Below are 56,898 nucleotides of genomic sequence, written 5' to 3'. Positions count from 1 at the left end.
TTCAGAAAGCCAAAGTCCCTCACAAAAGGCTCTTAAGCAAAGTAAACTACCATGGGATAAGAGGGAAGGTTCTCTCCTAGATCAGTAACTGATTAAAAGATAGGAAACAAAGGGAAGGAACAAATGGTCATTTTTCAGAATGGAGAGAGGTAAATAGTGGTGTCCCCCAGGGGTCTGTACTGGAACCAGTCCTATTAAACATAATCATAAATCATCTGGGGAAAGGGGTAAATAGTGAGGTGGCAACATTTGTAGATGATACAAAACTACTCAAGATAGTTAAATCCAGAGTAGACTGCAAAGAGTTGTGGAAGTGGAATTTGAACATACAGATCTTAATCTCTAGGAATAGAGCAAGAGTGAGGCTGACACTAACTCTAATAACACGAGACTTGAAGGCCTAGGCGAGTAGAAAGCAAATGGGAACGCACTGTAAGAGATACTGTTTTGACCTTGTGTTAGATAAGAATGGAATGTAGACTGTGGCAGAAATTAATGAGAAAAGTGAGATATCAGGAAGAAAAATGCATAACAAAATACAGCTGTTGCTCATTATTGTATGTAATGAAAGGTATAAAAGCTCGCCTAATTGTTTACCTAACGGAGACCTGCCCGTGGGTACTCTCCCGTACATATTGCAATTGCTTGAAATAAACCTGCCTCTGGCTTTTTGCTCCAAACTCAGAATAAGGACTCGTTTTTCTCCCACAATTTGGTGCCATGACTCGGAGGGCAAACGCCCAGCTGGGACAGCGACCAATTACTCAAACTGTTCCCCTGCGAACCCCATGGCACCATAATAGTGGTAAGAGACCTTTTGAAATCTCTATTGGGATGTCGCAGGAGACTGCTCGTGGGGCCGTCTGTCCCTTTGGGGCTCACGACATCCAAACTTATTGTTTTGCAACAAGACCAGATGCAGCGCGGTTCTGAGGAATTTGTTGCCGGCCTCAAGTAAGATTAGTCATTGTGGTTCTGAGGAATAATTTTTTGCCGCCCTCAAGTAGGTTAGTTATTGTAGTTCTGAGGTCCTCAATAAGGTTAATGCACCAGTGCTGAGGGGTTTTTACCACCTCAAAATAAGGGAAAGGTTGTATTGAGTCCGGACATAATGAAATAAGGTTATTGTTAAATGAGATGCATCAAGATATGGGGAATGAATGTGTGTGTGTGTGTGTGAATGAATGAAGGGGGGGTATGAGCCACTGACCAGGTCTAAGACTAAGCTGGGCTCCCACATACCGAATCCTGCCGGGTCTGTGGGGAGGATGCATGTGGGATTGGATAATTCCCTGTGCTATTTGGGAAATTAAACCACCTGGTATGCCTAACCGATTTATAGTCAGTGCTCCTGGAATAACACCCGACATTTGGATAGGGATAGGGAGTCAATGGACACTCTGGCCGTTAGAACCCCACAGCTTCAGTGCGTACATAAACTGAAGCCTGGGGAAGTTGTCACTGTTCATGACAATGTTTGTTGGAAGGGTATGGGACAAGGAACTACCCTGACAGGACACCTGCTTTTCCAAGCTAATGATAGCTGTGTGCATGTTAAGGCCACCACTTTGCAGGACATACATTTTAATCTTACCACTGCTGCAGGCAATTATATTATTTATTGGCCTATGGATAGAATTTTACAATCAGTTTAAGTTTCAGATACCCTTTAATTGGACTGTCTTAGCACCTGATCAGTTCCAAAATTTGCTTTCACTCCTACCAGAAGTCCAGAAAATTTCTGAATTACAAGGGAAAATTCATATGCTCCAAAACATATATCAAATTTAAAAGTATGCTTTCCGTACAGCCTATAGAGTGTCTATTTATGTACTAAGTATGATGTATTGTGTTTTGTGACTAAGGTTATATAACAACCCCATCATATTATTATAATAGGAATGTTAATGTTTTCAGTGTTGTTGTTTAGTTTAGGATTATGTTACTGTTGTTGTAAAGGACGTAATAATACTAGCACCTTCCATGTTCATACTAACCATGCATTGTCGTTGCATCCAACCAAAACTCATAAGACTGAACCATTTGATCTGGAATCAGAAATACAAGGTTTGATGAAAATGGAGGTTTAAGACTGATAGTTGTGCTGAAAGCACAAAAGGGTTGTGTAGAAGTGGAGAAAGGGATAAAGGGAATTTGAACATACAGATCTTAGTCTCTAGGAATAGAGCAAGAGTCAGGCTAACAAAGTCACGCTGACACTGACTCTAATAACGCGAGACTTGAAGGCCTAGGCGAGTAGAAAGCAAATGGGAACACACTGTAAGAGATACTGTTTTGACCTTGTGTTAGATAAGAATGGAATGTAGACTGTGGCAGAAATTAATGAGAAAAGTGAGATATCAGGAAGAAAAATGTATAACAAAATACAGCTGTTGCTCATTATTGTATGTAATGAAAGGTATAAAAGCTCGCCTAATTGTTTACCTAACGGAGACCTGCCCGTGGGTACTCTCCCGTACATATTGCAATTGCTTGAAATAAACCTGCCTCTGGCTTGTTGCTCCAAACTCAGAGTGAGGATTTGTTTTTCTCCCACAAAGTTAAAAAGGGACCTCAAACAACTGGGTGGCTGGGCAACAAAATGGCAGATGAAATTCAATGTTGATAAATGCAAAGTAATGCACATTAGAGAACATAATCTGAATTATACATATAAAATGATAGAGTCTAAAGAAAGGGATAGATAATATGAAAGAAAATATTATATTGCGTCTATATAAATCCATGGTACGCCCACATCTTAAACACTGAGTGTAGATGTGATCGTCCCATCTCAAAAAAGATATATTGGAATTGGAAAAGGTTCAGAAAAGGGCAACAAAAATGATTAGGAGTATGGAACAGTTTCTATATGCAGGGAGATTAATAAGACTGGTCCTTTTCAGCTTGGAAAAGAGACAATTGAGGGGGGATATGATAGAGGTCTATAAAATCATGATTGGTGTGGAGAAAGTAAATAAGGAAGTGTTATTTACTCCTTCTCATAACACAAGAACTAAGGGTCATTGAATGAAATTACTAGGCAGCAGGTTTAAAACAAACAAAAGGAAGTATTTCTTCACACAATGCAGAGTCAAACTATGGAACTCTTTGCCAGAGGATGTTGTGAAGACCAAAACTATAACAGGGTTCAAAAAAGAACTAGATAAATTCATGGAGGATAGGTCCATCAATGGCTATTAGCCAGGATGGACAGGGATGGTGTCCTTCTGGCCTCTGTTTGCCAGAAGCTGGGAATGGGTGACAGAGGATGGATCATTTGATGATTACCTGTTCTGTTCATTCCCTCTGAAGCACCTGGCATTGGCCAGTATTAGAAGACAGGATAGTGGGCTAGATGGACCTTTTGTTAGCTCCAGTATGGCTGTTCTTATGTACCAACTGGAAAAGTGTGAAAAATGTATTTTTTCCCAAACCTAATCATAAGTATTTTTAAAAGATGTTTTCACCATGTATCATTTGGAAAAAAGTAAAGACGTAATACAAAGAATAATTCTCTACCTACGTTCTTATCCTTTTTTCCTTTTCTCCTTTTGAAAGACTATAAAAGGGAGAAAGAGCAGGAAAATAAAATTTAAAAAAAACTGAAAAAGGAAAATGTTTTGTCTTGGTTTCCAAAATCCAAACGGAAATGATATTTTAATTCAAAATGTGGAAATGTGAGACATTATTTAAAATTAATCATTCATTGTTGAGCGCATATTATCTTTCAAGAATGATAAAGCTAAAAATAAAATATCAAATGTTTAGAAACCAAGAAAGATTTAAAGTTGTGCTTTTCAAACAAGGCACCCAAACTACTTGAGTTCTTTCCCAATAGAAATGGCAGCCCTACATCCTGGAACTGACATGGTTACAACAACATTGCCTACAGCCACACATCCTTCTTTGTAGCATGTAACACATGTGCATCACAGAAAATTGGCTTTGCTACTTGTTTCATATATTATTGTCTCTGATACTGAGCATACTGCTGTGACCGGGTGCCTGGATGGGCCACACTGAGAATGCTATATTCAGGGCAGACAATCCCCAAAATTGGTTCTGATGCTCATTAAAAAAATAATGTGTGAATTAAATTTGTGATTGAACTCCTTGCGGGAGAATTATATGTCTCCTGCTCTATGGTTTTACCTGCATTCTGCCATATATTTCGTGTTATGGCAGTCCTGGATGACGACACAGCACATATTGTTCGGTTTAAGAACACTTTCACTGCAGATCTGACAAAACGTAAAGAAGGTACCAATGTGAGATTTCTAAAAATAGCTATGGGACTCAACCCAAGGTTTAAGAATCTGAAGTGCCTTCCAAAATGACAGAGGGATGAGGTGTGGAATATGCTGTCAGACGTCTTAAAAGAGCAACACTCCAATGCAGAGACTACGGAACCCAAACCACCAAAAAAGAAAATCAGCCTTCTGCTGGTGGCATCTGACTCAAATGATGAAAATTAATGTGCATCAACCCACACTGCTTTGGCTCATTATCGAGCAGAACCCGTCATCAGCATGGAAGCGTGTCCTCTGGAATGGTGGTCGAAGTATGAAGGGGCATACAAATATTCAGCACATCTGGCACGTAAATACCTTGGAATGCCAGCTACAAAAGTGCCATGTGAATACCTGTTCTCACTTTCAGGTGATATTGTAAATAAGAAGCGGGCAAAACATTATCTCCCGTAAATGTAAACAAACTTGTTTGTCTTAGCAATCGGCTGAACAAGAAGTAGAACTGAGTGGACCTGTGGGCTTTAAAGTTTTACATTGTTTTATTCTTGAGTGTAGTTATGTAAAAATAATAATTCTACATTTGTAAGTTGCACTGTCACAATAGAGATTGCACTACAGTACTTGTATGAGGTGAATTGAAAAATACTATTTCTTTTGTTTACCTTTTTTACAGTGCAAATATTTATAATAGAAAATAATAAAGTGAGCACTGTAGACTTTGTGTTCTGTGTTATAATTGAAATCAATATATTAGAAAATATAGAAAACATCAAAAAATATTTAAATAAATAGTATTCTATTATGGTTTAACAGTGCGATTAAAACTGTGATTAATCACGATTATTTTTTTTAACTTTGTGATTAATTGCGAGTAATTTTTTTAATCAGTTGACAGCCCTAGTACGTACACACACACACACACACACACACACACACACACACACACTTCTTTTGAAAATTTTCGAGGACAATACCATTTTCTGACTAGCTTTCAGGGAAATTTTCTCTTTAAGTCTTCACCAGTGTCAGCAGAAAAATGCCACCACTCCACTGACTTCTTCTGTTACTCCTCCATCGTCCAGGATTCCTGACCTTAGTGATATGAAGTTTTCACTGCAGAACTGGAAAGATTCCATGTGGTTTCATTTCCATGAATCCGAATGCCAAGCAGAGATTAATTGGTAGAGTGAGACTCTACCTGTATGGATTTACTTGGAGGGGAGAACGAGACTCAGGTGGTGGGATTGTTAGGGCTTTCCCTCACCTCCTCACTTGGTTCTTGTCATGCAGACAGAAAGCAGAAGACCGGAATCTGAAGTGCAGGCAATGTGATGTTTATTTGGGTTAATCAAGTAAGCATATCCATAGCTCTGTATGCCACAGAGCTTTTTCCTGTCCCCCTCCACTTTCTTAGCAGGCATAATTATACCTTTAGTGCATGTCCCTGGTCCTATCCCTTACCATTTATGGTCATGTTCCATTTTGGAGGGTTGTGAGCCTTGAGGGTTTGATACCAAATCTTTTATACCCCATGGGAGGGGTAGGGAATAAGGTTATGTACCGGCCAGGGTCACCTTTTCTCTGGCTTCTTAGTGTTTCTTATGCCTCCCTTCCCCGCCAGCCCTCCTTGCCCCTCCTGATTGGTTGGTTGACCTTGCCTTGAGATAGGAGTCGAGGCAGTCTTCAAATGTACACTTATATATTAAACTCCCACCATACCCAGCAACACTTTAACTCTCTTCCTTATCTTTTCCCATTATACTGACAAATCCATCTGGTTGGGCAGAAGCAACACACAGCATCTTTGTTTTTTGTTCACACATGTTAGTAAGAATATAAGAATATCAAATGAGCCAACAAAATCCAAAATTCTATCTCAGACAAATATACAGGCCCGAATGTTATATTACCATCACTAACAGTGATTATGGAGGAGAGGGAGAACATAGTGAGAATGTAAGGGTTACAATGAATTCAGCATGCTGATGATAACTTGTTTTGTCACCCGCTCATGTGATCATTGACAGTTCAGTGGTGCTAATGGTCCAGTGCTTGCAGCAGGTCAGGATATACACAATAAAGGGGCGTTTGAGGTTCATTTCAGCAAATAGAGAAATTATTTTGGTAAATTGGTGGAAACAACCAGGGGAATTATTAAGCCTTATGTCAGGATCCAATCAGACTCATGCTCCTGTGTCGATAAGCACAGTCCCACTTGCCTGCAAATTAATTTCAGATCCATCAATAAAGCAAAAAGGAATATAAAGTGACCGTTTCCAACCCATGTGTCCTTATGTCCTTTTCATAAGGCATTCCCTATGGTGCAGCAGCATCCACACTATTCCCCAAATGAATGTGCCCTTGAGAAACAACTGAACCGCGAGCACGGCACTCACAATGTGGGAAGAACCTTCTTCTGCACCAGGATGAATTCTACTCTAAATTGTAGCCATGTTCCCAGCTGGGTTCTGAAAGTGGGTGCCCTTGAAACCCTGTTGCTGGACATAACCCCTGCAAATTAATCTCTGCTTCGCGTTCAGATCCAAGGAAATGATGTAACCAAGAATAAGAGATCAGGTATATTTAGAATACTTAGGTGACATATCAAGTATTAATTAATGTTGCAACACAGGGCCTATGGGCCTCAGACCTGTAAGATATTTAGCTTAGCCAAACAAAGCCTCTGGCCTAAAAATAGACTGAATAGTTAGTTGATGAATAAAAACTGTCACATGATAAAACAGTCAAAGGAATAGTTGTGTTATCTGCTGATATTTAAGAAATATATGTTGCAATGTACAAGTTAAAACTGGTTAGAGTATTTGCAGACACCAGGGTGTCAGCAGTGTGCTAATCACTAGTTGTTATGGTGGCTCAGTAACATAAATGCTAATCAGTATAAGGGGACCTAACAAGTTAGCCTATGAGAAATGGGGAACCCCAAAAGTAATAGGGTGTGGAAGTTCAAATAAGGAAAAAATTATCTGAACCCCAGTGGATATGAGCGGATCATCAGCATCATGTTCCTATTACGCCTCTGGCATTTAGGGCAGTGAGGAAACTCCTCCACTCCTATCTGTTTCTGGGAAGTTTTTCAATGGTTCCCCAGCTGTGCCCCAGGTTTTTCAGCTCAGCTTCCACAGCTCTTCACCATGTTGTTTTCAGGTGGCCTTGTTTTTGCTTGCTTCAGGCGTCCATCTTATTGCTACTCTGGTGATAGAATCAGTTTCCACCCAAAGCACATGACCAATCCATCTCCAACGCCTCCTGGCAATGTTGGTGCTCAGATCCTTTTGGCTGCACTGTGTCAATAGACCTTGGTTTGAGATTGTTCTGTGCCAAAAGATACGGAGGATTTTTCTGAGCCAGGTTGTATGGAATGAAGACAGTTTGACATGTCATACTTTCTCATTCCCCAGCATTATGCACTATAAAGTAGTGTTGAAAGTACGCAGCTCTGATAAATCTTGAGTTTCGTTTTGGTGTTGTTTTTTCTTGTATATGGTGTTGGGTATGTGATAGGAGAGTGACATCATCTGCGAAGTCCAGTCTTCAAAGGATGAGAAGAGTGTTCATTTAATGCCTCTTGCCATGTCTTCTGTTGTATGCCGCATTACCCAGTCGATCGCAATGTTGAAGAGGATTGCAGACATGACACACCCCTGACGTATTCCTGTTTTGACTTCAAACCTGAGCTCACTGTGATCAACACTTTGTGTAAAGTTGAAATAGAAGCTTCTGATGACATTGATTATATGGAAAGGAATTCCATATGCCCGCAGAATGCGCCATAGGCTGGTCCTGTGAATGCTATAAAAGCCTTCTCAAAGTCTATGAAATGTATGTAGAGTTGCCGTTGCCATTCTAAGCACTGTTCTTTTATGTTTTGTAGAGTGAAGATCTGGTCTGTGCATCCAGGCCCTTTCCAAAAACCAGCTTACTCTTTTCTGAGAATTCTATCAACCGCCTCTGATACATGCTGGACCATAATCTTACACAATAATTTGCTTGGCACAGATAAGCGTGTGATACCATGCCAGTTATTACAATCACTGAGAGTTCCTTTCTTTGGTATCTTCACTATAACCCCATCTGGAACTTTTTGCCTTTCCCAGACTGATGTAAATAGAGGGGCCAGGATAGATGCTGCTAATTTAGGATTTACCTTGAACAATTCAGCATTCAAGTTATCCTTGCCAGGAGCTTTCCCATTTTTTAAGGATTTGATAGCTTGAATGATCTCTTCCTTAGTTGGGGTGTCTGTGTTGATATCAAGATCTTCTTCTGCCTCCTGGATGTTTGCTTCCTCTTTAGGTGGCTCCTTGTTCAGCAATTCTTTGAAATGCTCTGTCCAGCGCATTTCTTGTTCTTCTTTGGTTGTTAGTAGGTGTCCTTGTTTGTTTCTGATGAGAGTGTTCGTTGGTGTTTACCGTTTACCACTGATAAGCCATGCCATTCTGTAGACAGTTCCTTGTTCAACACAAGCAGCTGCATCCTCTGCTTGCGTTACCAGATTACCAATATAATGCCGTTTGTCCGCTCTCACAAGGCGTTTGACCTCCCAGTGTGCCTTGCTATACTGCTCATAGTATTTGTCCTTTAGCTTCTGGGATTTTGTGTCTAAAACGTTTTTCTTCAGGGCTCGTCTGGTTTCTGTGGCGTTCCATGTGCTGGGTGTAATCCACTCCTTCCTTCTCTTTTGCCTGTAGCCTAGACAGGCTTTACTGCTCAGTTTATAAATTGATGTTACTTTGTCCCACTTCTTGTTGATCTCCTTATCTGCATTCCCCTCCTCTTCATCAAGGTCTGCAAGTGCTTGAAACCTGTTCTTTAACTGCAGAATGAAGGCTTTCTGTATTTCAATGGTCTTTAGCTTGTCAATATCATAACATCTATGTCCCTTGTTTGGTGGACCCACACTTCTCAGTTTTAGCTTGATGGAGGCTGTCACAAGGTGATGGTCCCTGCCAACATCTGCACCCTTTCACATCTGTCATTGAGCATCACCATTTGACATTGATCATGATATGGTCAATCTGGTTCTTATCTCTGCTATTTGGAGAACACTGTGTCAGCTTGTGAATTTCATGATGTTCAAATAGGGTTCCGCTGATGACTAGGTCATTCATATTACAGAAATCAACAAGCCTTTCTCTGTTTTCATTCATGGTGCCACACCCATGTCTTCCCATTGGTCTGTCATTATTTGTGTTATCCTTACCGACCTTGGCATTCAGGTATCCCATGACAATAGTTAGGTTGTGGCATGGTACTCTCTCTAACTCTGCCTGTAGTATAAGGTAGAATTTGTCCTTTACTTCTTCATCACTGTCATTTGTCGGAGCATAGCACTGAATCAGAGTGATATTATTATGTTTCCCTTTCAGTCTAGCTCTCATAAGTCTGTTGCTGATGGATTTCTATTCAAGCAGGGAATGCTCCACTCCCTTCTTCAAAAAGATGGCAACAGCCTCATGGTGTTGTCCATCATCCTGTCCAGAAAACAGCAAAGTTTCTCCTGAGGCTGTTGTTAATCTTCCTGATCCCGTCCATCTGCTCTCGCTGACACCCAGGATGTGTAAACTCTAGCATCTCATCTCTGCTGTGATCTGAGCTAGCTTCCCTGTTTCGTACATTGTCTGTACTTTCCAAAAACCAAGTTTGGTTTTTGGCTTGGTGTTGAGCACTTCAGTCTTCATGCCAGTAGCTTCCTTTCAGCTTTCACCACTGGCAGTCATATGGGTCATTGACTCCTGAAGGCCATCACACACAGTAATGGCCGATTTCTCCACCATTGTTTCTGTAACATAAGCATAACATAAAATCTGTATCCCAGCCTGCATGCCCTCAGTGGTACCAGGAGGACACCCACTGGCGAGGACGATGACAATGAAGATGATGATGATGATGATAAGGAAGATAAGGACTGAGACTCTGGGGTTCCACAGAATAAGATGTGAATGATGCCAATTGTGATGCTGTATGATTAGGGCCCTACCAAATTCAAGTTCCATTTTGGTAAATTTCACAGTCATAGCATTTAAAAAATCTTAAATTTCACAGTTTCAGATATTTAAATCTTAAATTTCACAGTGTTATAACCAAGGGGGTCCCAAACCAAAAGAGGGTAGTGTGGGGGGTCGCAAGGCTAATGTAAGGGGGTCACAGTATTTCCACCCTTACTTCTGCACCGACTTCAGAGCTGGATGGCTGGAGAATGACGGCTGGTGGCCAGATGCCCACCTCTGAAGGCAGCACCACCGCCAGCAGCAGAGGAGAAGGAAGGGTAGCAATACCATACCATGCCACCCTTACTTCTGTGCTGCTGCTGGTGGCAGCACTGCCTTCAGAGACGGGTGCCCGACCAGCGCCACCACTTTCCAGCCATCCAGCTGTGAAGGCAGAGTGGAGAGTGGCGGCTGCTGGCTGGGTGCCCAGCTCTGAGGGCTACGCTGCCACCAGCAGCAGCAGAGAAGGAAGAGTGGCATGGTATGGTATTGCTACCCTTCCTTCTCTGCTGTTGCTGGCAGCGGTGCTGCCTTAAGAAGTGGGCACCCAGCTAGCAGGTGCTGCTCTCTGGTTGCCCAGCTCTGAAGGCAATGCAGAAATAAAGGTAGCAGTACTGCAATCCCCTTACAATAGCCAGATTTCATGGGTGGAGGGTGCAGATTTCACGGTCTGACACAAGTTTTTCATAGCCATGAATTTGGTGGGGCCCTATGTATGATTGAAGATGACTATATAATTGTTGCAATTTTATAACAATGGTAGCAACAAATCATATACTAAACATATCATGTAAGTTGCCAATGGAAAAGTTACAATCTGTCAAGTATGATTATCCTGGTGAAATCCATGTATCATCACTATATCTGAAGTTATGAATATTGGCTATGTATCTGTATCTCAAACATGTGTTGTATGCCTGGGTGACACCCCCAGACAGACTTACTTCTAGGCTAGACAGTTATGTGTTGATGGCCCATTACAGACACTCCACTATCACAAAGCTCCATTGAAGAAACTCATCCTACCCAGTAAGCCTTTCCCGTGGATGCCTCAGAAGGAATATGGGCAATGGCTGCCCCTGTGAGTGAGCAAAGCATGTAAGGACATGTGGTAAGGACATGTGACCTTGGACTCTATCTTGAGTCAGTAACTTTGCATACACAGGGGCTACAGGCTTTGTTTGGAACAATAACTTTCCATGCACATGGCAGAGGATATAAAAGACACCAGAGACATCTCCACGTTACCTCGTTCCTGGTCCAATTCTCTGGACTGTGGATTTACAACAAAAAGGAGTATTTTGAACTGTGAACTGAGGACCTTCCAATCTTCTGTCACCAGAGAGACTTTTGTAAGCCAACAGTCTATTCCATCACTGCTATGATCCTGATCTATGAACACTGACAGTCACTTGAATGTTAATTATTCTTTAATCATTCAGTAACTCCCTTATTTTATTAAGAAATCTTTAGTTAGTTTACTAAGGATTGGCTGATAGTGACAGTGTGATTGATATATATATAGACCTGGAAGTAAGTCTCCGATCCTTTGGAATTGGTAGAACCTCAGATATGGTGAAATGGTTTTACAGGAACCTATGTCCATATTTGACCAATTTGTCTGTATGGGAACCAAGGACTGGAATGCTTAAAGGGGACTGTGTTTTGCTTCTGGTTAACCAGTGTGGTGTTACAGGAGCCCTTTTGGTTTGGTGAATCAAATTATAGCATAAAGCACCAGTTTTGGGGGGTTGTCTGCCCTGTTTCTTCCAGTCTGCCCTAAGTGTGGCATTTTCAGTGTGGTCCATCCCAGGCACCCGGTCACACCAGTCTTAGGGCTAAACATTTAGCCCTATCTCTCTATCTGCTGTTGTATTTCAGTATTTGTGGAATTATCTCTGTAGTGGTTTTGTTAACCACTTACCACAAGGGACTTGTGATAAATTGCAATTGTTTCTCATGTGCTTCTTGGGTGTCTCATTCTGATTATACTGGTAATAACCTTTATGATGCTGTAAATGCTCAGTAGACCTAACCCTTATTGACCACTGTGGTCCAAGAAATTAACTAATACAGCAATCCATTGAGATGATGAATCTACAGGGAATATTTTCAGTTCTGCAGTGAAACTGTAAAACTAGCAACCGACAACTCCTACCTCCAGCCCACCCATCCCTGTGCCAGTCTTCACATATAACATTCAAAAATATGTAAGCAAATATAGATAATTGCAGAGTATTAATAATGTATTAATTTGTCAGGAGAATCAATGTCTTTAAGGCCCCTTCCCTAACTATTGCACTCAGTGGGCGTGATTTTAACAAATACAATTTTTGAACAATCTCTAACTTTCATAGCCTTCCCCTGCTCAATTTGAGTTCTAAGCTAATATTTTGATCGTGAAGCAGATTCTTTCTGGCAGTCCAGCCGTGCAAAATGACTGTAAATTCAGAACATCAGGCCATAGGATCAACCCCTGAACAGGGAAACCCTATGATAGTTCAGAGCCACTCCAGCAGCCTCCATAGTACCTGTCTTCCTCATACCGGTATAGGCAGCATTGCTGGGCAAAAACAAGGTCACCTCTATATCCCAGTGATCTCTGATTTCAACTGTTGGCAGCCGGTATAAAGTAGAGCAGCTCTGAGCCATCTCTAATTTATACCTGTGACTGGCCTGGAAGACAGAGGTCTTCCAGTGATTTTCTAGGCCCCTGGAAGTTAGCCACTGTTACTCAGCATTGCAACACCTAAGTCCCTTTGTAGATCCCACCCTTGGTGTTAACCCCACTTATTCCATGAAAGGATTAATTGGGGCCTGAGAGGCCAATTAACCACCCTGCTGGAAGGTGGGCCAGGCCTAATTTGAAATAAAACACAGGTGGGGGAGAGCAGGGTTGTTGCCACAAAGAGCTGTGTGAGCTCAGTTGGAGGAACGAGACCCACAAGAGAGGAGGAGGGGAGCACCGTCTCTCCGCGGAGCAGCCTGAAAGTAGGGAGAGATGACCAGGCAGGATTGTCCCAGGGGACCAGGAAGCCTGACTGAGACAGGAACTCTGCCGAGCTACAGAGTGCTGCCTGAACCCCCGAGTGAGGGGAAGAGCATGCCAGCCCCTGGACAGTGGGGCTGTGGGAGTCAAAGGAGTCTGGGATGAGGTGTGGGGAAGGTTTGGGGTTTGAATGCGTTACTTTAGGACTTGGGGACAGGATGCTTGGCTCCAGAAGGGCAGGACTCTATAAAGCTGTCCAGCTTGAGGGCCAGGTCCCTTCTACAGCTGGCAAAGGCCAAAAGAAAGTGGAGGAAACTGAGGCAAAAGGTGCAGCCATGCTACAGCCAGCCAAGATGGGGTATGTTGGGGCAGCAACTTTGCCACAAGCGCATACAGCGAAAGGCTATGAAGAAGGCAGTAAAGCTCCAAAACCCTGGGCGGTGGGTATCAAAGGCTGGAGAAGGCTGAGGCTCCCCAAACAGCCAGGGGTGGCCCTGCTCCCACTTTGCCCCCATGCACCCTCCTGCTTCCTGCTCTGCGGCTCTTCCTCCCCCATGCCAGGGGCGTGGCCTGGGCTGGTGCTGGGGCCACGGCCCGTGCCACCCACCCGCCTGGCCTTCTGGGGCTGGGGGGCTGAAGGTGCTGGGGTCAGGCTGCCGCCCACCCCAAGCTCCAAGCCTGGGGCCATGCTGTCCACCCGTCTGGTGCTCCAGGACTGGGGCCACGCCGCCAGCCTGCCCGGTGCTCCACGTCTGGGGGCACTGGCTGGGGCCATGCCTGGGGTGAGGGACTAGTGGCCACAGTGGGGGGCTCTGGGCTCCAGCGGGGAGTGGAAGGGGAGGGGGATGAGCCTTGGGCAGATGGGGTGGGGCTGGGGGCTAGCCTCCCCAAACACACATTTCACATGCCACCCATGACCAAAATCATGACTTATTTAAGCAGATAGGGTTTGGAGGACAGAGAGATTACAGGGGGCAAGAGGAGTTGGATGGAAACATGGGTGCTTTCCAGGGAAAAATGGGGAGCTACTTAATTCAGAGGTGTCTGGCATAAGATTGAGCCTCCCATTACCCACCCCTCCTTTGTTTCTGAGTCCCACATGCCTGGAATCATAGAATCATAGAATCATAGAATATCAGAGTTGGAAGGGACCTCAAGAGGTCATCTAGTCCAACCCCCTGCTCAAAGCAGGACCAATTCCCAGCTAAATCATCCCAGCCAGGGCTTTGTCAAGCCGGGCCTTAAAAACCTCCAAGGAAGGAGACTCCACCACCTCCCTAGGTAACGCATTCCAGTGTTTCACCACCCTCCTAGTGAAATAGTTTTTCCTGATATCCAACCTGGACCTTCCCCACTGCAACTTGAGACCATTGCTCCTTGTTCTGTCATCTGCCACCACTGAGAACAGCCGAGCTCCATCCTCTTTGGAACCCCCCTTCAGGTAGTTGAAGGCTGCTATCAAATCCCCCCTCATTCTTCTCTTCTGGAGACTAAACAATCCCAGTTCCCTCAGCCTCTCCTCATAAGTCATGTGCTCCAAACCCCTAATCATTTTTGTTGCCCTCCGCTGGACTCTTTCCAATTTTTCCACATCCTTCTTGTAGTGTGGGGACCAAAACTGGACACAGTATTCCAGATGAGGCCTCACCAATGTCGAATAAAGGGGAACGAGCACGTTCCTCGATCTGAAAACACTGGCTTACCCAGAGTAAGCCAGAGGCAATGCTGATCAGCTCCTAGGATGTGGTCCTGTGATTCCTTGTGACAGTCAGTTCTCCCAGTTTCATTCGATACAGAACAAACAGGTTCCCCTAGGATATTTATCAGCCAGCCTAGTTCTGTGTTCAAAAGGACACAGCTCACTTGATGACTTGGGCTGCCAGTTTGAACATGGACAGGTTCTGTGAGTGAAATTTCTTCTTTTGAAACTTTTGTGGAAGAATGGGGTACTTTGCCTTTTTGGGCACATCTTACTTTGTCAATTGCTTAATATTTCACTAGTTTCTTGTTTCATAACTTTTTCCTCTCTCTCTTTTTCTCATTATTGTATTTCTGTTTTCTCTCTCTCTCTCTCTCTCTCTCTCTCTCTCTCTCTCAGTTGATTTTCTCCCAGAAACCATTACTCCTTGTTAAGTGTGGCAATGTGAATTTGGGGAAAACAGCACCAATGGTGTATTTTTGGTTGCACTGTGCCACAAAGTTACACAGAAAGACCAATTTTATCATGGGTATAATAATCCTGCTCTGACCAAAGCTTTAACATGGCTCTTGGACTCAGTTGAAATGTTAAGAGTGGACTGTATTTTCACCATATCAACAGACATCAATGTTCTAAATCAGTCCTATAATAAGGAATAGGGAAGCCCTGTAGGTTTTAAATACATTTACTCAAAACCAAGGTCCTGATCCTGCAAAACTCCTGCAAAGTGTTCTTAGAAAGAGCTCCTTTGAGTCACCATTGAGGGGTGCATTTCTGGCAAGCTAAGTTAATGTTAGAGCTGTTCAAAATGTATAGTTTGAAAAAAATGGGCACAAAATTGAATTGATTATTAACAAATATGTATGTTGAACAAATCATTTGTAATGAAAAATTCAATATTATCAGTTGGTTGGTTGGTTTGTTTTTCCTTCAAAAACGGAAACACTTTGGAAACAGCTTGGGAAAAAAAAATTGTCAAAAAAAAAAAAAATTCCATGAGACTTTAAAAGAAAATTGTACACTTCTTTTGAAATATTTTCAAGGAAAACATCACTTTCTTATTAGTTCTGGCTCATTTTACTTCTGGATTAGGGAAAAATATCGTAAAAAGATAAAGATAATGCTATCACACAACTGACTTCTTCCATAGTAGTACATTCCCTCTCTGTTAATATAGCTAAACTCCAGAATCTGAGGTTATTAACCTCTTCCTAGACCTCAGGAATATCGCATCCGTGATGTTACTGAGCTCCATGAAAGAATGAGTTTCTTTCTCCATTTGTGTCATCTGTTTTCTTTGTATATCTGTCTCTAGTACTTCTTCAGTGCTTACTCCTTGTGGTAGCACCAAGCTGGGAGAGTCTCTCTAGCAAACTGAAGGAGTGGGAAAAATGCTTTACTGACCCCAACTATGAAGAACTGGTGGCTATTGCCAAAAATGGGTTGGAAAAAGGGTGTCGTTCAAAGAAGGTGGTGATCGTAGGGGCAGGAATAAGTGGACTCACTGCTGCCAAACTGCTGCAAGATGCTGGCTGCCAGGTAATTATAATGATCGAGAGGAGCCAGAGACAGGCCAGGGAATCAGTGCTTCTCTGAAATGATCTGATTGTTTTTACAGAGAAAACAATGCTGAAGAAAAAAACAAGGTGAATTTCAGTGAGCTGGGTGCTCTATGCACGCAAGCAGTATATTACTCTCTTTTCCAGACACAAAGTTCATTGAGTTAAAGTTAAGGGGCTAGGTTCACAAAAGGACTTGGGAGCCTAACTGCAACTTTAGGTGCCTAACTCCCAGAATCAGGCCCCAGTGAGATTTGCAAAACCCCTGCTCAGTTGTCCCTGAACCTTCTAGATGCCTAAACTCACTTGATGCCTACATTTGAGGGCGCCTATATTTTTGTCTGTGAGCATGCGCACTGCAGCCTACCTCTAGGCCCCCGGCCCCCTTGTCCCAGTGGGACGGGGGAAGGTCATCATTCCTCCCCCTAAGGGATCCAATCTGTGCTCAGAGCTCGGGCCACACGGATGAGTTCACACAAAAGAGCCAGAGATGGGAGGAACGGGAGGACTTCCCTCATCACTTCCAGCCCAGTGATTAGGGTATTCATCTGGGAGGTGGGAAACTCTGATTCAATTCTCCCCTGTGCATGGGGGGGAGGAGGGAGAGAAGAGATTTGAACAGGGATCTACCACACAGGGCTGGTTTTAAGGGAAAGGGCACCCTGGGCTAACCTGTATTTTGGCACCCCTGGTTTCCACTGCCTCCCTGGGCACCCCATCCATTCCCCCATTGCCCCTGGCCCCTGCTGCCTCCCCATCCATCCCCCTCTATTGCCCCCAGGTCCTGCTGCCTCCTGCCCCCCCCCCATTGTTCCAAGCTCCTTTCTGTGGCTTCATAACCCAGGCCCACCCCGCTACTTGCCTCTTGACCACAGCGCCCCCATGACCACAGCACCCTGCGAAGTCACCTACATCACCCACCCATAACGCTGGCCCTGATGCCGCCTCTCAAAAGAGTGCCCTGACTACTGGGCAATGGGATAGTCTGATGTAGGTGTCCCTTTCTCTGAGCATGGCGACTGAGTTGGGCCCTGCTGATGAGCTGTGTAGAAGTACACCTATCTTCCCCCAGTTCATAGATGGCTCTGGGGCATAGGTGTTCAGATACCTAGAGGGAAGCAGCATTCCATCACATCTCTCCCTTTAAGTTTTGCATTCCTACTCATCCCCAGAGTAGAACCTTAGGTACTTAGGGAACTTTTACAGTGAAAATGTAGGCACTGAGTGACTTTAGATGCTTGAAAGATTCAGTGGCAGATGAGCGGGAGGTTTGTGAATGCCCCTACATTTGGGATTTAGGCATGTAAGTCCCTTTGTGAAACTCGCCATTACAAACTGGCAAGTGAAAGAAAACCATGGCCTATGTTTTGTTTTTAGGTTCTGATTCTGGAAGCCAGTGATCGCGTGGGAGGACGCATCATGACCTATCACAATAAGGACAAAAGCTAGTATGTGGACCTTGGACCCATGCGTTTGCCCAAACACCACAGGTAATACATTTACCCCATCTCAGCCACCAATACTGTTCATAAAAGGAGAAGCCTCAGTTTTAAGATTTTTATGATAATTCCTAGAAAAAAAATAATGAAGGGCTTGTATCTGATGAGCTTAAGGTGCCCCCTTCTTGCCTTGCGTGGACCACCTGCATTGTCTCACATTGTCAGTTTCTGTGCAGGGGAGAGAGATATCTTTGAGGGGCTGTTACTCTTCCAGAACAGGTGGGTTGCAAATGGGTGGGGAGAAGCAGGGAGTGGACTGGCGCTATGGCTCTCTACTCTGCCAGCGAGTGTAGCTAAACCAGCTTAGTGGGGCAGTGCCTAGGATTGGCCCAGATAAATTCCTTCTGAAGCAAAGGGTGAACCAAAGATTAATTCCCCCTTAGGCAAAGGGGTAACCAGAAATTAGAGGTACAGTTTGCTTCCTGGTATGCTCTTGGAGTACACAGCTGTCACATACCAGCTATGGACTGGTTACAGAGGTCCCACCCCAGAGAGATCCAAGAGATGTGGACCCTTTATGACAGTGATACTCAGATCTCAGTGGTTCAGAAGCCAAACTAGCGATCAACATTACCCAAAAGAGCCACAGTAGTGTGATTTCACTGTTTCATTTACTATAGTACTAGACACATTTAAACAATATGATGGGAAATATTTAGTATTTTTATATAAATTTGCTGTGAGAATTATATATATATAATCTTAATTCTCTCCGCAAATAAATTAATAATTTATTGCAAGTTGATAATTTAATTTGTTAATAGCATAAAAATTGGTTAATAACTTAGATTGGTTAATAATTAAATCACAGTGTTTTAATATCATGTGCTGCAAAAAGCTACAGGAGACACAGTAAAGAGCCACTTGCGAGCTGCAGTCTGACTATCATTGCTTTAAGCCATCTTTAATACACTGTCAGCTGTGGCTATTCTCAGCTCAGATAAGATGTGATACACACCACACCACATACTGGCTAAATATTTTAGTACAGTTTAGCATTCCAACACATCTCCCCTTTTAAGTCTTACATTCCTACCATTGCAAAATTTACACTATTGTGCTATCATTAAAGTTTGGTATGGATCAGTCTGTTACGTATCTCTGAATCATACTGGCTTTCTAATTACACAATCCAAAAGCATCACAATTTGACCATCTAGCTGTCCATAACTTGCAATGACTGGCTGTGGTTGGTTAGGTATCTTCGAGTCTTCTTCTTGTTCTGAATCTGATGAGTTTGCTTTGTTGTTTGTTCTTTCTATGGGATTAACTGTACATTTTGATGGTTTCTGTTGAACTCTCCACTGTCAGCCTCAATCAGATATGATCTGGGCAATTAATTCTTTTTTTCATTTTGATAGCTGGAATTCTTCATCCTTTTCCTCTATTAAGTTCAGCCAAAATACAGTCACCAGGTTCTAAACGGGCAGTTTTCTAACTAAGTGACATATATTGTAAAAGTGTTTGCCTTTTAATCTGATTTGGCTACGTTCTTTCTGGCCATTTTGAAGACAGGTACTTTTTCAAAGTCAAAACAGTAGTTCTGAGTTGTCTTCCCATCAGGAGTTGAGCTGGACTATATCCATTAGCTGTTGTTAGTGTTGATCTCTAGCTCAGAAGAGCACGGAATGGATCTTCCTGCTGTAGGATTTTCTTGGCTGTCCATACAGCTCTCTGTCTCTCTATTCACTTGTAGGCAATGTGGGCTGCTAGTAATATGATCAAAATCATATTTTGTTTTAAATTCTTTAAATTCCACTGCAGTGAATTGTAGCCCATTGTCCATCACTACTGGAATACCAAAACAAGTAAAAGTGCACTTCAGTTTTTCAATAACACTCTGACATATGTCATTCTTTAAGTACATTATTTGTATGTACCTGGAAAAAATAGTTCACTACAACCAGATAATGATGTCCTCTAAATTTGCATAAATCTACAGCTAGTCTATTCCAAGGTCTGTTTGGTAGAAGTGCTGTTATTCTATATGATTCAGTATTGTCTCTTAAGGTTATTTGTACTGGATTTCCTTTCAAAAGTCCAATATCATCAAATACTCCATTGAGTTCTTCCACCATTCCCACTAAGGGAGGGATAGCTCAGTGGTTTGAGCATTAGCCTGTTAAACCTAGAGTTGTGAGTTGTCCACTTAGGGATCTGGGGCAAAATCAGTACTTGGTCCTGCTAGTGAACACAGGGGGCTGGACTCCATGGCCTTTCAGGGTCCCTTCCAGTTCTATGAGGTAGGTATATCTCCATTTATTTTATTATTATTATTATTTTTTAATGGCTGCCACACTGTGGCTAAGAAGGTTGTTGGTCTTTGATCCTTTGATCACATGTAGTCTAGATGCATAGCTTTTGTCTTTGTAACTTAGTTCTGTGATGAACTGGTGCATGCAGTTCAGAATACCTCCAGGGCTAGTCAGACCTGTATCAGGTGATTTCAGCTCTGAGGGGTTGAAGGTGACTGTATGTCCCTTCTGATATGACTCTCATGTGTGCTTCAGAGTCAATTTTAATGTCAATAGTCTTGCCAGGAATATTCGGTTTCACTCTCAAGGCACACTCCGTGTCATTACTCATGGTAGATCCCCAGAAACACTGGTTCTTGATTGTCTGCAATACGAGTCAACTCTCTGACTGCTTTTGTGTGGCAAACAGCAGCAAAATGTCCATATTTTGTGCATTTATTATATCTTGCTGTTTTGTCTGGAAATTTTCCATGCACGTCTTGTGTATGCAGTCATGTCATTTAACTGGAATTTGTCCCTCATATCCTTAGGATAAAGACTTGTAGCACTTATGCTGTTTACCACTTCTAAGCTATTGTGACAGGTTTCAGAGTTGTAAACATGTTAGTTTCTATCAGCAAAAAGAACGAGGAGTACTTGTGGCACCTTAGAGACTAACAAATTTATTTGAGCATAAGGTTTTGTGGGCTAAAACCCACTTCATCGGATGTATGCAGTGGAAAATACAGTAGGAAGATATATATACACAGAGAACATGAAAAAATGGGTGTTGCCATACCCACTATAACAAGAGTGATCAGCTAAAGTGAGCTATTATCAGCAGGATGGCCCATTTCCAGCAGTTGACAAGAAGGTGTGAGTAACAGTAGGAGTTAAAAATAAGCATGGGAAAATAGTTTTACTTTGTGTAATGACCTATCCACTCCCAGTCTTTATTCAAGCCTAATTTAATGGTGTCAAGTTTGCAAATTAATTCCAATTCAGCAGTTACTTGTTGCAGTCTGTTTTGAAATTTTGTTGTTGTAATACTGCGACTTTTACGATTGTAATCTTACAACTACCCACCTGCTGAAGTGAAGAAACAGTTTGACAGAGCCAGAAGAGTACCCAGAAGTCACCTATTACAGGACAGGCCCAACAAAGACAGTAACAGGACACCACTAGCCGTCACCTTCAGCCCCCAACTAAAACCTCTCCAGCGCATCATCAAGGATCTACAACCTATCCTGAAGGATGATCCCTCCTTCTCACAGATCTTGGGAGACAGGCCATTCCTCACTTACAGACAGCCCCCAAACCTGAAGCAAATACTCACCAGCAACCACACATCACACAACAAAAACACTAACCCAGAAACCTATCCTTGCAACAAAGCCCACTGCCAATTCTGTTCACATATCTATTCAGGGGACACCATCATAGGACCTAATCACATCAGCCACACTATCAGAGGCTCGTTCACCTGCACATCTACCAATGTGATATATGCCATCATGTGCCAGCAATGCCCCTCTGCCATGTACATTGGCCAAACTGGACAGTCTTTACGTAAAAGAATAAATGGACACAAATCAGACGTCAAGAATTATAACATTCAAAAACCAGTCGGAGAACACTCCAATCTCCCTGGTCACTCGATTACAGACCTAAAAGTCACAATATTACAATAACAAAACTTCAAAAACAGACTGCAACAAGAAACTGCAGAACCGGAATTAATTTGCAAACTTGACAGCATTAAATTAGGCTTGAATAAAGACTGGGAGTGGATGGGTTACTACACAAAGTAAAACTATTTCCCCATGCTTATTTTTAACTCCTACTGTTACTCACACCTTCTTGTCAACTGCTGGAAATGGGCCATCCTGATTATCACTACAAAAGTTTTTTTTCTCCTGCTGATAATAGCCCACCTTAATCGATTAGTCTCATTAGAGTTGGTATGGCAACACCCATTCATGTTCTCTGTGTATATATCTCTTCCTATTGTATTTTCCACTGCATGCATCTGATGAAGTGGGTTTTAGCCCACAAAAGTTTATGCTCAAATAAATTTGCTAGTCTCTAAGGTGCCGCAAGTACTCCTCGTTCTTTTCACTTCTAAGCTAGTTTCTCATTTTTCCCATTTGGCATGTTTGTTTTGCGGTTTTGTAACGTCAGACTGCTTTGCTCTTTGAATAGCTATGTGTAGGGTTAAGTCTGTTTTTAATTGTAGCTGCTGTGAATGACTTCACCTGTAAGCCCTGTGGTCAATCTATCTCTGATATTTTCAGGTTTTATGGTCCCCAGATCAGTTTTCTGCCAATATATGGAAAACTCTGATAAAAGATTAATCATTTCCCCCTTGTTCTTGAATTCTCTGGTGAAAATATGATCTTTCATAAGTCTCATTTCTCTGAGGTATAAAGCATGCATCAATCATAGGCAGAACTATTTCATAGTCAACTTTGCATCTGTCTTCAGTAAAGAAAAAAGATTTTAAAGCTATGCTGTGCCAACTTCCTCAGAGCATAAATTAAATAGGAACCATGAATATTGTCAGTTTCCTTGTGTAGTTTGGTTGCAAAGCAAAATCTTGCATCCAGTCTATCCATTCTGAAGGTTTGTCAAAGCTGAAGTTCTCCAGGGCATTGAGGAGTGACATGTTAATGTTAGTGACCCTGCAACCTTTGTTGCTGTTTCTTTTTTTTTTCTTTTCTTTTCTTTTTTCCTGCTTACAACTTTTGTTGCTGCTTCTGTTTTCCTCTGGCACCAGTTAGACTGCCTTAACTTCTGACCCATGTCATCTACCCAGGGGCGAGCACAGGAATTTAAATTTGACCCCTTTGGGGAGGCACAGAAGCTCGCTGCCCCCCCCCTCCTCCTCCAGCACCGGGAGGAGCCCAATGCCCCCCTTCCCCACCCAGCCATGGGAGGAGCTCGATCTTCCCTCCCTCCACCCAGTCCTGGCAAGAGCTCGATCTTCCCTGCCTCCGTGGCCCTGGGGCTGGAGAAGTTCTGTGCCCCCAATGATTATTGGGGTGGGACCGTGCCCCTGCCGCCCCACCTCCTTGCGCACACCCCATGTCCCAGATACTGACTGGTTACAAAGCTTCCATCTCAGAGTTCCAAGAGATGTGGGCCTTTAAAGAGATCTTTAATATACTGCCAGCTATGGTTGTTCCCAGTTCTCATAAAGTATGGTACACACCTCACCACCTAGTGGTTAAACATTATAATACAATTTAACATTCCATTATAACAGTGGCTTTTAAACTGGGAAATGCATACCCCTAAGGCTACTCGAGCTCTTGTCTTTGGGTATGGGAGAAAAAAAATTAATGGCAGACAGACCCGGATTGGGAGGGGACTGGAGAGATGAACACCTGCAAACTCCCCTGTGCAGGCTATCAGGCAGGGCAAGTAGATGCAGAGCTGGCCTTATGGGTGGGTGACCACCCAGGGCGCCAGGGCCAGGGACATCAGGGTCAAGAGCAATGATCCCTCTTAATTTTTCCACCCGTATGCGGAATGAATTTTGTTATGTGCACCAAGGTAATGTACAGATGTGTGCCACCAGTAGAAACAAATAACCTAGATATAATATATACTTTTAAAAAGTTACCAATAGGAATAATTACACTAGCCAAGACAAGTTAGGCATTTTAGAAATCACTACTCAAATAATTAACTTTAAGTGTAAGAGCGAAATAAAATTTATGAAATACATAGACCAGTCAAAACACTAAAATAACACACTTTGAAAGAATAAAATTACAGAGAACATATGTGCATTGCAGGAAGTACCAAGAATTAACAACAAAACCAGCAGTGTTGGGAGGTGTGTGACACAGACAGTATGTGTGTGTGTGTGTGTGTGTGTGTGTGGTGACTCACAGACTGTGTGTGAGACACACAGAGACTGTGTGTGTGTGAGGCACAGTGTGTGACTCTGTGTGTGTGCGCGTGCGCATGCATGCTGGCTGCTGGGGAAGTTTCTGAGAGATGCCCATCCGCTGTCTCTTTAAGGCACTCACTGAAAGCTCGCCTCCTTCTGAACCATGTCCCCTCTCCCCTGCTCTGCAGAGATGGGGTACATAGGCAGGGGGGAGGGGGAGAGACTGTGTGAGTGAGTGTGAGAGAGCGAGACCGACAGAGACAGAGATTGTGTGTGCTGGCTGCTGGGAAAGTCTCTGAGAGACTGTACGCTGTCCCTTTAAGGCACTCCCTTTAAGACACCCGAAGGCTTGTTCAGACCTCAGAACTTCTGCAAGTCCTGAGCCCTGTCCCCTCTACCCTGCTCTGTGGAGATGGGGTACAGGGGCTGGGAGAGGGGGACACCCTGACATCAACACCCTCCTTTCCCCACCCCCCACTCTGAACAGCCTTTGGGAGGGTCCCGGGAGCAGCTGCAAGAGCAACATGGCTGCAAAGCAGGGGGCGGGGTGAGCACCTGAACACATGCTACCAGCTGGAGGTGCATGGCTCTGCTAATCAACTGCATGGCACTTGAATCTCTCTTGGGAGGCCACCCAACCATGCGGCTTACAGGGACCACAGGTCAAAAGGTGAGGAGTGGGGCAGGTCTGGGGTTCGAGGCTGTGGAAGGGAGTTTGCAGCAATGGGTGGGGGAATCATAGAATATCAGGGTTGGAAGGGACCTCAGGAGATCATCTAGATCAACTCCCTGCTCAAAGTAGGACCAATCCCCAACCAAATCATCCCAGCCAGGGCTTTGTCAAGCCTGACCTTAAAAACCTCTAAGGAAGGAGACTCCATCACCTCCCTAGGTAACCCATTCCAGTACTTTACCACCCTCCTAGTGAAAAAGTTTTTCCTAATATCCAACCTAAAACTCCCCCACTGCAACTTGAGACCATTACTCTTTGTTCTGTCATCTGGTACCACTGAGAACAGTCTAGATCCATCCTCTTTGGAACCCCCTTTCAGGTAGTTGAAAACAGCTATCAAATCCCCCCTCATTCTTCTCTTCTGCAGACTAAATAATCCCAGTTCCCTCAGCCTCTCCTCATAAGTCATGTGCTCCAACCCCCTAATCATTTTTGTTGCCCTCCTCTGGACCCTTTCCAATTTTTCCACATCCTTCTTGTAGTGTGGGGCCCAAAACTGGACACAGTACTCCAGCTGACGCCTCAGCAATGCCAAATAGAGGGGAATGATCACAACCCTCGATCTGCTGGCAATGCTCCTACGTATACAGCCCAAAATGCCATTAGCCAGGAGCCCAGAGGTGCCAGCAAAGATCCTTTTTATGTAATTATGCAAATTGACCTTTTAATAAAGACTAAGAAGTGAAAACCCCCAGGAAATGTAATATTTGGGATTCACCAAACATTAGTCAATTATTATTTTTTTACTGAAGCATCAAAAGCTCTAATATGCTAAACTCTGTTTCAGAAAATATAAGAAGTCAAATTTTAATTCAGGTCTCTGCAAGTGCATAGAAAAAAACCCACACATGCATCCACATTTAAAATATTTACCAACAAGTATTAGAGTTTTCCAACAAGGGTATATTATGAACTTATCTCAGATGGGGTAAGCAGTAGACTATAAGCGGTTCTCAAATGTCATTGCACCGTGACACCCTTCTGACAACAAAAATTACTGCATGACCTCAGGAGGGGGGAACTGAAGCCCGAGCCCATCCAAGCCATGCCAACCTGGGTGGGGTGGCCATAGCTGCCCAAGGGCTTCTGCCCTGGGGGGCGGGCATGTAACCTTAACCCTCCTGCCCAGGCCTGAAGCCCTCAGGCTTCAGCCTCAGCCCCAAGTGGTGGGGCTCAGGCTTTGGCTTTGGCCCTGAGCCCCAGCAAGTCTAACACCAGTCTTGGTGACCCCAGTTTGAGAATCCCTGGCCTGCATTATTTGGAAAGGGGTAGGCAGCCTAAAATGGTTGAAAAGCACTGCATTATAACAACCACACCACAATTGAGATGTAAAGTGAAATTGAAGGTAGGGTGCACATATCAACAAATGAAAGTTAAAATCCAGCTAGAACATTGCAGTCAGGGGGGGAAATAATTAATAACTCAGGAAATCAATAGTTAAGGTTGAACTTACAAGAAGTCAAAGTATTTGGGACCATATAAACCAGGGGTGGGCAAACTACGGCCCGCGGGCCGGATCCTGCCTGTCAGGGCTTTGGATCTGGCCCATGGATTGGCCACCCCCGTGGTGCTGCAGGCCCCGCACCACTCCCAGAAGTGGCCGGCAACACGTCCCTGCAACCCCGGGGAAGTAGGGGCAGAGAGCTCTGTGCACTTCTCTTGCCTGAAAGCACCGCCCCCCGCAACTCCCATTGGCTGGGAATGGGAAACTGCAGACAATGGGCGCTTCGAGGGAGGTACCCACAGGTGAGGGCAGTGCGCAAAGCCCTCTGCCCCTCATCCCCCAGGGGCTGCAGGGATGTGGTGCTGGCCACTTCTGGGAGTGGCACGACGTGGGGTCAGGGCAGGCAGGGAACTTGCCCTGGCCCAGGTGTGCGCTGCTGCCACCCCAGAGCCACTTCAGGTAAGCGGCGCCGGGCCAGAACCTGCACCCCAACTCCCTGCCCTGAGACCTTGCCACACCCCCCTGCACCCCAAACCCCTGCCCTGAGCCCCCTGCCACACCCCAAACCCCACGAAACCCCAAACCCCTGCCCTAAGCCCTCTCCCACACTCTGCACCCCCTCCTGCACTCCAACCCCCTGCTCTGAGCCCCTCGTACACCCTGCACCCCTCCTCTGCCCCAACCCCTTGCCCTGAGCCCCTTCCTGCACACCACACCCCATCCCACACCCCGCACTCCCTCCCACACCCCAAGGCCCTGCCCCAGCCCTACGTTCATGGCCCTGCATGCAATTTCCCCACCCAGATGTGGCCCTTGGGCCAAAAATTTTGCCCACCCCTGATTTAAACTCCCAAAGTAACCCTGCTCTGGCCGCATAGAGACCCCAGCCTGCCATCTTCCAGGCATGGTTCTTTTCATACCTTCTTTGTAAGCTGTTCTGTTTTTGGATCATGGATGTTCTTGAGTGATAACCATGGATGCATCATTAAAGAATTAGCTTGGACTTTTACTTGTTGGTCCTAAGCCCCCTTCATATCCACACACACAGCTTTCTCATTCAAGTTTAGTGGTCCTTTCAACCCAGGCTAGCTGGCATGATTGGTAGTATGAGTTATAGCCTGGGCTCTGCTTTCACTTGAGCTATTACCCTGCCCACTTGGCAGTGAAGATACAAGCTAAAAAAACACTCAAGTGATGATATTTCTCCAATGCTATCCCACAATCCCTCCCCCCGCCCCCATGTGCCAAAAAGGACAAACAAAGGAAAGTCTCATAAAGGAGCTCAGTTTACTGCCTCACACAGAACCATGGAACCCGGCCCCAGAAGTCCTAGAGACATCCATGGGAGAATGCAACATCATTAAGGACACAGTACTTCAGGTTTGGCTTTGCAGTGTGGCTGCTCACGCCCGTGGTAGGCTAACCTAGGAACCTGTCAACCAAGTTAGCTCTCCAGGGAGGACATGTCAGGGGAAGCTGATTCTGCAAGGTGCTGAGCACATCTGGGAGATGCGCGCGCACACACACACACACACACACACACACACACACACACACACACACACGTGCAGTGTTACATCTGAACTCATGAGATTTAGGCTCTTAAAGGACAGATTTTCAAAGGTGTTTAGGTGCTCACAGACATAGGTGCTGACTCAGGGGGTGATCCGGGGCTCAAGCATCCATAGAAAAAAATAGTGGGTGCTCAGCACCCATCAGCCACAGCTCTTTGTGGGTGCTGCCCATCAGCTGTTTGATGCTGGGGGGGGCACTTGGGGGAGGGCAGAGAGCAGCGAGCAGTGGGTGGCGGGAGTCTCTGGGTTGGAGTTAGAGTGGGGACAGGAAGAGGTGGAGCAAGGGCAGGACCTTGGGAGAGGGGTGGAGAGGGGAAGGGACCTCAGGACAGAGCCAGGTGGAGCATTCCCGGGAAGAAATAAAAGTCAGAACCTATGCTCATAGATGCAGAGGCACCTGGGGCTAGATTATAAAAGGAGACAAAGCAGGGAGCAAGTGAGCATGACTGTGTAATCCAATGGTTAAGGCACTCAGCTGGGACACTCTGGATCCAGTCCCTCTGCTCCAATGACTATCTATTCCTCCAAAATGGAACAGCTTCAGCAAGAGAGATTGGGACTATCCGCTAGCCCAGCAGTCAGGGCATTTATGTAAGAGGTGGGGAGACTCCTGTTCAAATCCCTCCACCTCAGCAGGTAGAGAGGGGACTTGAACCAGTGGTAAGAGCAACGAGGCCAGGCAGCTGTGGGGAGCCAAGGCACAGACCCTCCACCTGCCCTAGGCAGGAAGCCTGGGGAGTGGGATCATGGGCCGGGGGGTGCTATCACTCCCCCCCCCCTTGACTCACTCTAATTACTGGGGCAAAAAGCTACAAAGCGGCTGCTGGTGCGACTGCTTGCAACAAACACCTGAGGTGACTGATTCCAGGAGAGGGCTCGCAGCTGAGAATCCCAAGCAGACATAGGTGCTGAACTTCCTGAGAGGGGTGGGACTTCGGATACACCCCTCTCTGTGGCATCTCCCATTGACTAATTTAGTCTATGTGCTGGCTTTTGTGGATATCATTCTTAGAGGCCTGTCTACCTCCACTCATTGTGCAGGGAGCCTGAGGGTATGTCTGCACTGCAAAGAAAAACCCATGTTGCCAAGTGTCAAAGCCCAGGTCAGTTGGCATGGGAGCAGGAGGCTTGAGCTGTGGGCCTAAAAATATTGGTGTACACATTCCTACTTGGGCTGGAGCACACGCTCTGAGACTCTCTCCCCTCACTGGATTTCAGAGCCAGGACTCCAGAGGGAACATCTACATTGCTGTTTTTATCCCTGTGGCCCAAACCCTGCATTCCCAAGTCATGACCAGACTCTGAGACTTGGAGCTGTGAGTTTCGGGGCTGTTGGTTTTTTTCCAGTATAGACATAACCCTGAATGCCAAATTCAACCTTTGTGAATCCCACTGATTTTGTAGGCATCTAAAAGTTAGGCATTGCGGTGCTGAGTATAAGTTCTTTTGTGAATCTAGCGGTATTTTCAAAGACTTAGGTGCCATACTCCCATGGATTTCAATGGGAATTAAGCACTTAGGTGCTTTTGAAAATCCCAGAAGGTGCTATATGCATGTTTAGATGCCTAAATACCTTTGAAAATGCACCCCCTAAAGTACCTGTCGCTTCTGAAAGTGGGAGCTAGATCCCAGATTCACTTCGCCACATTTGAACATTTTACCTTTAGTCTATTTGTATTGTTTAGAAAGCCTGAGTGAAAGAAGTTCAGTCATTTGGAGAACTGCAGGAGTGGAAAACAAAAGCTGTCCCTCGTATCCCCATTTAAAAGAGATTCTTAACAGCTCTTTCACCTGAGCAGTCATTTCATGTCCTGCCTCCTTGGGCATATGTAATAGGATACCATCTCTAAGTACATGATCACAAACAGGGAAAATAACAAATCTTTAAAGGTAGAACTGTGATGATGAAACAAATGACTGTTTTCTTGGTTGCTATCCAGGTGCCCACAGACTGCAGTGCTCTGAAAGAGAAATATGACTCCTTTTCCACCAAGGTAATTGAAGTTAGCATTCCAGTATCTTTAAATCTAAAGATGCCTGATTTCCTAAGTCTTTCCTCACATTGGCCAATGGAAGTCTTTGTGGGATAGTACTTGCCATGTGCACATAGTCCATGGTAGGAGATAATGCATCCGAATCCTCCGAAAGCTACTGGTTGTGCGGAGGAAACACATTCGCCTCATGAGTCTTCATGGAGCACAGCCCTCTTCCCTCTGTGGTCCCCTGGATTCCCCTTAGTGACGGGGGAGGGCAGGGCCATGGATCTTCTCTGCCTCTCTCTATCCAAAACACCAGTCTGCAGAAAGTGAGCAGTCTCTGTGCTCCCATATGCCTAGTGTTTGTGTAGTGCCCTCCTCCACTTTGGTGTGACTGATTTGGCATCTCTTCTTCCCACCCCAGCGCTCTGTGTGACATCCACCTATGTATCCCCATCCACAATTATTTCAGTGAGAGAACCTGCCTCCGTATACCCATCCACAATTACTTTTTACCCTGCAGGAGGTGTGGACTAGATCATGGGTTTTTAATCAAAGACAATGAAATCTTGGTATGGACACTAGGAGTGAAATCCTGGCCCCATTGAAATCAATGGCAAAGATCCCATTGACTTTGGGGGGGGGGGTCAGGATTGCACCCAATGAATCAAAACTGGGTGAGGGATTGTGTCTTGAAAGTGAGCATCAGCCTTACTTCAGTGATTGTTTATGAGGAAGCAGACAAATTACCGAGTAGGATATTGGATGGGTTTGACTCCAGCTCATCCCTTATGGATATTGAATAATTCCTATGTTCAACTGAAATTAGATATCTCTTTGGCTGTCATTCTCTATGGGGATATAATATGCATGCACCTTCCACCCTCTCCGCTCTTCCCCACCCAGGAATATTTGATTAAAGAAGGAAATTTAAGCAGAGGAGCCATCGACATGATCGGTGACTTGCTGAATGAAGATGGTGAATTCCAGATGTCATTTCTTCACTCTGTCATGAACCATGTTACATTCTCTGAGAAGGGGTAAGGAAAAAGGAACCTTTATTCACTTGCTTTATATGTGGAAGGGACATGTACTTCTGGTAGGATCTGTCTGGCTATCCATCCATCTTTCAATACATTTAACTGTCTAGCAATCTCATCTTATCAATGCAGCCGGTTGCCTTCTTTGAAGTAGGCACTGATGGTCTGACTTGTCATACAGGGTAAGTGTTCGTTGCTATAGTTCTCTAGCCATTAAAAACCAGGTTCACTTTCACAGTGTTCATAGCTTCTAACTGGGTCAGATCCTATGAAATTCGGTAATTATCTCCAGAGTGTATGTGTTATGGGCATACTGGGGCATCACTCTGTTGTATCTCAGAACCACCTAGTTCAAATGATGCTAAAGTAGTATCATTAAGCTTCCCAACACCCCCATGAGGCAGAACTAATTCCAAGGGAATTTGAGTAATCATGCAGATTTTAGAACATTTAGCAGAGTCAAGCTTTAAACAGATAGCTGATCTTAATCTTAACAGCAGCAGACCTGGCACTCTACTATAATAAAAGAAGTTGGAGTTGGCACTCAGTAGGGGCTAGATTGTATCTTCAACTATGCAGCTCCTTACAGCTCTCTTTGTTGTTCTTGTGGCATTCTCTCAGATAACTGTTCTCCCCCTTTCCTTCAGTTATGATGAGATCACTGGGGGATTCAATCAGCTTCCTGATACTTTCTACCAGTATATTCATGGGGGCGTTCTATTTCACTCCTCAGTAGTGAAGATACTAAATGAGGATGAGCAAGTGAGAGTGTTTTACCAGAGGCCAGATGCATTGGTCCCCTTGGCTGTGATGTCTGACTACGTTCTTGTCACGGCCACGGCAAAAGCCACACGGCTTATTAAATTTTCAACACCTCTTTCAACTAACAAGGCCCATGGCCTGCGGTCCATTCACTACTCAGAAGCCACTAAGATTGTTTTGGTCTGTACTGAAAAGTTTTGGGAGAAAGAGGGAATACAGTGTGGGAGGTCAATCACTGATCGCCCATCCAGATTCACCTACTACCCCAGCCACAATTTCTCCAGTGGGGTGGGGGTGATCCTTGCTTCATACACCTGGGTCGATGATGCTGAATTCTTCATTCCCCTCAGTGATGAAAAGTGTGTTGACGTGGTGCTGGGGGACCTGGCAGAAATCCACCAGGTGCCCAAGAATTATATCTGCGATAAGCATGTGATCAAGAAATGGAGCCTGGACAGATATTCCATGGGAGCCTATGTTTCATTCACCCCGTACCAGTTTGTCAACTACTTCAAAGCTTTGTTTCAGAATGAAGGGAGGATCCATTTTGCAGGAGAACTCACAGCCCAGCCTCATGCCTGGATCGAAACTGCTATGAAATCCGCTGTGAGAGCGGCAAGGAACATCCATGGCATTATCAATGCATCACCCAGGCAGTAGCAGCAAGAGCTGAGGAAAAATAAAATATAATTGATGATAAAATAATAATAAGGGTGCTTGGGGGAGGCACAAATGCATCAGCTACTGACTGGGGAATTTAGAAGGTGCACCGCTAATCAGCGGGCATTACAAGATTGTTACTTTAGGTTTAGCCCTGGTGGGGGGAGGCATAAACTGTCTGCACTGGCATTAGACTGCTACCCTTACACTCAGAGAGAGAAGGGGTGAGGTAATTATCTTTTATTGGACCAACTTCTGCTGGTGAGAGAGACAAGTTTTCAAGTTTACACAGAGCTCTTCTCCAGCTCTCTCTCACCACAGAAGTTGGTCCAATCACAGGTGCTGGCTTCCTCTGGGCCGTGGAAGTGCTCGATGCCCCTTGCTCCACCCCAGGCCCCGCGCCCACCCCACCCCTTCTCCCAAGCCCCCACTCCTGCCCTGCCTCTTCCCACCCCTGCTCCACCCCCACTCCGCCTCTTCCTGCCCAGTTCCGCCCCCTACTCCGAGCACGCCTAGTCCCCACTCCTCTCCCTTACCCCCAGTACCTCCTGCACACCGCAGAACAGCTGATCCCGGTGGATGGGAGGCACTGGGCAGTAGGGTGAGGAGCTGATCGGCAGGGCCTCCGGTGGATGGGAGGCGCTGCGAGGGATGGGGAGAGCTGGCTGTCAGTAGGTGCTAAGCACCCACTATTTTTTTTCTGTAGTTACTCCAGCCCAGGAACACACATGGAGTCGACGCCTATGGGTCCCATAAAATATATTACCTCACCCACCTCATCTGTCTGTTATGCTGGGACCAGCCTAGCTACAACAACTCTGCATGTCCTCACACTCAGCCACTCTGCTCAGCCCCAGAGGGTAAAATCAAGGCTTTGCCCAATCCACTCACCTACTCCTAAGAAGGGAAGGAATGAGTGAGTAGCCGTAGTAACACCTAGCCGCCCTACCCTCAAGGTCTAGGTAGCCCAGGTCAGAGTTTGAAGGCGGTTCTTGGTTCCCCGATGAGACAAATAATCTGCTTCACAATCTAGCCTCATGTCTAGCTGGCAGGCAAACAATGACTATTCTGTTTCCCACTTCCAGGGCCAACAAGTCTAGCCCTTGCAGATCCTATCAGCCACACCAGCATTTCCAAAATGGGAGGAGAGGCAGAACTGAAGGCTGCAGTCAGCACTACATGCCTTGATCTCCAATCTGGCAGCAGTGCTTCTGCACTTCTTCAGAGCTCCTTGAGGCAAAATTTCACAGGAGGATTCTCCTGGGATGGGATAAGTCACTCTGCATCCCACCCTGTTCAGGGTTGTGCCTCCATTGCACAGTCTGTCCACCAGTGAAATGCAACGTATAGCAGGAAACCAATGACCTCATCTTTGACCCTGATTATAGTCATTCCATGGTCAACATGGATGGAATCAGGTGTCATGTGTAGAGATATCAGCTATCCCTTGAATATATTGTTAATTCCTATAGTCATTTCTAATCTGCAAGGTTAAAATCTGAATCAGACATGCCAAACCCGTGAAAAAAAAACACAGAAATTGGGCTTGTTTTTGGCTTAATTGACTTGTGAGTTGCTTGTTGGCTAGTTTTTGGTTTTTGGCTTTTAGCTTGTTGCTTGTTTGGCTTGTAACTTGTTGCTTCTTTTTTTGACCGACTCCTAGCAAGGAGGGACAAGGGGGGCAAGCAGGGGCAAAGGGCAAGGAGGAGCCGGGGGGAGAAAGTCAGGGGTGCACAGTGGGCCCACCACTGTCCCAGACTGCACATTGTGGGGATCTAGTCACATAGAGTGTTGGGGTTCTTAGGGATTGGCTTGTTTTGGCCTTGTTTTGAAATGGGATTAGCCTGATTTTTGGCTTATTGTGAAAGTCTGGGTGCTTATTTACCATGTGAAAGTCAGCAACTGTGATCTGAATCCATTGTCCTCTCAGTGACACAGCAAGAAACTTGCACCCATCTCTGTTTACTCAAAATAGTGCCTATGTCCTCCCCCACTCATCCCTGCCTGAGGAATAAAACCTGGAATGTTTAAATAAGATCATCAAACAACTGCTAGTTACTGAGGCAAGACTCTCTCAGAAATTTAGGGGAATCCTTTTTCTCTTCTGTAGTTATTGAAGCACCCTCCTGGAAGATTGACAAATAAGGGTAAAAACCGTATTTCCTGCTCAGATTGGCCCATTGCCTCTTCTGAGTTTACTAAATCCCTGATATGTGCGTGGAAGCTGTAGGGTTGAATAGACTAGAAATAACTCGCTGTTTAACCTAAAGAAACTGAAGGATGAACTGGTCAAATGTCCTGATACTCCCCAGAATTTGAACTACCTTTCTTTCACCACAAATTCAAAACCAAAAATAAACAAAGAAATAAAATTGTACTCTTGTCTGCCTTATGAGTCTGATATACTATCTCTCTACATGTGGATAACGTATCTTGTTCCACCAATAGGATGTCTCTTATTCTGTTAATCCCAAGAGAATGTGAAATGAAATGTCTCAGATACTATCAAAGAAAGTGTGACATGCCTACCAAATTTAGAAGAACTATAACTTTTTTTTCTTTTTGAATGGTTTTCATCCCAGTGGCTGTCTTGAGGATATGCCAGGCTGAGGGGCGATTGAAGGCCTTCTCCAACTGCACCTCACCCATCACCATGGTGACACTCCTCTGTGTTGCTGCTGTGTTTATGCTCCCCCACCTCTGGCTACTGTCACCAGGAGCGGCGACAGCTCCCTAAAAGTGAGGGGGGAACCATGGCACTGCCCCCCATGCTGCCTCTTCCCCTGAGGCCCCACACCTCACACCACCCCTTCTTCCTGAGGCCCCACCCTCATGCTGTCCCTTCTCCCTGAGCCCCTGCTCTTGCACCACCTATTCCCCCGAGGCCCTGCCCTCACACTGCCTCTTCGCCCCAAGACTCTGGCCCCGCTCACTCCTCTCCACCCGCTCCCCCCATTGCTCACCCTTATGGCCAGTAAGAAGTGGGAGAGCATATCCCTCCCACTTTTAAAAGTGATGGGGCCAGGGCCGCCTGACTCCCCCTGTTCTGGCACGCCTGGCTCTCACAGAGTAATGTGAATCCCCCTATTGTTAATTTTAACCTAAATTGTTTTCATGCCCCCAACTCAATGATGGACTTGAGCACTCCCTCTGGCCCGTTGCTGGACGTAATTCTGCAAATGAATCCCTGCTTGGCTTTGAGATTCATATAGGTTAGCTGTGATGGGGTGTCCACCCCACACAAAGGCCTCAGTGAGTTAATATGGGCCAGAAGGGGCCAACTAACCTTATATGCTGCACCTGGAGATGAATCAGGGATTGATAATGACTAATTGCAGATGAAGCCCACGTGGGGGAGCGGCTGGGATAAGATTATAAAAACCAGGAAGTGAGGCTGCAGAAGGAGGTCTGCCGTCACTCCCTAGAGGGAAAGGGAGTTGACCAGGGACAAGGAAGAGATTCAAGGGGAGAGTAAGCAATGGGGTTCTACCCTAGATTAGAGAGTTTACAAGAGGCCTAGAGGGGGATGTAGCCATGGGGAACAGAGGAATCTCCAGGGTTAAACCAGAGATTGGCCAGGTGATAGAGAGGTAGGGTAGGAAGGACTCCAGGGAAATAGCAACAGTGTCTGAGATTGAGCAGATCTGGAAATTCTCATTTTAGGGTCCCTGGGCTGGAATCCAGAGTAGCGGGTGGGCCTGGGCTCCACTACCAACTGCTGGAAAGTGGCACAGGACCTGGAGAGTTGGAATGGAAAACTGTCTGAGACAGTGTCTGCACAGCTAGTATGGTGGGAATTTGCTACCCTGGCAGGGGGAAACGTCATAGTGACCTGAGCAGAGGGCTGAGTCATAAAGAGGGAGCATCCCAAGCAGGGCTGGATTACCCAATAGGCAGACTAAGCACATGCTTAGGGCACCAGCAAAGCAGGGGGCACCAAAAAAAATGAGATTTTAACAAAAAAATTGATATTTGATATTTCAAAAAAAGCATCGAAGTAGTCATCATGGGAAAAATCAGAACTTTGTTAGACTTCCTTACATTCCACTACACTCGTCCCCCATTTTTCTGTTCTCTTTTTATTACTTATCCCCACCTAAACCAGGGGGGCGTCCTACTGACGTAGATCGAAATAATGCAAGGAAATCAGAGACTGTAACCAACCATCCTACTCCTGGAGTAAAACAAACATTGTTCTAGAAGGTGTGGATGTGTCAAAGACTGAACCTGCTCATGCTGTAAATAATAGGAGAAAAGATCCTGGTATGTGGGTTGATTTTAGTACCAATGATGTAGCTTACAGGATAGATCCTGGACCAAATGACTGTCAAAACCACACTGGGCCATTTGAGAAATCACGTTGGACTTTTACCAATGGCAAACAAACAAGATATTGTCCACAAAAAATATTTTTCGGCATGAAAGCGAATGGTGAGAAATACACTCGAGAATGGCTACTGGGTCTGTGTACCGTTTTGTTTGCAAACTTTTTGCATATAAACCTTCAACATCCCGGTTTGCTGCAGATGGATTTAGTGACTGACGGAATACCGTTTTAATTGAACAACATGAAAATAGCACTACTCACAGAGATTCAATGTTGACATATTTAAATCGAAGACAGCGATTTGGACTGACACAAAAATTGGAAGAAGAAATTAAAGGGGAGCGTGAATACTGGCAACATGTCTTGCAGCGTGTTATAGCTGTTATTCAAACATTAGCTGAACGTGGTCTGCCTTTCCAGGGATCAAATGACACATTTGGATCGTTGCAGAATGGAAATTCCTTGGGATTGTTGGAGCTTGTGGCTCATTTTGACCCATTTTTTAGCAGGCCATATCTCAAAATATGGGAATGCTGGCAAAGGTAACTCATCATACTTATCCAAGACAATATGTGATGAACTCATTGGTCTATTGAGTGACAAAGTTCGCTCAGCTATTGTGGATGAAATAAGTACTGCTGGGTACTTCAGTTTATCTGTCGACTCTACACCTCATCTTTCACATATTGATCAACTGAGTATTGTACTAAGATATGTGTCTCCCACAGATGGAAAACCAGTTGAACGGTTTATAACATTCCTCAGTTTGAAAAGCCACACTGGTGAGGAAATGGCAAATCAAGTACTGCATTATCTGTGCCAAGTTTGCAAAACAGATTTCTCAAAGTGCAGAGGTCAATCTTATGACAATGCTGCTGACATGTCAGGGTTTTATCAAGGAATGCAGAAGAAGCTTTTGGAACAGAACAAATATGCCATAGTCATACCATGGGAGGGCCGCAGGAAGTAACCCTGGAGAGGGCAGAGGAATTGCCCCCCCCCACCGCCACAGCTCACCTCTGCTCCACCTGCTTCCCTGAGCGCGCCGCCACCGCTCTGCTTCTCCCCCTTCCCTCCCAGGTTTGCTGCGTGAATCAGCTGTTTTGCGGCAAGCCTGGGAGGGAGAGGGAAGAAGCGGAGCAGCAGTGGCGCACTCGGGGGAGCAGGCGGAGCGGAGGTGAGCTGCGGCGGTGGGGGGGCGCGTGTAGGGCCACAGGAAGTAACCCTGGGGGGGGGGCAGAGGAACTGCTCCCCACCCCAGCTCACCTCCGCCTCCTCCCCCGAGGGCGCCTCCACTCCGCTTCTTCCCCCTCCCTCCCAGGCAAGCCTGGGAGGGAGGGGTAGGAGGGGAAATGCGGCGCGCCCGGGGGAGGAGGCGGAGGCGGGGCCGGGGATTTGGGGAAGGGGTTGGAATGGGGTGGGGAAGGGGCAGAGTTGGGGCAGGGCCTGGGGGGGCGCGGGAAAATTTTTTTACTTGGGGCGGCAAAAAACTTGGAGCCGGTCCTGTGTGGCTGCATTAGAAAGTATAGCCGAAGACCAATCACAAAAGGGAGAAACTATACGAGAGGCAGAAAACATTGCAAACAAGATGCAAGAACTAGAGTTTGCATTCATGTTGACCATGTGGAATGAAATTTTACAACACTTTTACCACACAAGTCAAGCTCTCCAAGATAAAGAATTGGATTTGAAAACATGTGCAGACCTCTGTCAGTCATTAGCAGACCACTTACACACTTTGAGGAATGATTTTACGGTATAGTATTGTTTTTATTTTGAGTTACATATGGGGGGGCACCATAATCTTTTCAGTGCTTAGGGCCTCTAAAGGGCTTAATCCGGCCCATTCCCAAGGCACACAGAAAGCGCGGGGCCACGTCATGAGCAACCAATGAAAGGGAGTGCTAGATGGGGTGAGAGCTAATTCCCAGGCACAGCCACAAGGAGGCACATGTGCAGTGAGTGAAACCCCTTTACATTGACTGACAGAGAACGTTTCCTGTTTTGCAGTGCAATTGCAAAAGATAGCTGGGGTGTCAATTCCTCTCTCCAGCCCATTCATCCCCATGTTATTCTTGGCATATCAGGTATAAAGTTATGCAACAAAATCTATAATTACAGAATAAGCAAAATGAGTAACTGTTGGTAATATCAAAAGCTTTGACTAATCCCTTCCTGGCTAATTGAGGAGTTTCCACACTGTCTCTGAAAGCACATTCCATACAGTTAGAACCTTTTGTGTATCTGGACTAGTCTGATAATGGCCCCAGTATGGCCAAAAATATTAGCATAGAATCTGAACTACGTTGGGGAAGCAAATTATAACTAGAGCTGGTCAGAAGGGTCAAACAAACTTTTCTTCCATTGAAAAAATGCTTTTGTTGAACATTTAAATTTTTCATTGGAAAAATATTTTTTTCTGAACGTTTGTTTTTCAGGGAAAATTTTCAAAATAGAATGATAAAGTAGAAAGTTGTTTAATTTCAAATAGATTTTTTCAACGTTTCAACAATGCTGAAATTTCAAGGATTTGAACTGAAACTATCAGGATTTCCCCCTTCCTCCCCCCCCCCCGCCCGCCCCCCAACCTGCTTTTAGAAATGGCATGTCAGTGCTTGAACTTTCTTACATTGAATTTTCAGTATTTCCTCACCTGCTCTTTGCCTTTTTTCCTTTTCTGGTCTCTTTTCCAATGGAAAAACTGTGGGAAAGACACTAACGTGAGAGAAAGTAGGGGAAAACCCAAATGTTAGGAAAGAAACATTTTTAAAAGTGTGAGAAAATGGGGGGGTGGGGTAACATTTTTATTACTAGCTCAAAAAGTGTGAAAAAATAATTTTAAAATATAAAATAAATTTTTAAAGTTTTCATCTTGACAGAGCTTCAAAAATGGCTTAACTGTTTGTCATTTGGGGAAAAAAAGAAAGGCATGTAATATATAGAATATTTGTTGACCTACTTTCTTATTTACCTTTCCTCTCTTTTGGGAAAGTTTAAAACAAAAAAGGCAGTAGAGCAAGAAAATAATGAAAATTGAAAAACTGAAAATCCAAAATCCAAATTGAAATGATCATGTAATTCAAAATGTGGAAATGTGAGACATTATTCAAAATTTGCCATTTGTGACTGAGCTCTTATTACCTTACAAGAACAGAGAATTACAAATAAAATAAAATTTCAAATGTTTTGAAACCCAGGAAATAAAGATTTCAACTAGTGCCTTTGAAACAAAGCACCCACTGTGGCTAACTATTGAAAGAACCATTGGGCCAGAGAAAGAAAACAAGCCTGAGAATGACTCCGTTGCCTAGTGGTTAAAGCGTTGCCGTGGGAGACCCAGCATCCAGTCCCTCTGTGCCAATGACTTTTTAAATTATTTTTTTTCCACAGGGGAACAGATTCAACAGGAGAGAGGATATGGGCTCATGAGGATATGGCGGGGAATGTGGGGTGGTTTCCAGGAAAGAATAGGAGGCTGCCAGATTCAGCAGGGTGTGGAGGAAGATAGATGGGACAGCGTCTATTAACACCACAATTCGTTTGTTCCCACGTCCCATGTGCCTGGATGGAGCTGACTCAACTCAGAGAAACCTGCAGGCTATGAGCACATCACAGGAGGAGGTCCTATAAAACCATGTGACAGTCATCTCCCAGTTTCATTAGATACAGAGTCAGCAGTTAGGATATCAGATAGGATATTTATCAGTTGGTCTGTATAAAAGGTGGGTATAAAATAAGAGAGCAACTGGATGACTCCACCCACCATCTGAAATGGACAGGTTCTGTGAGTGAAACTTTTCTTTGAGCGTTTTCAGAGCGATGGGATATATTGTTCCTTTGGGCACATCTTACTGTATCAATGGGCTTTCGTGTTTCACATCTTTCTCTCTCTCTCTCTCTCTCTCTTATCGTCTTTCTCTTTTTGTCTTTTTCTTCCTCACTTTCAATTGACTTTCTCCTGGAATCCTCTACACCTCTTTAAGTGTGAATTTAGGAGGAAACAAACACCAGTGTGGTATTTTCAGTTGCAGTTGGCCTCAGTGACACAGTAAATCAATTTTACTGTGGGACGCAGGTATAGCAGCTCTGCACTTTCCATGGCTGTGGCTCAGTGATTAGATTCAGTTTAAATGTTAAGAGAGCAAATTATATGTTCACCAAGTGAAGGGACACCAGTGTTGTAAGTCAGTGCTGAACATATTTATTTCAATACACCAGAAAAGCCTTTGAGATTTTAAATACATTTACTCAAAAATCAAAGTACTGATGCTGCTGAAGTTCTTGTGGGGGTTCTTAGGAATTGTTCCCTTGAGTTACCATGGCAAGGGGGCTCCCAACTGCAGTCTGTTTTTCCTCACAGTATATGTTAGATGCCCTGTTTATTTCTTGTCCAATGTCCATTTGGAAATGTGGATGGAAGAGAAATGAAGATGTTATTATTATTATTTATTTATTTGTAGTTCCAACACTGTCATTAAAAATACGTTACATGGGTGTTTATGGCTGTGGTGACCCTGTACCATTTTTTGTTTCATGGGATAGTTATTTAGAACATAAGAACATAAGAATGGCCATACTGGGTCAGACCAATGTTCCATCTAGCCCAGTATCCTGTCTTCCGACAGTGGCCAACGCCAGGTCCCCCAGAAGGAATGAAGAGAACAGGTAATCATCAAGTGATCCATTCCCTGTCACTCATTCCCAGCTTCTGGCAAACAGAGGCCAGAAGGACACCATCCCTGCCCATCCTGGCTAATAGCCATTAATGGACCTATCCTCCATGAATTTATCTAGTTCTTTTTTGAACCCTGTTATAGTCTTGGCCTTCACAACATCCTCTGGCAAAGAGTTCCACAGATTGACTGTGCGTTGTATGAAGAAATTCTTCCTTTTGTTTGTTTTAAACCTGCTGCTTATTAATTTCATTTGGTGACCCCTAGTTCTTGTCTTATTAAAAGGAGTAACAGGATTTGTGACAGGATGTAGCCCTGTGTCCACACTGTCCTCACTATGGTAATAATTTTTGTACCAAGTATGTTTTGTAAAAAGAACAGGAGTACTTGTGGCACCTTAGAGACTAACAAATTTATTAGAGCAAAATTTATTTGTTAGTCTCTAAGGTGCCACAAGTACTCCTGTTCTTTTTGCGGACACAGACTAACACGGCTGCTACTCTGAAACCTATGTTTTGTAAGGTATCAATTGAAAACTAATAATCTGATGATTAATATTGTCCTGATAACATACGTGTGGCAACATTGTCATGCAGTTTTACGATTCCACTGTACTAACTCATGTCGCAAAATGAGGTTGGCAAACAGCTCTGTCTGAAACAGAGGCTTGTGTGCGCTGCTTAATTTGTATTGAAGCAGTCAACAGAGTCATCAAGCAGGAAAGGGAGATAAAGGAAGCTCAAAAGGGTGAGAAAAAAGCATCAGGGAACATCCTTCCATGTAGACCTTTCGTCTCCTGGTGGGGCTGGACACCATTAGAAACTCAATATAGGGGTTTGGTTAGGTCCACGAGTGCTGGTGGATGCTCAGGATGGAGTTATAGCCCATATTAATATATCCTTTCATCTGCTTTTGCTGAGCAGAGTCACCATTGCTGTGAAATGTGGGACCTCCATCCCTTTGTTACCTTCAGTTTAGACCAGTCAGAAAATGATACTAGTGGAAAATTTGGGTGCTCACTTGGAAGGAGCTGTCCATTGAGAACACCATAATAATCTTGCTTTGAAAGCTGCACTGGCCACGTGTGAACTTCCAGACAGAATTCTGAGTGTTTATTTGAATTTTAAAGCTGTAAGGGGTTAAGGGACTGGGGATCTCAAGCACCACATATTTCTTTGTGTGATCCGTCCGTAACTACACTCCACAGGACACAGAGCTCCTTCGTGGTCATTGAGAGGGGGAATCACAGCTTTCCATTTTGAAAAACAAAAAACTTATCTTGAATTATGGAAAGCAAAAGCAGAACGGAGGTTTTTTTAATGGCATAAAGCAGAGACTCTGGTTAGGTTCCTCAATTCACCTCATGAAGTTAAATCTTGAAGACCTTGTTCAGTCACATTGTCCACGGTAGATGAATTTCTCCTGCACCATTCTCTCAGATCATGGCTGGCTCCCAAAATCATCACATCCCTGTGGTATGCACAGATCTAAGTGAATCTGTGGGGCCCAGGACCCTCAATGGTAGACTGGGTGGTGGGCCACGTGTGGTACCAGCCACTGACGGAAGACAGGATACTGGGCTAGAGGGACTATTGGTCTGACCCAGTATGGCCGTTCTTATATTTTACAGTTTATAAGAATGCATGAACTGTGAGAGGATTTGAGAACTGACTTCCCTTCTCTGGGTTTATACGCTGATTGTATTGGATTGTAATAACATTCCTGGTTTGTTAATATAACAGAGCTCTGCATTTGAGGTTGTTAGCCTCTTCCTAGAGATGAGGAGTAGCATGCCAGTGATGTTACTGAGCTGCACGGTCTCAGAGAGTGAATTTGCTTCAACATGGGTGTTTTCTTGGCATCTCTCCTTTCTAGTATTTCTTCAGCTCTTCCTCCTTGTAGCAGCCCTGAGCTCGGAGGGTCTCCCTCGCAAACTGAAGGAGTGGGAAAAATGCTTTATTGACTCTGACTATGAAGAACTTGTGGATATTGCCAAAAATGGGTTGGAAAAATCGTGTCGTTCAAAGAAGGTGGTGATTGTTGGGGCAGGAATCAGTGGACTCACTGCTGCCAAACTGCTGAAGGATGCTGGTTGCGAGGTAATTATAATGACCAAGAGGAGCCAAAGACAGGCCAGAGAGGCAGTGCTTCTCTGAAATAGTCTTATCGTTCCTTTTTGATAGAGTAAACAATGCTGAAGAACAAAACGATGAGAACTTAAGTAAACTGGGTGAATTGCGAAAGAGAGAAAGAAAGAGAAGGAAAGAAATCTATTATTTTGATTTCCAGACAACATGTTCATTGCCTTGAAGTTAAGGTTATTAGTGAAATAATAGCATAGCTGTATGAAAAATAATGCTGCAGCTAAAAAAAATTCTAATCACGACCTTTTATGGAAATGGTGATTAGTTAAGTAAATGTTCCAAAAGATTCAAATGCCCTAACAGTTCACATATTTCTGACAAAATTCTCTACCTGTGAAAACTGATATTAACTATCCCATAACAACTTAAACTTTCGCTCTTACTCATTTGTTTGTTTGTTTCTGTTTTGTTTTGTTTTGTTTTTCCATAGAAAGAGCTATTGTCTTGGGCCATGGAAAAGACCAAAATCCATTATCCCTTTAGATTGCCTAAACATCCTCTACTCCCCCTTCTCAAAATCACCCAAGAACTACAGCCCCTGAGTCTGGAAAAGTCAACAGAGATAACTTATGTATTTATATTTGAAGTGCTTAGTTGATGTTGTTGGTTTAAAACCTCCCTCATTGAAAATCTGGTATTAATAATGAATGGAAAAATCACTATTACTATGAAAACTTCCATACTAGAATGTGTTCCTTGAGTACCCAATGAAGGAATACAGCTCAATTCTGGAAACATGCTTGAGCACATGCTTAACTTTAAGCCTATGCTTAAGTCTTATGAAGTTGAAATTCAAGTTGTGCATATAGACTCATAGACTCATAGACTTTAAGGTCAGAAGGGACCATTATGATCATCTAGTCTGACCTCCCGTATGATGCAGGCCACAAAAGCTGACCCACCCCCTTTCCCTTGACTCTGCTGTTGAAGTCTCCAAATCCTGTAGTTTAAAGACTTCAAGTCACAGAGAATCCTCCAGCTAGCGACCCTTGCCCCATGCTGCGGAGTAAGGCGAAAAACCTCCAGGGCCTCTGCCAATCTACCCTGGAGGAAAATTCCTTCCCGACCCCAAATATGGCGATCAGTAGAACCCCGAGCATGTAGGGAAGATTCTCCAGCCAGACCCTCATTGGCCATTATACTATTTACCAGCGATGGCACGCTGTTGATTTGACTAAAATCACGTTATCCCATTAAACCATTCCCTCCATAAACTTATCTAGCTTAATCTTAAAGCCAGACAGGTCCTTCGCCCCTACCGTTTCCCTCGGAAGGCTGTTCCAATATTTCACCCCTCTGACGGTCAGAAACCTTCGTCTAATTTCAAGCCTAAACTTCCCCACGACCAGTTTATATCCATTCGTTCTCGTGTCCACATTAGTACTGAGCTGAAATAATTCCTCTCCCTCCCTGGTATTTATCCCCCTGATATATTTAAAGAGAGCAATCATATCCCCCCTCAGCCTTCTTTTGGTTAGGCTAAACAAACCGAGCTCTGCGAGTCTCCTTTCATATGCGTATCTGCTTTCCTGAATCAAGGCCTGTATGCTTACATATCATCTGAAATTACTTTGATAAAACATTAATGTTCTTTCTTTGATGGCCATTTACAAAAGAAAGGATGTGGGATAAATCAAGCCCTACCTACAGCCACTAGGTACCAGCAAGGGATTGAAAATCATGACCTGCGTTTTGCCACTAGGTCCTGATTCTGGAAGCCAGCAACCGTGTGGGAGGACGGATCTTGACCTATCGAGAAAAAGATTGGTACCTGGAGCTGGGAGCCATGCGTTTGCCGAGAGACCATAGGTAATACACAGTCCTCACCTGCCAACCTTGTTCAGAACCGTAGAAGCCCCGTTTTAAAGACTTTTGTGATAATTCCGAGAAAAAAAATCTTTGAAGGCTTAAATTTGAGTAGGTTAAAATCTTCCCTTGCTTCCTTATGTGGATTAATTGCATTGCATCAAATACAACAAGGAGTCTGGTGGCACCTTAAAGACTAACAGATATATTTGGGCATAAGCTTTCGTGAGTAAAAACCTCACTTCTTCGGATGCATAGAGTGAAAGTTACAGATGCAGGCATTATATACTGACACATGGAGAGCAGGGAGTTACTCTCCATGTGTCAGTATATAATGCCTGCATCTGTAACTTTCACTCTATGCATCCGAAGAAGTGAGGTTTTTACTCACGAAAGCTTATGCCCAAATATATCTGTTAGTCTTTAAGGTGCCACCAGACTCCTTGTTGTTTTTGTAGATACAGACTAACACGGCTACCCCCTGATACTTGATTGCATCAAATAGTCAGTCTGTGTGCAGGGACTGAAATCTCTATGGAGCTATAACTCTTCTTGCATAGATGGGATGGGATTGGGTGGGCGGGCGGAAGTGCAGAGTGGCTTGAGTTATGACAATCTACTCCACCAGCCAAAACGTCAAATGGCATTTTTTCAAAAGTTAATTGTTTAGTGTATTTTTTTGTTTCAGTTTTAGCAAAGTGTTTCATGACACATTTAACTAAAATTTTTATTATTAACATATTTATAATTGTTATTGAAATAGTTATTCACATTTTTCATCTACTGCAAAACAAGGTTGAATGTGGATTTGGTAAAATATGGCTTTGGGGTCATATGACACACAAATAATGTCATTTACCTAGGTAGGATTGGGCCATTCATGCTCGGGACCATATCCGAGCATATAACATTCTTTCTTATTTCGGAATTTTTCTCTTTTTACTCCTTCTCTTTTCTTTAGGATTGTGCGTGAATTTATTACCAAATTCAAACTTAAACTGAACCCATTCTATAATACTAATGACAATGCCTGGTATTTGGCTAACAACGTCAGGGCAAGATCTGGAGCTGTTGACCGAAATCCTGATATCTTGCAATACCCTCTGCTTCCCACAGAGAGGGGGAAATCTGCCAGTGAACTTTATGACCAGACACTGGATAAGGTATGTGTGTTGTGGAATGGACTCATGTACTGTAGATAGGTCTTCACTTCAAAGTTAGACTTTGGTCCTAAACCCTGTCTCATCCACACACAAAACCATCTCGCTCAACTTAAGTGGTCCTTTCAGCCCAGGCTAGCTGGCATGGCTTGAGGGCACAGGCACCGGCTTTCTCCTTTCCCTGGGCATGCTCAAACCCAGCTCAACCCCTTCCCCCAAGGTCCCACTCCTCCTCCACCACAGGCCCCACCCCCAGCCCATCTCTTCCTGCCCCCACTCCCTCCCCACCCCACCTCTTCTGCACCTCTTCCTACCCAGTTCCGGCCCCTCTCCCAAGCGCGCCCTGTCCCCACTCTTCCCCCTCTCTCCCAGCCCCTCCTGCATGCCGTGGAACAGCTGACCACAGCAGGCCGGAGGCACTGGGAGGGAGTGGGAGGAGTTGATCAGCTGGACCGGAGGTGTTGGGGTGTAGGTGGTGGCAGCTGACTGCCGGTGGGTGCTAAGCACACGCTAATTTTTTTTGGTGGGTGCTCTAGCTCTGGAGCACCCACAGAGTCGGTGCCTATGGCTGAGGGTATGAGTTAGAGCTAAGAGTCTGTGTTCACTTGAGCTAGTAGGCAACTCAGTGTGTGCAGTGAAGATGCAAGCTAAAACCCTTGAGTTCTGATAGTCCTCCAATGCCTTCCCAACCATCCCCGGGTCAGTAGCGTAGCTGGGGGGAAGCAGGGGGAGCACTCCAAAAGTGGCACCTTAGGTGCCGACTCCCTGGGTGCTCCGGGGCTGGAGCACCCATAGGGAAAATTTGGTGGGTGCAGAGCATCCACCGGCAGCTCCCTGCCCTGCCCCCCAGCCCCAGCTCACCTCCGCTCCGCCTCTGCCTCCTCCCCTGAGCGCTCTGCCCCGCTCTGCTTCTCCACCCCTCCCCAGCTTCCCACGAATCAGCTGTTCACGCAGGAAGCCTGGGAGGGCAGAGAAGCAAGCGGTGGCTTCGCGCTCAGGCCCAGGGAGGCAGAGCGGACGTGAGCTGGGGCGGGAAGCGGTTCCCCTGTGCGCCCCCCCCGGGTTACCTGCTGCAGGCAGCCCCTCCCGCCCCAGCTCACTTCCGCTCTGCCTCCACCTCTGAACGCACCGCAGCCCCGCTCTGCTTCTCCACCCCTCCCCAGCTTCCCACGAATCAGCTGTTCGCAGGCAAGCCTGGGAGGGCCGAGAAGCAGTGCAGCAGCTTCGCGCTCAGGCCCAGGGAGAAGGCGGAGGCAGAGCGGAGGTGAACTGGGGCAGGGAGCAGTTCCCCTGCGCTCCTCCCCCCCCCCGTTACCTGCTGCGGCGTGGGTGGCCCTCCTCGCACCCTCCTGCCCCAGTTCATCTCTGCTCTGTCTCCTCCACCCCTGAGCGTGCTGCTGCTCCCCCCTCCCTCCCAGGCTTGCCACGCGAAAGCTTGGGAGAGGGGGGGGGGTGTAGGGGAAATGCAGCACGCCCCAGGAGGAGGTGGGGCCGGGGATTTGGGGAAGGGGTTGGAATGGCGCCTTTTTTTATGTGTTCACTCCCCCTGATGTTAGAACCTGGCTACGCCACTGCCCCGGGAGCCCAGAAATACAAACAGGTTTTGGGAAAGAATCATAGAGTGGCTCAGCTTACTATGGCACAGAGAACCATGGAAAATGGCCCCAGAAGTCCTACCAATATAGAATGCGTCACCAGAGAGGGCCCAGTATCTCAACTGAGAGGAACAGACCCCTATTCAAAACCCCACTGCTGATCAGATAGAGGGAAGACTTGCACTAGAGGTTTCCCACATTCTCGGTGAGTACCCAAACCCCTGGGAAAAGCTATGAGGCTGGTGCTGTTGATTTCAAGACACGCCTTAGGCTCCTGACTCCAGGAGAGGCTTCACAGCTGAGATCCCCAAGATGTGATAGGCGTCGAACTCCCTGGGAGGGGTAGGGATTAGGACACGCCCCTCTCTTCGACATCTCCCATTAGCCAGTGTAGCTGGCTCAACCTGCTGCCTTTTGTGGATTCCATTCTTAGGTGCCTAACCTTTCTTCCTCCCTTCATTGTGTAGGGAGCCTGAGAATGTGACTGTGTGAATCCCAGTGATTTTCTAGGCACCTAAAAGTTAGGTGTCGAGAGAGGGAGCACTGCAATGTCTATATCCATTTGTGAATCTAGCCTCTTGTGATATTTCCAGAAGATCAATGGGATTTCAATGGGATTAAAGACACTTTTTGAAAATGCCAGTAGATGCCTATCTGCCTATTTAAACAACTAAATACATTTGAAAAATTTGGTTCTCTTTTAACCTTTAGGCTATGTCTACAGGATGGATCTTACAGCAGCATGGCTGTACCACTGCAGCTGCGCTGCTGTAAGGTCTCCCATGCAGCTGTTCTATGCCGGCAGGAGAGAGCTCTCCCATCGGCATAATGAAACCACCCCCAATGAGCTCTCCCACTGACATAGCGCTGTCCACACCAGTGCTTTTGTTGGTGAAACTTTTATCCATCAGGAGGGGTGTTTTTTCACACCACTGATAGACAAAAGTTTGACCAGCAAAAGTGCTACTGTAGACATTGCATTAAACTATTGATTTTATTGTTCAAAAAGTCTGAGCGAAACTTGAGTCAGCTGGAGAACTGCAGGAAAGGAAAACAAAAATTTCCCCTCCTTATCCCTGTTCATAGGCACCGACTCAGTGGGTGCTCCAGGGCTGGAGCACCCAAGTAGAAAAATTAGCGGGTGCTTAGCATAGCACCAGCAGCCAGCTCCCCCCTCCCCACAGTGCCTCTTGCCCACTGGCAGCCCCACTGATCAAGTCCTCCCCTTCCCTCCCAGCGCCTCCCACCTGCCTTGAACAGTTGTTCTGCAGCATCCAGGAGGCTCCTGGAGGGAGGGGGAGGAGTGGTGATGGGGCACATTCAGGGAAGGGGGCGGAAAGAGGTGGGGCAGGGGTGGGAACAGGTGGAACAGTGGCAGGGGCTTGGGGGAAGGGGTGGAGTGGGGGCAAGGCCTGGGGCGGGGGGGGACAAGCACCCCCCAGCTAGAGGAGAAGTCTGCGCCTATGTCCCCATTAAAAAGATCTTGTTAACAGCTCTTTCACCTGAGCAGTCATTTCATGTCCTGCCTACTTCGGCATATGCACTAGGATACCATCCGTAAGTACATGATTGCAAACAGGGAAAATAACCAATCTGCAAAGGTAGAGCTGTGATTGTGAAACTAGTGACTGTTTTCTTTGTTGCTCCCCAGGTGACAACAGACTGCAGAGCTTTGAAAGAGAAATATGACTCATTTTCCATCAAGGTAATTGAAGATGGCATTCCAGTATCTTGTGCCTGATCTCCTAAAGCTTTCCTCACACCAGCTAATGCAACTCCTTGTGGGACAGATTGTGCCATGTTCACACAGTCCATGGTAGGAGGTATTACATCTGAATCCTCCTACACCTCCTGGCTATGTGGTGGAAACACACTTGCCTCATGGGGCCTTGCATACATTCCCCTGTGGTCCTCCGGGTTCTGCTTTGTGGAAGGGGGAGGGCAGGGCCACGGATCCACATCTTCTTTGCCTCTCCCTACCCAAGACATCGGTCTGTAGAAAGCAAACGGTCTCTGTGCTCCCCTCTGCCCTGTATTTGTGTAGTGAAGACAGGACCCTCCTCCATTCCTATGTAACCCACTTGGCATCTCTTCTTCTCACCCTGGGTCTCCGAGTGGCATCCAGCTATGTGTCCTCATCTCATCCATGGTTATTTCAATGAGATATCTTTCCTCTGTGTACCTGCCCACCATTATTTTTACTCCGTATGACAGTTGCTCTCAACCTTTCCAGACTACTGTGCCCCTTTCAGGAGTCTGATTTTCTTGCATGCCCCAAGTTTCACCTCACTAAAAACCACTTGCTTACAAAATCAGATCTAAAAATACAAAAGTGTCACAGCACATTATTACTGGCAAATTGCTGACTTTCTCATTGTTACCATTTGATTATAAAACGAATTAACTGGAATATAAATATTGTACTTACATTGCAGTCTGTAGTATATAGAGCACTATAAACAAGTCATTTTCTGTATGAAATTTTAGTTTACACTGACTTCACTAGTTTACCACCAGCTTTGGGCTGCATTTCCAAGCAACCCGACTCCAAGAAGACCTGGTCCCAGCGCGCTGGGGGCTGCTACCAACCTCACAGTGTCCACGGGCACCTCTTAACAGTTTCACGCCCTCTTGAAGAGGTGCCCGTGGACAGTGTGAGGCCAGTAGTGGCCTCCGGCGCACCGGGACCAGGTCTTCTTGGAGTCAGGTTGCTTGGGAATGCAGCCCAAAGCTGGTGGTAAACTCCATCTAAGGCTAAATACTGGCACAAGACCCATAGTCAACAAGTACTGTAAGTGATTTCACTAGTGCTTTTTATGTAGCCTGTTGTAAATATCTACATGAGTTGATGTACCCCCTTGGAGACCTCTGCGTTCCCCTAGGGATACGTGTACCCCTGGTTGAGAATCAGTGCTGTAGGAGGTGTGACCTGGACCACGGCTGTTTAATCAAAGGCAATAAAATCTTGCTATGGACACTCTGAATTAAATCATGCCCCACTGAAATCAATGACAAAGCTCCCGTTGATTTCAGTGGAGTCAGGATTTCACGTGTGAATCAAAAGGGATGAGGACCTGTGTCCTGAATGGGATCATCAGCTTTACTCCAGTGATTGGTTATGAGGAAGCTGACAAATCACACAGGAGGGTAGTTGATGTTTGGAATGGTGTTCCAGTCACTCTAAGGCCTTCTCTACACTAACACTGGAAGTTGATCTAAGTTACGCTAGTTAAGTTCCGTAACTTAAGTTGACGTAAATGACATCGACTTCTATCAGATCTTTGCCATGCTATGTTGATGGGAGACACACTCCCATCAACGTAGCTTCCGCCTCTCGTTGAAGTGGAGTACTGAAGTCGACAGGAGAGCGCTCTCCCATTGACTTATCATGTCTTCACCAGGCCCGCTAAATCGATGCCGTTGTATCAATGGCAGCAGCACCGATTTAGCGCGGTAGTGAAGACAAGGCTTAAGTCACTTTGTTTCTCCCTGCCTCCAGCTCGAGGAACTCTTTGTTGTGGTAGCTGGATGGCAGATCCCTGACACCACCAGTCACTCAAGCTCTCTCCTCTGGGCTGTGCCAGTCGTAGCTTTGCCTTGCAGGTGATTAACAGTATGTGAACCCAATCCCCGAGACTCATTCTCCTGTGATATCCAGTCCCTGCCGCTGGCTACTCACAGAAATCCCAGATCCTCTGCAGTGTACCTCAGTTTACCAGTTTTACTTTAAACCACCACTCCTGTAAACCACATAGCCCTTGTGAGCACTTAGAACAGAATGAAAGGCTTGTTTCAGAAAGAATAAGTATTTAACTAGAATTGAGAGAAAGTGATAGAAGCAAATGGCTAGAACATAAAAGCATAAAACACAAAGCTGGGTGTACCCTTCTCAATAGTTACCTTTCCAATATACTAAAGTAGGCTTCCCCTGCAAAGCTCAGTCTGTTGCAAAGTTGGCTGGGTTCACCAGAACCAGCATCAAAATATTCATGAAAGGCCCGTGCTCCTTAAGGCAGTGGTCCCCAAACTTTTTATGTCATGCTCCCCCTTACCCATAATGTAATCTGTCTGCACCCCCTCGGGAGCCAGGGCCGGGAGTGGGACCAGGGGCTGGGAGCTGGGGATCAGGGCCAGAGCTGTGACTGGGGCCAGGGCCAGGAGCGGAGCCACCGCCAGACCTGGGACCATGGTTGGGAGCTGAGCTGCAGCCGGGAGCCAGGCTGTGGTCCGTGGCTGAGGCCAGGGCTGGGCCATGGTTGGGGGCCAGAAGCCGAAGCCAGGGCCTCAGCTGGGGTTAGGGCTGGGCTGGAGCAGAGATGGGGGTAGAGTGGGGCTGGGTGGTGTTCCTTCCCTGCCCCCAATGGGGGCTGGTCTGGGCCCTATCAAGCCCCCCTCTGGGCATGCCCCACAGTTTGGGGACCACTGCCTTAAAGGGTTTCCTCAGTGAATGAATCCCAAATGCCTTCCCTGACACTTTATTTACACTGATTCTTAGCCAGGGCAATCTCCTGGCTGTTATAATGGTCTTTTTTGTTAATTTGTTCTGGGATGTGGCCAGGTAGGGAAAAGAACCAGGCATTGCCTCCTGGCTGACTGGGGGAGGGGAACAAGTCCCTCTGCTTTGAATGAGTTGTCATTCAAAGCAGAGGGACACAGTACCCCTGGTGACTAATTTTTACCCCAAGTCCATCAAGCATACTTTCAGTATAAATACTTTATTCCTTAAATATTACCCATACATACATCCCACCATGATTATGAATCTTGACAAGTTGTGAGCTTTCTGCAGATACCTTATATGTTACTCTCCATAGATAAATAGATTGTAAGATGTGTTTGGTGTAGTCAGTTTGTCAGGTCTGAGCTGAGAGATGTTTGCAAAGAACAGGGGACTGTTTGCCAAATGGTCTCTGTGTCCCTATGGGTGTGACCTTTGGCTAACCCTTAAGGGTACTGAATAATTCCTATGTTCATCTCTTCAGCTGTCATGTTTCAATGTGGATATGATATGCATGCACTTTCTGCCCTTCTTCTCTTCCCCAACCAGGAATATTTGATTAAAGAAGGAAAATTAAGTAGAGGAGCCGTTGACATGATTGGTGACTTGTTGAATATAGATGGTAGTTTCCACATATCTTTTCTGTACTCTGTCATGGACGATATTGCTTTCAAAGAAGGGTAAGAAGAGTATCTTTAATTACTTGCTTTATATGGAGAAGAACATGTATCTATGGTAGGATCTGTCTATCTAACCATCCATCTTCTGATACAATGAGGTTGATAAGCAGATAGATGTATCTCGTCCATCTATCAGTGCGTCCAGTTACCTTCGTTCAAGTAGGCACCGATGGTCTGAACTGTCATAGAGGGCAGATGTTCACTACTATATTTCTCTAGCTATACAAGGCAGGGGACACTTTCACAAGGGATGAGTTGTACATTACTGAAAGTGTCTATCTATGGCTTCTAATGGGGAGAGTTCCTATGGAATTCAGTAATTAACTTCTGACTAAGAGTACCTGTAATAGTGATATTGGAACATCACTCTATTGTATCAAGGGAACCCTTTGGTCAAATGACCCCAAATTAGGATTACTAATCCTACCCAGTCCCCATGAGGCAAACCTAATTCTAAGGCAATCTTAGTAATCATGCAGAATTTAGATCACGTCAAAGAGTGAAGCTTTAAACAGAAAGCTGGTCTTAGCCTTAACTGCCACAGACCTGGCACTTGCCTGTAATAAAAGAAGCCGGAATTGAAGTAGTCACTGGAGGAAGAGGGGATGGGGTGGGGGAGAAATTATATCTTCAGCTAAGCAGCTCCTTACAGAGCCGCTTATTATTTTTGTGATATTTACGCAGAGAACTGTTGACAGAAGCTGTAATTCTTCTACCATCATCTCTACTCCCTCCCCGCTCCCTTTCTTTCAGTTTTGATGAGATCACGGGGGGATTCGATCAGCTTCCAGAAGCTTTCTACAAGGGTATGCGTAGGGATATTCTATTTCAGTCCACAGCAGTGAAGATACTACACGACAATGAAAAAGTGAGAGTTTTTTATCGCAGGCCACGCACATCGCTCCCCTCCTCAGTGACGGCTGACTATGTCCTTGTCGCAACCACAGCAAAAGCCACACGGCTCATTAAATTTTCTCCACCTCTTTCCTCCAACAAGACCCATGCCCTGCGCTCCCTCCACTACTCAAAGGACGTGAAGATTTTTTTGGTCTGCAGGGAAAAGTTTTGGGAGAAGGATGGAATCTATAATGGGAAGTCAATCACTGATCGCCCATCCAGATTCATCTACTACCCCAGCCACAATTTCTCCAGTGGAGTGGGGGTGATCCTGGCTTCCTACACTTGGGATGATGATGCTGAATTCTTCGTTCCCCTTAGTGATGAAAAGTGTGTTGATGTGGTAGTGGAGGACCTGGCAGAAATCCACCAAATGCCCAAGAATTATATCCAGAACGTCTGTGATAAACATGTAATCAAGAAATGGGGCCTGGACAAATATTCAATGGGAGCATATGTTTCATTAACCCCATATCAGTTTGTTGACTACTCCAAAGCTTTGTTTCAGAATGAAGGGAGGGTCTATTTTGCAGGAGAATACACCGCTCAACCTCATGCCTGGATCGAAACGGCTATGAAAGCTGCTGTGAGAGCAGCCAGGAACATCCATGGCGCTATCAATGAATCACCTAGGTGGCAACAGAAAGAGCTGAAAGAAAATGAATTGTAATGGATTTATGAGTGTTTGGTGAAGGTACAAACATATGGGGATTCTGACTGCGGAATTAAAAATTGCGCTGCTAATCATTGAGCATCATTATTGTTGTGGCTGTGCTGGTGGTAGCGCCTAGGTGTCCCGCTGTGAGTGTCACTCCAAAAACACAGAACAAAAAAGAGAGTGCCTGCCTATGATGGGGTGTACAAACCACACACTGGGCAACAAGGAGCTAAGGGATTATTTTGGGCTCAGCCAGCCCCGCCCGGTCACACCTGCAGCAAATGCTCCATCTGCTGGAGGCATTAAAAGGCAGGGAATTAGCTTATTTGGGTGGCAGAGCTGGAGATGAGCCCACATCTCTAGCAGCACAGAGCAGAGGGAAGCCTAAGACTCTGACACAGGTGCCCAAAGCATGCCCCCATCGCCCTCCAGAGAATAGGGAGGACCTGCCCCAGAGACAACCAGAAAGGGAAGTATCCTGTGGACCTTGGACTTTGGTAACTCCCTTTATTTATTGTGGTTTGGGTTTCCCCACAAGGGGAAGGCCTTGAACTAAACTGACCCCAGAGGGGTGGGAATGAGAGGAAGGGGTAGGAATGAGAGGAAGAGGCCCAGAGAGGACAGCCTTAAGCAGGCTTAGTTGCCAGGCTACTGGTATCCCAAATGGCCCTAGGTCAGAGTTGACTAGCCCAGGATCCCCTCCCCACCACCCCCTTGGCAGTCTGGGGTTGCGACTATGACCCGTAGGCCACGTTCCCCAACCATACTCTGAACAGGGCCGGCTCTAGGCACCAGCAAAACAAGCTGGTGCTTGGGGCGGCACATTTTTAGGGGCGGCATGGCCGGCGCCAGAATGCCGCCCCTAAAAATGTGCCCCGGCCGCCCTAGCTCACCTCCGCTGCTGCTGCCACGGCGCGCGAAACAGCTGATTTGCACGCCGCTACTCGCCCTCCCTCCCAGGCTCTCAAACCTGGGAGGGAGGGGGAGCAGCGGCGCGCGAATCAGCTGTTTCGCGCGCAGTGGCGGCTCGGGGGTCTCCCCCTGCCTCCCAGGCTCTCAAACCTGGGAGGGAGGGGGAGATCCCGAGTGGCCGTTTCGCGCGCCGCTGCTCCCCCTCCCTCCCAGGCTTGGGAGCCTGGGAGGGAGGGGGAGAAGCGGCGCCCACGCCGCGGCCACTCGGAGTCTCCCCATCCCTCCCAGGCTCTCAAACCTGGGGTGGGGGGAGATCCCGAGCAGCCGTTTCGCACGCCACTGCTCCCCCTCCGTCCCAGGCTCTCAAACCTGGGAACGGGGGAGACTCCAAGTGGCCGCAGTGCGGGCGCCGCTTCTCCCCCTCCCTCCCTGCCTCCCTCCTAGGCTTGAGAGCCTGGGGGGAGGAGGCAGGGCTGGGGATTTGGGGAAGGGGTGGAGTTGAGGCGGAGCCGGGGGTGGGGTAATTAAAGAAGGGGCGGGGGGGGGCCAAAATTGTTCTTGCTTTGGGTGGCTAAAATCCTAGAGCCGGCCCTGACTCTGAATGAGGCTCATTACACTCCCCCGCAGAGCTTACAATCTAATTATAAGACAAGCTTGATACAGACAGAAGGGGGGGAGAGCACAATGAGACAATGAAACAATCCGGCCCTAGATTGTTACTTTAGGTGAAGCCCAGAGGGGTGGTGCAGAAACTGCCTAAACCAGCAGCAGACTGCTATGCTCTGTTGTGCTGTGACCTCAGACTCTTTTGGCTGCTTTCCCAGTGCATTAACATTGTCTCCGGCCTAGCCACACCGGGAAGTTAAGACAAAGTTACTGCAGGTATGATGATAAAGGCCATTAATATGCATTAAACAACTGTGGATACTCTCATTCAGAAGTAAAGTAGCATTAGTTCACTGTAGCTTAATCTGTTTTTGTTTTAACACATTTTGGAAGGCTACTAGGTATCACTGAGCACATTAACAAAGTTTTAGAGCATTTAATATCAGTCGAGTTTATATATATATATATATGGTAAGTATAGAGAAAAATCAAGAAAATTCAATACAGATATGCTCAAAGAATGTGGGACAGCCACATTTTATAAATCTAATTACATTAATTAATAATTGTTAATACCTAGCTCTAATGAAGTGGTTTTCATACATATATCTCAA

The 56,898-nt window shown here is 45.5% G+C and overlaps 1 protein-coding gene and 1 pseudogene across 1 annotated transcript; both read left to right on the top strand.

The window, feature by feature from the left end:
- The first annotated feature begins 4,181 nt into the window (after window positions 1-4,181).
- On the top strand, window positions 4,182-32,610 carry LOC101942534 (L-amino-acid oxidase-like; annotated as a pseudogene).
- Window positions 32,611-40,339: 7,729 nt separating this feature from the next.
- Window positions 40,340-54,843, top strand: LOC101942263 (L-amino-acid oxidase-like). The gene is made up of 7 exons (XM_024113135.3): window positions 40,340-40,439; window positions 43,204-43,427; window positions 45,175-45,281; window positions 46,240-46,441; window positions 49,685-49,738; window positions 53,081-53,211; window positions 53,965-54,843. Exons 1-7 carry the CDS (start codon window positions 40,427-40,429, stop codon window positions 54,776-54,778), a joined length of 1,545 nt encoding a protein of 514 aa, XP_023968903.2. The 5' UTR covers window positions 40,340-40,426; the 3' UTR covers window positions 54,779-54,843.
- Window positions 54,844-56,898: the final 2,055 nt, after the last annotated feature.

Source organism: Chrysemys picta, chromosome 12 (genome assembly GCF_011386835.1).
Source record: "Chrysemys picta bellii isolate R12L10 chromosome 12, ASM1138683v2, whole genome shotgun sequence".
NCBI classification, from domain to species: domain Eukaryota; kingdom Metazoa; phylum Chordata; order Testudines; family Emydidae; genus Chrysemys; species Chrysemys picta.
The sequence above is the reverse complement of the archived record's forward strand: the minus strand, read 5'-3'. Positions and strand labels throughout refer to the sequence as shown.

Coding starts and splice junctions, on each gene's coding strand:
- LOC101942263 (XM_024113135.3), top strand. Junction 45,282..46,239: donor CGTTTGCCGAGAGACCATAG/GTAATACACAGT, acceptor TCTTTTCTTTAG/GATTGTGCGTGAATTTATTA. Junction 49,739..53,080: donor ATGACTCATTTTCCATCAAG/GTAATTGAAGAT, acceptor TTCCCCAACCAG/GAATATTTGATTAAAGAAGG.